The 72,089-nt window shown below is 40.9% G+C and overlaps 1 long non-coding RNA gene across 1 annotated transcript; it reads left to right on the forward strand.

Moving 5' to 3' along the window:
• The first annotated feature begins 16,454 nt into the window (after positions 1-16,454).
• LOC118569018 lies at positions 16,455-42,646 on the forward strand. Its single transcript, XR_004943011.1, has 4 exons — positions 16,455-16,515; positions 17,892-17,923; positions 40,174-40,253; positions 41,004-42,646. It is a non-coding gene; the product is annotated as an uncharacterized LOC118569018 (long non-coding RNA).
• Positions 42,647-72,089: the final 29,443 nt, after the last annotated feature.

The following is a 72,089-nucleotide window of genomic DNA, read 5'->3' on the forward strand; positions in this document are numbered from 1 at the left end:
ACATCCTCTCTGTGTCTTCAATAAAACCTGGATTAAGATCTCCCTTTCCCAGTCTTTCATAGTTGGGTTTACAGTCTGCACACTGGACCCCAGCTGACCATATACTCTAGAGTCAAGGGTACCCTGGCTTGAATACTTGCTGTCAGGGAATGCTTTGATTTTGGCTCTAAAGATGGTACCAGGACTCCTCAGGGCTGCGTTGTGCTCCTGTCTGCACTTGGGCCATCAGAGCTGAGGCTTAGAATTTCCATTGAAAAGTTTCAAAGTGGGCCTGGAAAGATGACTCCGCAACTAGGTGCATGAGCTTCTTTTCCAGAGGACCCAGATTCAATCCCCAGCACCCACATGGCAGCTCACAACCGTCTGTAATCCAGCTCCATGTGATTTGGTACCCTTGTACAGACATAAATGTAGACAAAATACCAATGTCCATAAAATAAAAATAAATCAATCATTAAAAAAGAAGTTACAGACCTGCCTTGGGATGAAAGAGTCTGTGTCCACTGAGAAATAATATGCCCTACCCTGGGGAGAAATAGCCTATATCTAAATTTAAAAATTTACTTTTTTTGTTCATAAATCCAAATCCTTTTCATATTTGTTCTAAATTAGGTAATCTCTTCTAACATCTGCTTTATGTAACCATCTGCTTTAAATATGCTTTATTTTTGCAAATCAAATATTTTATATTATTTTATTGCCAACTTTTCTCTTGGAAGAAACATCTAGATCTTTTTTTTTCAGCTAGATGAAAATTTCAGTCTATATGTGTACAGTGTTAAAACCAGGTAAAACTGGTACAGGTAGCAGTGAGACTGTCATCTACCAGAGGGCTTTATTTTATTTAAGTTCACTCATGTTCATTATGTACTGTTATCTCACCTTTTTAAAATCTGACATGTGTGGGGATTTTTATTTTCTCTGTGGACTTAGTGTGTAGAGTGGGCACACTGTATCTTGCTTGGTATTTGGTTGTAACACTGATGGAATTACACAGGCTGTTCCAGTCCTCCAGACTTTTAGTCTTGATCTTGTTTTCTGTCCCTTTTTCGTATCCGTGTCTCTTGTTATTTTTATTGTTTGTGTGGCATTATTAGTGTAAACTTGTTCAAGATGAAGGTGTGCTCATCCTTTAAGTGTCCTTGAGTCTGTCCTCCTTCTGATTGGCTTTGGCAGTACTTTCCATCTGCTTTCTAACCAGTCCAGCTTCAAAAAGTGAGATATACTAGTGGCGAACATCATTACCTGTAAATGTGAATTCTTTCCCTGTCCACATGAATTCCAGGAGGGCAGTGATGTGCTGTGTCTAATCTCAGGAGAGTAGATCTCACCTCTGCCTTGGCCTGGATCACAGAATCCCTGGACCCCTGATGCATTGGTGTCACCTTTGCATTTCCTATTTGGGAACTAGTTCAGAGTCCAGTGAAAAACAGGTACAAATGCTGATCTCACAATTCCTTGTTCCAACCTTCCCAAGGCTCTCTACCTCAAGGCTCTCCATCCTCCCCAATGCTCCCATCTACCTCAAAAATCTTTATAGTCCCCAAGGCTCTCCATCCTCCCCAAGGCTCTCCATCCTCCCAATGCTCCCATCTACCTCAAAAATCTTTATAGTCCCCAAGGCTCTCCATCCTCCCCAAGGCTCTCCATCCTCCCAATGCTCCCATCTACCTCAAAAATCTTTATAGTCCCCAAGGCTCTCCATCCTCCCCAAGGCTCTCTATCCTCCTCAAGGCTCTCCATCCTCCCCAAGGCTCTCTATCCTTCCCAAGGCTCTCTATCCTTCCCAAGGCTCTCCATCCTTCCCAAGGCTCTCCATCCTCCCCAAGGCTCTCTATCCTTCCCAAGGCATCCCCCCTAAAGCTCTCCACCCCCAAGGCTCCCATCTACCTCAACAATCTTTATAGTCCCCAAGGATCTCCCTCCTCCCAAAAGCTCCCCTCCTCCACACTATTCACTTTCTCCAAGGTTTTCCACCTCCCTAAGTCTCTCCATCCTCCCAAAGATTTTTAGTTTCTACGCCTTCCTTGGGCTGTCAATTCTGATAAGTTTTATATTTGCAAGAATAGCTTAGACAGCTCTTCTCATTTCTCTCTTCAGGGCAAAGGTGTGAACAAACACTCTCACAGTTAGTAGACCTGAAAATCCTCCACCTTACAAAAGAGCCATGATTTCCTCTCATGAGTCCACCGTAAGAGTCCATCTTGCTTGTCTTTGCATCCAGAGTATGGTTTTGCACAAGGAAACTTCACTGTATATTTATTGAGGTGAATAAAATCTTTCAAAATATAAAAGAACTGAAGAGAAATATGTAAATCAATGAATTACAGCTTTCACCTTAATCTCACTTCATGACTTTTAAATTAAACCATGTTAAATCCAGATAGTCATAAAATAGGCCAGAGACATAAAAACTGATTTTTGAAACATCCATAAAATATTCTCTGGTGCACAATAACAATAGTAAGATAAAATACTTTATTATGTTCTGAAAAAGCTTAATGTCAAATTGTAAATAAGAAAATTAATATGACAAAAAAAAACCTAAGGATTAAAACCCAACCTTGCTTTGTGATCTAGTTCAAGTGGCTTGCTTCATGGCTCTGTAAACTGTTTCTTCTGGTATTGGAGACATTTTCTGCAGTCAGGTAAGGCTTCCTTTGCATTTATTGTCTTGTGTATGTATTCACCAGCAGCCTTGGTGAGTGAGAGGGACTACTGTCCCACAGTCGCATCATTTAACAGAAAGCAAGGATTCAGACAGCCAAACTGAAGCTGCGAATGTGTTAGCATATATGTAAGTAACATTGGCACCACATGACAATCAAGCATTTATGGATCAAACATTTGCTGTTGACAAAAAAAATGCAAGGCAAAATTTCACAGATGCTGCTGCTCTCTGGCTCCTGTACAACTTCACAGCTACTTCCTTCACTTTGGAACATGGAAGGATATAATGACATCTTGGACTGAGGGGTCATGTCATATCCCTAAAATTGGTCCCCAAGCACTCTTACACTTGGACCATTGGAAGGTAAAATGCTCAGTGGCAACCCAGATTGGCAGGAGGAAATTCTCAAAAGACCACCAGATGAATGGAAAGGACATTCAGAAATATATACTGCTTCTCCTACTGCCTTCATTCTTCCTCAAGCTGGGAGATTGGTGGGATAATGGCAAAGCGATCCTGTCAGATTCTTTCTTGGACAGTGTGCACTAATATTATGTTCCTATTAAGCACGTAGTAAATGTAAAGTCATAACAAGGGATTTTGTCCCCTTCTGGGTGTTCTGTATACATCTGTAACACAAATCAATGCAATACTCTCACTTGACCTTACCCAAAGGGCCAAAATTTGATTAAATAAAGTTCTCAAATGTTTACAATTTAAATGATACTGGCATAGATGTTTAAACATGAAACTGTGGTTCGGACTCCAGTAGATCTAAATAAATGGTCAAGGACATTGTATTAGTTACTTTTCTGTTACTGTAAGAAAACACCATGATTAAGGCAACTTATTAAATAAATAGTTTATTTAGACTTATGGTTCCATCATGGTGGGAAGCACAGCAGTCAGTGGCAGGCATGGCAACAGGCACAGAAAGCTGAGGGCTTATGTCTTTGACAGAAAGCACAAAGCAATAGAGAGTGAGCAAGTAGTGAGGTAAAACTATGAACACTCAGCACCCACACCAGCAATGTACTTTCTCGATCTAGTCCACACCTCTTAAACCTCCCCAAATAGCACCACTAATGGGAATCAAGTGTTCAAGTATGTGAGCCTGGGGGGACATTTCATTCAAACTACAAAAAAGTAGTTTATTATTACATAGGGATAACGTGAACTCATATATAGGAAGAAACACATTTGAAGTGGAGGAGATATGTATCAGTAGTGAAAATACAGTTTCACCTCAAAATGAGCTGAAGTTGTGGGTAGCTTCAGAAAAGATGAAACCAAAGTCAAGACCAGAAATGACTGCTCCTGGCTTCCTTAGGCCTCCAATTCTCACCAAAGTGCACAGGGAGGCACATTTGGATGCCATGGCAAAAAGGGATGCAATCTTAATTGTGCTAAGGTTCATGGTTTGATGGAATCATGTTTTCAGGACTTTGACTCAAACCCTGCATCCTATCACATCGCACTGAAGAAGGTGATCCATCATGGTTCTGCCAAGTGCCTGCTCTACAGTCAGAACAGCTATGCCCCTCCTTCTTAGAGTTCTTTATAAATTTGAGAAAAGAAAAATCTTTGAATTATGGTGGGAGGGGATGATAAATATAACTCTTTTAAGAATCTCACAAGCTTATATATATTTTGACACACCACCAATTTATCATAGTGCATAGAAAGTATAATCCATGACTTATGGAGAACTGCATCTCAATGACCAGTGGATGGTCTAGAAAAAGTCCTTGGGTTTTGGGACAGGAGGAGTCCAGGAGAGGAGGCAGTATTGGGGTGGAGGGAAGAACAGTCAGTGTGTTTGAACCTGTGTGAGCAATAGAGAATTCTGAGCAATGTTCTGTTTTATTTCCATTGGGAGATAAAAGAGTTTGAAATATGGGTCCTGATATCCACAGAAACTAACATAAAACTTTAAACACGTGAATTATTCAGACCATGGGGTAAGAAGGGTATTTCAAATCATCTGTTGATTTTACATATTGTGGTAAATATGGAATATTGTGGAACAAATCCCACTTTACGTCTCTAGATTTATTACTTTTGTGTTTCTATATTTGGTTTCCCAGGAAGTCTATAGAGGGGGCCTGCTTGACATTCACGGCAAAACAGATTTTATTATCATGGAAATCCTACCTACAGATTATTGAATCGCTCTCAACTCATTTTCTGTGCCATTGCATAATGACCTTCATTCACTGAATTAGGCAACAAGATTCCATGGAGCTGATCCATGCGGAATCACAGTGTTCTCCCTCAACTCTCCCACTCTCTCACTAATACAGACTCTTCCCCACTTCCCTGTGCCCTGTGCTTCAGTCCTCAATAAAGTGAACAGGCAATAGTACATGGTGACTTGCCCACCTTGAATGCAAGTGAATTTTCCTTCATATTGAAGTGTATAAACTAAGCATTGAAAAGCATGGCCTGAAGTTTGCTTTCAACCATTTAGTACATGGTGTGGGGACCGTGACAGGGACCAGGAGGAACATTGAGGTATTGTGGAAAAGAGATCTTTGTTTAAAAACTTTTAACAAACAGCAGCATGTGAAAACATGATGATTTTGGTTGAACACAGAGCCTGTCAGAATGGCTCAGTCAGTAAAGCCTCACAAGCATGAGGACCTGTGTTTGCTTCACGACTCCCACATAAAAAGGCTGAATGTGGTGTTTTGTGTTTGTAATCCCAGTGCTCAGGAGGTGAACAGGCAGAGCCCTAAGACTTGAAGACCAGGTAATCTAGACTACCCAGCTAACTCTGGGCCAGTGAGAGGCCCTGCTAACAGCATGGGAAGTAGAGCATGCCCGAGGGAGGATGCCTGATGTTAACATGGCTTCTACATGTAGACATACACATGTGCAACTGCACATACACCTTGGCCCCCACACATGAACACACACAAAGAAGAACTGAAATGTTCAATGGGGTAGATGCCAATTTAGTTTTTAATTAATTCGTATCTCATAATATGTAATACAGACACAATAGTAGAGGTCAAGAAGGCAGAATGATCAGACTGTATTTTGCAGTAAATTATGATAATGACTTGAGGTTACATTTGCATTCTTTAAGGAGAATTTTCATAAGCTATGTTCTTTACATAGATAATCTCTGTGCTGTTTAGATAGTAGCATGCTCAGAGCTTCTACACCTCAGGTCCTGGTTGGTCTGGTCAGCACTCCATCATAAAGATGCCTGTTTTTATAATAACATCAGGTGACATCTGTCCTATGCACAGCATTGACTGTAGTGATGCAAGGGTCAAGCTGCTACCTTAGACAACAAGGTGACAGGGCTGAACCTCATTGGCTTCCCATGTTCTTCACACCATAGATTGGTCTTTCAAACAAATACAGCAAACTGTGCATGCAACTTTAAAATGCCTTACCTGAGGCCTCCTTTTAACATTCTGCAGGGAGATGAGAAATACTTAGAGGGTTTCACAACTGATTTGTAGTGAGATGTAGTGCCATCATGGAGAAAAGCTCTGTGCGAACATAGGGATTAACAAACCAGGCCAGTGACTTGGCTGTGGAAAATGAGTTTCACTTACAAGGATGAAAGAGAGATTTCTGTTGTTCAGATAGAATGTTGGAGTGTTTCTCAATGGAGTGTTTCAATGGAGAGAGTTTCTGCTCTTAATCGGAAGGAATTCATCTTTTTGTTTAAATGACTTGAGGAGACTTACAGAGATTCATAGTTTATGAAAAGGATTCATAGTTTATGAGCTGTGTGCCATGAGGCTTGCATACTGTATTTAATAAGCCATTCCATTTAGGCAAATTAGTTCAAACCTATGGACAGAAACAAATGGTCTCAGCTCTTTGGTATCAGCTCTCCACACCTGTTCATTTGTCTGCTTTGATCATGGGTTACTACATTTATATATTCATGTCAGTTAATGAAATGATTAGCCAGTTGAAAGAGTATATTCCTAGATAGAAAAGAGGAAAACATATTTAACAGAAGTCTTTCAAAATGCAATTCTAAATGTGGGCTGGATGAGAAGAGCAGTGGTGGGTAAGAGTGTACAATGCCAGGCTCCTTTGCCCTGCATGCAAGTAAAGATCTGTATGTCCCACTCTCAGAGCCCCTTCTTTATCCACGTGTTCTTATAAAACCTAACTCAGAGAATGGCTCATTGTGGTGGGGTTTTACAGAATTTCTATAACCAAGGAAAAACATTTTTTTCTTACAGAAATGATAATATTTAATAGTTGAAATGTAGAAATAATTACTTTTGCATATACAGATGTACATTTATGTTGAATAAAAGTGATATCATCTCCCATAAAATGTAGGTCAGTTATAAAACTTACATGTTACATAAACACACGCTCTTGTACACAATCTTCAGGCCCCTTCTCTGTCCTCAAACCTGCTCTCAAAGTGTCATCCATGCTGTCTTATTAATTAAACAAATAAAAATCCAATTGATATCTCAATTAGTATTTAAAATAATAGCTTAGAATATATGTCTGTTAAATTCCATTTACTCATTTTTTTATGAAATGAAAATGGACCATTGAAGTTATCATTAATCTGTCTTCATCATTTAAGAAGGAGTCTTGATTTTTCCCACTGTTATGAAATAAGACTTGATTTTAAGATGAAAGGAATCCAGAAGAGAATTCTGCCTATTACACCATCTGATAATTGCATCAGTCCAAGACAGCTCTGCTCTGTGATTAGGGAGACAAATAAATCTATTCTCGTCAAGCAATAAACAGGATGGGGGGGGGTTGAGATGCCATCTGAAGTAATTTTTAAGAATGTCACTTGGTGAATATTTGAAAATGAAGCCATAATTACTGTGACATTGTCAAGGAGAGGCCTCAGAGCTTTGGGGATAAGGCAGGGGAGGTGCTTTTTGGCTGATTGCAGCTTGGCCATGCTATGTCCCAGCATTACCTCACATGTTCCATAGTAAGAGGAGGTATGTCACAGATTGAGGGCAGGGGTGGATACATGGCCCTAGCATGGGCCCGGGGGCAGTATCTTCTCCAAGGGGAGTCTATGAGCTTCATTGGTGACATTTCACATGTACTGTATTTGGTGTCATTAGTCAGTAATTTCTAAACCGCTGAACTCTGAGAGCTGTCATCAAGGGGGCTGGGAGCTCTAAGTGAACCCAGGGAGGTAAATAAAAACAATATGATTTTTTAAAACTTTTAATTACAGTATAATTACATCACCTCCCTGTTCCCTGTCCTTTCTCCATTCATTCCCATGTTCCTTCCCTCTAAACTCTCCCGTACCCTCCCCATTCCTTCTCAATTTGATGGCCTCTTTTTCTTTGGTTATCATTGTTACATATGTAAGTATAAATATATAAATGCAACCTATTAAGTCTGCTTCGTGTTGGGTGTGTGTCTATGATTTCAGAGCTGATCATTTTATATTGGATAACCAATTAGAGGGCTCATTCCTGGGAGAAAAGTAATTCTCCCTCTCAGCAGCATTACCTGCCTACCGTTGTCTGTCTAGAGAAGGGTCCCTCATGAGAGTTCCTCTTTCTGCATTAGCATATCTCTTGGTGTTGTCCTTGCTCGGGTCTTTTTAGGCAGTCATATTGTTGAGGTGTCATGGATGTAGCATCCCTGTTGTTTTTAGGAGAAACAATATCACAGGACTTCCTAGTCCTCTGGCTTTCACAGTCTTTCTGTGCCTTCTCCTGGGTATTCTGAGCTTTAGGTACAGGGATTATTGTGTGGATTTATTCTTTGGCCTATATACCTTTGACCAGTTGATCCCTGCATTACAACTAGTGATTTTCTGTAATGGTCTCTGCTGCAAAAATAAGCTTCATTGATGTGGAATGAGGGCTAAGCATATCTTGTGGGTACAAGGATACATTTTAGAATGCAGCTAGGAATTATAGTGATATAATAAGGTGACAGTAGTGGTTTCTCTTCTAAGATCAGGACTTCACTAGCTCCTGGTAGTTGGCTAGGTTTCTAGTACCAGACATGCTGTCTCTCCTGTTGAGTGTTAAATCCAATTAGACAGCTGTTGGTTACCACCAAGATATGAGTGCCACTACTGTACCTTGAGAGACAGCTTGACATACTTGCCATTGTTGTGTTTCATAGGCATCATAGCTTGGGAGTACTATCGATTGCTTTCCTCCCTTGGCATCTTACATAGACCTTCTGGCACTGCAGGAAAGACTTCTAGGTTAGATGGAACAGGAGTCTTCTGAGTCCTATGTCTGAAATATGTGATGTCTTCAGCAATGGGGGCTTGCTTTCAGCCTCTAGGAGGGAACTAAGGAATAACAATGCCTATATTACTCTAGGGGTCTCTTGGACTACCTTGACCACTGACTGGAAAGGAGATTTCTCATGTTGATACTAGGGGCTTTGTTAGCTATTTTGTGCTCCTGTGGGGAGCATTGACAGCCCAAGTGGGATAACTTTATTTAACCTGTATATGTATTGCATACATGTATAGTTATATGCATTATATATAACTTAGGTAACTCTGAGTTATTATGATGCTTTGAGGCTTTATCGAGTATCCCTAGTGTTATTTTCCTGCTCTCTACCTCTCCTCTGTACTGGCCACCCTCTTCCTCTCCAATTAAAGCCTCCACCCAGTTTTTCATTCCCCCCTTCATATCACCTGTGTCCTGCTATCTCATTCTTCAGCCACCCACACAGTCCCTTTTTACTTTCCTGGTTTCTGCAGCTACTCCAGGTCATATGCTCATCCCTGAAGATTTGGAGTTAGAAGCCTCAGATGAGAGAGAATGCAGTGTTTATCTTTCTGGGTCTGAGTTACATTACTCAGGATTCTGGATCCACAAATATTTTCAGGCCACTCTTCTCCCTAAAATATGGTGACAAATTCCATCTTTGATTTTTTTCCTTGAAGCTTACTCTGTGTGGCCATTAGGCTAGGTATGGGCACATGTGAATTCCCATCTTTATGGATTCCCTCACTCACAGAGGTGCAATAGTCAAGACCCAAGCTGATACAGTGAAGAAGAACCTATAATGCTCACTGCGTTCAGAGTGGAGAAGATGGAGCAAGGACTTAATGAAGAGGGGGAGTGTGAGTGCTGGTGAGCTGTGTATGGCTGCATGCTGTAATTAGACCACAGAGCTTTCAACTGCCAAAACAACCGAGTATTAAATAATCATCTCTAATAACTGAATGTGGCAATTTAACTTACTCTTGATTGGTCAAGATGATTATTTTCATGAAATAGCTTTTGAAATATACTACTTATTATGGTGGCCCATGCCTATAATCAACTTGAGACTGAAACAGGAGATCAAGGTCAGACTGGGCTTCATAGTAAGTTTTAGGTCAGCTTGGGCTACAGAGTGAGACCCTGTCTCAAGCCTGCCTCAAGGTGGCTATCTATACACTCATCTATCTATCTATCTATCTATCTATCTATCTATCTATCTATCTATCATCTATCTATCAGACTATCTATCTATCATCTCTCTATCTATCATCTACCTAATCTGTCATCTAATTTTATATGTAGATAGTGTATATAACACACATAGTGAATGAATGATGGAGTAACTTAGCACAGTGTTCACATTATTCTTGTTAAGAAACAATCATTCTAAGTAGGATTTGTTTTCAGTTTTGGACACAGGGCATATGAATTTTGACATGGGCTGTGCACATGTTCTTATAGTTTGGTTTCTGAGGGATGGTTTGCAAATTAACTTCATGGTCACTGTTTTTACCATGGAATGTAAATGGACCATTAGTTTTCTTATTGACTTAATCAATCAGACACTTAGGTGTGTGAGTTTTATATTTGTGCCTTCAAACATTATTCAACACTGTTTCTTGTTTCCAACTGGTGTTGGTATGCTGATTCAATGGGGAATAAACTATTCTTGGTTCCACACTATATGGCCATTATAGAGCAGCTCAGATTGTTCTGTGTGCCTGATCTGACTGGAGTGCTCTAGACCAGGAGAAAGATGCCTGGGCTGTATACACAGGCATTACAGTCGGCAAACGTTTTTCTCCAATTCCACAAAGACAGACCACGTCTTTGCTGAACCTTCAACTCTAATGAACATGGTGGTCAAGGACCAAGGCTTAGTATGTGCATCTCTTTTTAGCCTATCTTGGCAAGTTGTTGCCATAAAGATGTCAGTGCACTAGTAAACTGATCATCAAACTGAAAAACATGCACATGGTTTAAAAATAAAGGAAAAAGATAATGTTTTTATTGGAGTAGAGAGGGGGAGGAAGACAGCTCCTGTGTGACTCTCAGGTTTCCTTGTCTGATGTAGACAGGAGTCTATGGGAGGATGGAGGAGGACAGGTTAAGATAATGGGTCAAGATACATAAAGATTGACATAACAAAACTGTCATTATTCACATCCTTTCCTATTGTCCTGCCAACTGGGTGTTCTATCTTCTGTATCTATGTTGTCATGTTTTTATCTTGGAATGTTGCTATTCCTTTTTAAACATCCCATATACATGTACTGAAGGCAATCTTATTATGCCAGAGGCCTGTGGTAGCCTATGAAACCATTATGTTTCTGCTTTCCAGCATCAGACTTCCCGTGATACCCACAGAGTCCTCTTTATCATGTTTGTGACAAAGCTGTCACCCTGCGAAGAGCAACCAGCTGCCTTTAGAATGGTGGGGAAGAGATGGCACCAATACATAACTTTTGCTTGTTTTTTTGTTTCTTTCCTGAGAAGTAGGGTGGGTGCGGAAGGGGAGGGCTGCTGGCTGTAATTGTAGTGCTGTTGGCATCCAGACGCAGCACTGCTGGATGCCTTCTCTCAGACTGTCCCTTCATCAGCAAAGTGAGGTTAATGGTTCTTCAGAGACTGAGAGAGCCAAGGAGAGGATTAAATTAGATTGTGCTTGGATTTAGAAAGCAACCCTTATGTATTAGCTTCTTTTCTCACTTCTCTGACCTAAATTATCTTCAAAGTCATGTAATAAGATACTTTTTTTCTGATAAAATTTTTTCATAATTCAAAGGGAAAATACCAAAGTGGATTTGAAATCCCTGATATTTTTTTTCTTTTCCAGTTAATATAGGCTAGATCTGATGAATACCCTATATATATTCCAACATGGGAACATTCCACACTGTCTTCTGAGACCCACGACTGTAATGCATATTTTAACTGAGAAGGATTAACTCTGTTATGGGAATAAAATCTCGAAGTTTTAAAAAATGAATTATACATATAAAAATATGTAGGGATTTGTTTGAGAAGCAAGATTGCACTTTAGTAAAATTAGGAAAAAAATACAAATAATTAAATAACCATGCGTGAAGGAAACTTTTCCCTGAATAACAAAAGGGTGACCATCCCCAAAGCATTGAACAGGGTCATGTGCCCTGGTGAAGTCAGCCCATCGGCAATGTTCATGCCTACATTTGTGCTCACCATCAGGACCAGGACTCTTGAGGCTGCCGAGATACCAACCTCAAGATATATGAATCACTTCTGTTTACAATTCCGAGGGTTGTCACCCAGGCTCGTCTTCAGACTCACTTTGTAACTGATCCTCTGTGTTGGGATCGCAAGTGTGCGCTGCCATTCCTGGTTATGGTGTTGCTGCATGCCAGGTAAGTGCTCTGTCGACTGAGCCATATACCATGACCTAGTAGCTTAATCTTTGTATCTTTATATTGGTATATTTAAATACTATGGCCAAGTCTGAACTTGAGCCCTGGGTTAAACAATGAAAATCATACATGAGAGTGTCAGGAGGAAGGTGTATTCTGAACTTGATTAGACACTTGACAGCCAAGAGATTATAAATATTTTAGCATTCTTTCAGAGCAGGAACAATCTATGAAAGCTAAAAATGGGAGCTGAGTCCCAAGGAATCCACCATTCTGTAACTGTTCCTCTCTAGTGAGGTGGGTTCAGGGAGTCTAAGGAACCCAAGCAAGGTACTGTATAAGAGAGATGCAGTGGTACTCTAGAGTCTGACCTCTTATCAGGGGTCTCTGGCAACATAAGGCTGGTGATACAGACATATACAGAGATAGGGGAAGACATGGAGATAGGATAGAGACACATCTCAAGATAGACATGTAAACACACAGGTGTGGATATTTCTTTCCATATCTGTCTCTCTAGCTTCCCTTGCTCACACTGTGGGAAGAGAAGATGAACAGGAGACAGTCTCTGCCTTATTTTCTTGAATCACCCATGGACATGTGAGAACACGGCCAGATGCTCACTACAGGAATAGTTTGCTGTCTCTGTGTCTCTCTTAGGAAAGCAGGCTAAGCTGCTCATCACCTGGACAGATTCAGCATCAGAAGGATCCTGCTGTTGCAGGGCCAGAACTCTACACCATTGGGTCTTGGACACCAGAAACTCGCAAGTAAAGCTGGTATCTTCAGCCTGAGAACGTGGCTGTGGGTCAGACCAGGAGACTGTGGAGTACCAGCTGCTGTTTCCAGAGGGGTCAGAGCCTTGCATTCCTCAGCTAAAGCTAGAGCTGTAAGCATGACACTGTGACTTCCACAGAACTTGTAGGTTCCTACTCTAAGCTCCTGTTTCATTTTCTGCCCTGGGATGATCAGGAGAATGTTTATTATAGAAGCAGACAGTGGGTGCTGACCATGTGATTAATGTGAGCTCAAGGAACAAGGGTGATGGACTGGCAAAGACAAGGAGATAAAGAATCCAAAAGCTAAGGTAGACTGGATACAAGCCTCTGAGGACAGGAGATATGTGCTCAAGAGGCAGACATGGAGGCAAGCTCTGCACTGCAGTTCCAAGATGACATAGGGCTATGTCGCTTGGCCAGGCCTGGCAGGACAGCAGAGTAGAGGGAACTTTATAAACACTCAGAAAACTTTAGGAAGGATTCTAAAATGGGAGGAAAGGAATGGGGTGGGGTGGGGTTGATTTTTTGCTGTCAGGAAAGCTTTTCAGGCATTTCTAAAATTCATCCTGTCTTTTCTGCAATGGTAAATGTTGACATCACAGTTGGGACACATATCCATTTCTTGCAAATTGTATCCCTGTATGGTCTACAATCAACAAGTGGGTTGGAAATCATTCCCTTGTAGGGCAATCCTTGAATATCTAATTTTCTTGATCCAGTCTTTAATGGAATCAGCCCCCAGTTGCCTACAATTCACCCGCATAGTTAGAATTATTTCCCAAAAGCACAGCAAAAGGTAAAAATCCCACACATATTTTTTTTCAAATCCTTATCGGGGAATTTGTAGTGCTTTTAGCTTTTCCAAAGTAATCAAATCAGTTTCTCAGGATTCTCTTTTTATTTTTTGCTACACATGTCTATGGAATAAATTTTTTTTTACATATTTCACAATCTTAAAAGCATACTGAAACTCTACAAATGCAGCCATGTCTACAATCAAAATCATAAATACATGTGACAGTTGAGATAGTGATAATACTATAAAATATATCCTCATGTTAAAGCATGTCTTTGATTGTTCTATCCTGCTACAAGTTTTAAGATTTCAATGTGATCTAGTGAAGAAAGGCTATTAACATAGATGTCTTAACAGGGAAATGCTTTGAGAAAATGGCCGCATGGCCCAGTGCAGTCTGCCTTTGCTCTTACTTTGTGATGAGTGTTTGCTGATGTCATCAGTATCCCATGTACCAGGCCTGGGAGAACTTCTTCCATCTTGGATTGTGTGGGTTTGTGCCACTCTCTTCTCTCAGTTTGCTCTCATGGGGTGTCATTCTCTCTCAGGCTCCTTGTCCCTACCTGCTAGGATCAAGAGAAAAAGAGTTCAAGGAGATCAAATCATGGCTGATGTTTCCAAGGAGCCCCCAGGAGAGTAACTGACTTGGGAGAGCGTCCTCTGGTCTCAGGAGAAGCTGACCTCAAGCCGGGCTTCCCAGAGCTTTGCTGGAAGGAGGCAAGAATGCAGCTCATCATAACCCAGGAAGGAGATTTTCTGAAACTCCATCATCTTTCTAGTGTGCTCATGACACCATCCCCAATGTTCCTTCCAGTTTGTACTCAGTGTACTTTCCCTGTGCCTTCTGTAAGTGAAGATAGGAAGATGTGCTGACAGGTTTGCACAAGAAACATTAGAAATATGTAATATATATTTATATATAATATTCTCTGTCTCTCTGTCTCTGTGTGTGTGTGTGTGTGTGTGTGTGCGTGTGTGTGTGTGTGTGTGTGTGTTTGTGTGTGTGTGTGTGTGTACTGTTAAGTAATGCTCAGTGGTTGAAAAGCACACACTGTTCCTTCAGAGGACCCAAGTTTGGTTCCAAGCACTTATATTAGATGGCTTATAACTTCCCATACCTACAGTTCTATGGGATCTATCACCATCTTCTGGCTCCTTTAGGTACTTATACTCATGTACACATACCCACACGGACATACATAATTAATTTAAAAAATCTTTCAAAAGACAAAATCTGAGTAGACTTGCCCCAAAGGTGGAGAGCCACCCAGTGTATACTTTTTTATTTATTCAATTGTTTACTTTGTTTTTGTTTGTTTGATACAGGGTTTCTCTGTGTCTGTGTAGCCCTGGCTGTCCTGGAACTTGATCTGTAGACCAAGTTAGCCTTGAACTCACAGAGATCTGCCTGTTTCTGCCCCCTGAGTGCTAGGATAAAAGGTATGCATTGTCACTGCTAGACAACATATTTTATGGAATTTTTATGAATATTCATAATATGGGATGGTATTTGCATGGAATTAGGTATCATGATAGCCCTGATCTCTCTTTTAGAATAGTTATTCTCAGTGTCTAGGAAAACTCACAAAAGAGTGGGTGTGTCAAACAAGGAAAGGAACCTTATATTGATGTCTATTAAACAACAACAAAAAAATTTTAGGATGCAGACCCTTCCTGGCTGTGCCTGTGTGGGAAAATGTCCTGGTGCCGTCAGTTTCTGGTGTATCAGTAATGGCCCAACTATATCTTTAAGGATGCTTAACCACAATGAGCCATGTAATAGTCAGAAATCACAGCTGCCAAGATGTACCTGCGGCTTTCCTTGGTTCCTACATGTCTCATTCCTTAAACACCTGATATTAGAATTTGGTGTGGTAGTGTGGTGGTAATAACAGGCAAAAGAAGGTCAACTATTTGGAAATTAGGGCCTGAGTATGTCAGGTAAGTTGAGGGCTTGATGGACACAAGGGGCCTTGAAATATCGCTGAGACCCTGTACTTTAGGGTCACATCTCTCTGTCCATCTGACCCTCCAGCTAGTTCGAAGACAGGCTAAATGTCCAAAATGGCATTACACTGGCCTCTTAGTATTATGAGAAAATTTGAGAAAATGGCCGCAAGGCTTAGTGCAATCTGCCTTTGCTGTTACTATGTGACAAGTGTGTCTTGATGTAATCAGTATCACATGCAAGAGGCTCAGACATTGAATAGAACATCTCATAGTTTACCTACTAAGAAGTTCTCCAAAACAGGGCACAGGTGGTGGTGAGAGACTGCTGTGACAATTGCCACCGTTAATGGCTGTCTTAGCACATGAATCAGTATGCAGTGAGCTACCTGGAGCACAGGATGAACTTATTAAAACTCATCCCTAATGTCTCCGCTGGAGTAGGATAGTCCCGCCATCCAGGTGGGAGTCCAGTAATGAGAAAAAAACAGCTGGTCACGCTGCCCTTCTGTTGTGGTGGAATAACAATACTAATTAGGAACTTTTAACTATTTTTTGACCACACATTTGTGAAGACATACTAACTAATAAAATGTAATTTATTTATTACACCCAGTTAAGTCTGATGTGTCTTCATTTGTTTCAGCTGGTCCCAGGCTGAGGTGAGTTCATGTTCAGCATGCCACCAAACAAATTTCACTGTAACAAGAGAATACTGTGGGTAGGTGTCTTAATAAGTTATCAGTATTGACAGTGATTAGCACCAATTCTCATAGCTGTTTGGATCTTGTTCTCCTCTACTGCAAATCAGCACTTTACCTGCCCCATGCCCATGCAGGAGTGAATGAGGTATACCCCATAATCAACCATGAGGCTCAACATAGACTTGGTTGGTGATCATCATGCCTGGTAAATATTTAGTAATTAATTTTATGTCCAATTCCTACAGTTGGATTTCAGCTCTAATGGGATAGGGTTTGGGTCATAGTTTACAATTTATAATACAGATTGTATGCACATGTTGAGCAGCATTTGAGATATAGATAAATACTAGCTGAATCCCAGCTCCTCTGAGCACCTTGCTGAGGGTTTGGTGGTTCATGTTACTGTCCTGATCTTGCTTAATGGAGAATGAAGTCCTTATCGTCACTGGGCATGCCTAAGGAAGCTGCATTTCTTGCTTCCTATCTCTGTGAGATGACCTTAACAGACATCCTTCTCTGTACCCTTCCGGCTCTTCTCTCAGGAGAAGTGACTTTCCTTGTAAGTGGCCAGGGAAGTGTGTGGCCAGGCTTCTCTCTCCATGGTCTCTCTGGTCCTCCTGCCCACAGAAGCCTGTTCAATTCAGCCAAATCTGTGGGTTGTGTACACTCTCATTTTGTAGAGGACGAGGGGGTCTACCAGTGTGTCCTGCTAGGTCAGTGTGACAGGCCGGGATCATCTTGTTAGAGTCAGTCACTCTGTTTTGCATTACACAGCCTCTAGTGTCCTCTGTCCATGTTTATGGCAAAAGGGAAGGAATGGTCTTAAGTTCTGGATACCACTGGTCACTTCAGGGATCCCTCTATGCTTTCATGTCAATTTGTAATTGTATGTATTGTAAACCATGCCTGAATACAAAAGGTTTGTTGTGTATGTTTAAGGCAACCCCTATGACTCTGGGACACTGTTTAGGGAAAGGGACCTGAGCAGGACACTGCTGGCCATTCCCATGGAGTAGCCTTCTGGCTGTGTGCATATACAGAGTCTGAATTTAGATCAAGATCTCAATCTGACAGGGTTTAAAGAGTAAAGATGGCTGAACCAAAATCCCTCAGAAGCAAGAAATCCTCTTGAGAAATTAAAAAATTAAACCCTCTTTGCCTTGATTTGAAGTTAGTTCTTTTTAATGTGTAATATCTGAAGTATCTATTTTTGGTAATTTTTTTCATAGATATTAAGAATTTAATTATTTTGGTTGAATGGAAATTTTTGAATGTTTTCTCCTTTAGATTTGGGTAATTAATTATAGGATATTTAGGCTTAAATATGCATATGTATTTATAAAACATAAGTTTTATATTCTAATATCCACATGTTTTATTAATATTTTATCAGGTCTTATGAAAACTACAATCACCTTTTTTAAAGTGAGTACATTTTAAAATGTTTTTATTTATTCTTTGAGAATTCCATACAATATACTTTGATCATATCCTTTCCCCTCCAAATGCACAAGATACTACTTGTGCAGAATATACACTACTGTTTAAGCATTGTATCTAAGTTACTTTTCTGTTGTGGGCTACAAACCATGATCCAAATCAGCTTGTAGAAGAGTTTATTTTGGCCTATAACCCCAGAGGAATAAGAGTCCATCATGTTGGGGAGGTGTGGCAGCAGGTCACAGTAGCAGGATGCTGAGAGATCACATCTTCAACAAAACCCACAAAGAACTGGAAGTCGGCCCAGTCATGAAATCTTAACACACTCACCCCTCCTCATGATAGACTTCTTCCAGCAAGGCTGTAATTTTCCTGATTTCTTCAAGACAAGTGTTCAAATATGTGAGCTTGTGGGGACATTTCTCATCCAAACCACACAAACATATGCTTTCATAGTTCAGCTACAGACATGGAGTTAGTACAGTGCTTTGCTTGAGTTGTATCATTAAGCTTCTAGAACACTAAGAGAAAAATATGTTTTTTTTTTTTTTTAAATACCCTTCTATTTAGTGTTTAATTGTTCTATACAACTTCTGGCTACTCATAATTGTGAAAAAGTAAAAAATGACCGGATCATGTGGAAAAGGTGCATTGCAATTGAATCACTATGGATAGCCATAAAGCTCAGGGTTTCTAGCTTTAAAGGAATCATGACAACATTAATCCCTGTTTGAGTCTAGAGTTATGGTGAAATGGAAATTTTAAAGACAACTTCTGAAATTTAAAAAAAAGGTACCATTCACTTTTAAAAATCTCCTCCAAGGCATGAAAAATATTTAAATAAGAATAATGTCTATTTCAATCTCTAAGATGCTTTTTCATATTTATGGCTTTTCAGTACCTGGTGGGATTATCGAATGAGCTGGATGGGGACAGAGTTATGGGGTTTCCTAATTTAAAGTCATTTTAAAACCTGCTTTCTGGAAGATCAGTAGCCTCTTGGGCTCAGAAGACCTTGTAGGGCGGAAGTGCTTACGACCAGCACATGGGCTGTTCCAGGCATTGCTCACTGGCACTGAAAACATGCTGACTTCACTTCCTGCCTTGGTATTCATCTGGTGCCATCAAAGGCAGCACCATCCGCAGGTGCCTTTCACGCCAAAGATGCAAAGCAAATCACTGTTTTCGACAAGATTTTGATGCACAATTTCTCAGAGCCCAAATAAAGCCTAGTGTAACCCTGGGTGGCATTCATCTCTGAAGGCATTTTTAAAGAGTATGATAATTTTTGCGAAGTAAGTGAAACATTTAGCACTCCATCATTATGATAAAATATAAAATGTGTGCATAAAATGAAGCAGGTTTAATCCCATGAACACTGAGGGAATTGGAAACTGAACTAGGGGATTAGCATCTAAAATGAGTGATTGTAAACAGAGGTATTTTTTGACGGCAAGGGTTATTAGCCCCCCCCCCACTTTTTCTTTCTCTTCCCCTCTCTTTTTCAAAGATGTGGTTTGCTTTTGTCTTTTTCTTTGTCTTGGCTCTTTTGAATATTTATTCATTTGGGGCTCAGCATGTGGAATGGAAATACTCATTATTTATTGAATTTACTGATGAATGTGTTAGAATACCTAAGTCTTTTAAAAGTTGCTGAACTTTATTATGTGTTAACATCTGAAAAAACTGAAAGGAAACAGGAGCAATTGCTAGTCTTTATTTCTGTGTCTGGCAGTGGAGATCGTGTGTGTGTGTGTATGTGTGTGTGTGTGTGTGTGTGTGTGTGTGTACATGTGTGTACATATACACTGATATATCCTGTCTATATAACCCATAATATCATCTCTCTCATTTATATAATCTATCATCTATCTATTATATTTATATAGAAAGATGTATCTCTATTTCTATCTATTTTCATCTCTTATCTGTTTATTCTCAACCTATCATCATCTATCTTTGATGAATCTTTCTGTAGAGCTTATGTATTCTAATCTATGTTATATATTTATCATTTATTCATGACCTAACCTATCATATCTATCATTTATCTTTGAGTCATATAATTCCTTTAAGTTCATATGCATGTAATATACTAAGACACTTAGGCAGCTTTACAAGTGACAATATATTCAGTGATTTTGTGAACTAAGAGGCATAAGGTTTATAGCTACTAAAATTGGTTAACCTACAGCCATGGACTCTTTAAGAAACCCATGTGAGATTTGTTCATAAATATAACAGACTTATCCCAAAGGGCCCATGCCTCATTGTATCTTTTTCAGCAATTTTGAACAGTTCAAAGCTATTCAGGCTCTGGCAAGAAGCTTCTCTTCCCTGTCTCTCTTTCTCTAGCTCCTTACTGTTAGTTTTCCTGAGAGCCCTCATAGAGGACCAAGGGAACAAGGTCCCCACAACCTCTGTAGTCCAGGTTTGGCTGCATTGTGGTATCAGAACTAACTAACTAATGGACAGGGATGCCATTGCTACTCCGAGTTTCTGGCCAGGTTGGATGTCAAATATACCTAGCAGTGGTATACATTTGCTTTGCCCAGAGGACCTGAATTCAATTACAAGCACCCATATCAAGCAGCTTACAACCATGTGCAATTCTAGTTCCAGAGGACCCACCACACACTCTTTTGGAAGCCATGGGTACCTATAGCCATGTACACACACACACACACACACACACACACACACACACACACACACACACACCTTTTTGATAAGGCCTGCACACACTAGTTAACCCGTGATTCAAACTCTCACATACCCCACCTCAGATCAGAGCAGTGTAAGAAAACTTACAGAAGACACCATGCCTGGGTCACAGAGGTCTTATCCTAGGCCTCAGGTGAAGGAACTGAGTATCATCCTGCTCAGTCATGGTTGCAAATGACAGAGCCTACACTGCAACCCATCCTCTTATGAGGCTACTTGATGCATTCTGCCCACGTCAAAAGGGTACATTTGACTGAAGGATGTATAAATTGCCATGTTATAGACTCACTTGATACCCTGAATTTGCTGAGATGGATAGTCACTCTGATTCCTTCCAGGAGCATCTCTTGCCCCTACTCTGCCGATTACAGGCATGTCACAATTCTTACCATAGCTATAATCTGAAGCAGAGAGTTACGCTCTGAGTGGGATGTAGGAAAGCATGATTTTTAACAATGTAATATGTTGTGGTTGAGGTTAAAATGGCTGAACATTAAATATTTAAACCAGTCTCTCAGAAGGACTTTTGCATTGCAAGGAATATCTGAAGGGTATTTTAATTTTAGTATCAGCCTCTGGGAGGAATTTCCTACCATTTTATGATGAATTTCCAGGCTGTCATTTCTACTAACAGACTCATATCCATAAATATAAGCAAAGGCATGTGCTGCCAATGTCTGCATGATTGAATGCATTCAATGTCTTCATACTTGAAGAATGATTTTATAATATGTATGTATTTAAATGCTATCTATCTATCTATGTATCTATCTATCTATCTATCTATCTATCTATCTATCATCTATCTAACTATCTATCATCACTCCTTTGAGAACATCTGAAGTATAAATCTGTAGGGTCAAGTAAATTTTACTGTCAGCTAGAAAACTTTATAGAAAATTTGGCCTCATTCACAGAATTGCACAGCACCTTAAAAATTACTTAAAATGTATCAGAGCAACACTGAAGGCCCATCAAGGAAAAGCTGTTCACTTCTAACAAAAAGAATGGAATACACCTCTCTGCAGAATCATGCCATTGTCCTTAAGAGGTAATCCAGTTGGGCAGGTCACCAGCTAGTTAAGAGACTACCTTTCAGGGAAGCAGCTCCACCTTAAACTATGCTAACGAGAGGAGGAGTAATTGTCTCTTTAATGAGATAATATGCTTTTCCTTCTTGGAATTCTTACCCCGCTTAGTACACTTCTTCAGACTGCTGTGAGTCTGTTGGGTCTGCCTGCTTTACTGAGTCCTGACTCAGATAGGCATAAATTTTCCTTTATTTTATCTTTCCTTTGTCTACTTGCCTGAGCCTAAATATGCTTTTCCTGGAACTTTAGACTCTGCTCTTTCTCTGAAGATCCCTTCTCTGCCATGTACCTTCTTGTTTGCCACACTTGCTGACTTGCATATCTAACTCAAATAGTATACAGCATGCTCTCTGGATTTTTCCATCTTCCTCTCCCAGACTGTAACCAAGATTTAGAGCCTGTCAGCCCTGGGTTTTTTTCTTTTGATATTCTAGTAAAATTGTGGATTTTCCATTTGAATCCATTCTCATGTGGTTTTATTAATGAGTCTGATAATGCCAAGATGGGTCCCAGATTCCCTTGGTATCAAACCCAGGTCCCCACATTGTTTTCAAATGGTTGCACTGTAGTGCAAGAACCTTATACCACAAACATATTTTGCCACTTTCCTTATTCTTCACTAAGAGCAATATATATGAAGTATTTCTTTGTTCAGACTGTTTACTTCACTCTCACCAAGTTCCCTTTATCTTTCTTTAAGTGCACCATCCTTTAGTCATGGCTGAGATTCCCTAGTAGGAGACCTTCTGCAGCTCCTTGCTGGCTCCCAGTTCTATAGGTGGCAGGGAGCACTGCCTGTAGATTTTGACTTTGTGGTGGCATGCAAAAGGTTTTCTGCCCCCGACCCCACCCACCGATGCAGTAAGCCAGTTCAAGCCGAACTGAAAAAGTATAACAACAGGTTTATTTAAGCAAAGCAACTCCCAGATGGGTTCTCTGGTCCCAGAGATGGAGTCTGGAGAAGCTGCACCCACAGATGAAAACAGGGAGACTTTGTAGGTTGTAGACAAGGGTGATGACATGTCTGTCACTTGGATTTATGCCCAAGTATGGTCAAAAGCTGAGTGCTTTAAGCACAGACTTGGGTGGCTGGTGACTTCAGGGGAGGACGCTACAGTAGTCCCCAAAAATGTGGAGCTGGGGTTTTTGGTGCCTTTCCTTTGGAGACTCTGGATTAGGCAAGGTTTGGAGAGAGAGAGAGAGAGAGAGAGAGAGAGAGAGAGAGAGAGAGAGGAGAGAGAGAGAGAGGAGAGAGAATGGGGCTTCCTTAATCATGTAAGGGTGAGCTGGAGATTCCATAAGAGTGGTCCTCACAGGCTCATATATTTCAATGCTTAGTCATCAGGGAATGGCACTCTTTGACAGGATTAGAAGGATTAGGAGGTGTGGCCTTGTTGGAGGAAATGTGTCACTGGGGGTAGGCTTTGAGGTTTCAAAAGCCTACGCTAGGCTCCATCTCTGTCTGTAGATCTCAGCTACTGTTTTGGTGCCATGCATGCAGCCATGCTCCCCACACCATCCCCACAGCCCCTACCCATCCTCACTCTCATGATAGTGGACTGAACCTCTGATACTGTAGGCAAGTCCCAATTGAATACTTTCTTTTATAAGAGTTACCATGGTCATGGTGTCTCTTCACAGCAATCGAACAGTTAGTATGTCAGGCATCTCTGTGTGCACTCACCTTGCCCTCCTGCCACTTTCTGGTAGCACTTTTATAATTTCAGGTCCCTGGGTTAGACATTAAGACTGGATGTCATACTGATGCCAAAACCTGTGTAGGCCACCTAGAGACCCTGTAGTTCTGAGAACCATTTCTCTGTGTTAGGACCTTCATAATTTTTCTACTTTCCTGTTCTTCCTAGATCTTTTGTATTTTAAATAAGTCAGTCTCTCTGGAAACTGTGCTCTCTGCCTTCTGAAGGAAGTTCTATGCTGCCTTTGGGTCAGGCATGGGGACCACAGGGTAGGGGATGGTGGCAGTATGATGACAAAGCCTTGGGGCTCCAGCTGCTCACTGGGCCTTATGTCCTGAGGATTCTAAGAACACAGTTACCACCTCTCCACATTGCCCCCTTGATTGTTGAATATGCATCTCCCAGAGATGTGCCAGTCATTAGTAGGAGAATTACCTGCTGACAATTATTTTGTTTTTCTGGCAGTGAAATGCCTCATAATTGAGGGTGCTTTGCATTGGTGACATCCACTGGGCCCTGGGGAGCAGCCATCTGGACAGCAATAGCCTCTCTCCCCTGTATGCTCTTCAAGGCCAGTCAGCAACTTGGCTGTGTGAAGCACTAACTGGATTTCTCTCCATCATGAAATGGGCCAAGAACTCATTTCCTGTCCCGAGGCAGCTGGTGACTAATCTGCATCCCCTTATTGCAAGGATGGTTCTTGCTCCTGGGGTGACCTAAATGTTCAGAGTCGATTCGCCTGCTAATTCTCCAAGTTAGCAGTTCTCCCCTGAGCAAGCAGCAGCTAATCCATTTCAGCTGGCCTCCCTCTGACTTTAGCTCATAGTGCAGATTAAGGGAGAGTGAATGGCAAGGAAGTCACCAGCATGGTTAGAGTTGTCAGGGTAACATCAAGAGAACATATTAAAATTTAAAATATGGCTAATAGGTCAGAGATTCAACTCAAATATAATGTAATAGGAGTTTTTGTCTTCTGCATCCTATGTGACTTTATGTTGTGACATTGACCCTATTGACTGGAACTGGTCTCTGTAGGCTGATGGCTCCCTTTAGCAAGAGGCTTACAGAGGGTCCCAGGAGGAGAAGGAGGGGGAGACATTTCCTCTTGACTATGTTCACTAGAGGACTCTGTGAGCTACAGAGCTCCTTATAGTCATGCCCCAGCATCCTAGCTCTTCTTAACCAACTATAAATGTGGCAGAAACAAAATTCTCACCTGCAGGAAGTAGGCGAGACCCCTGCAGAGTTCTAAATGGATTTGCAGCAGGATGGAGTGTGCTCACATGGGGAGCCCCTGCAGTACAGCACAGGCAGTACAACACACAGGCACAGTGATGGAAACACATGACACTATTGCTCTTTCCTCAGAAGCCAGAAGACCTCACAACAGCATGGGGACAGCCAAGCTGGGAGCAGAAGTTAGGCTTGGGACACCTATGGGGCAACTCCTGTGGCCACTATTCCCTGCATCCTCACTTTGCTTCCTCACTGCTCTGTTATTTTAGGAGCCCATGCTTTACTCTCTCTGGTCCTTTGTGTTATTCATTAAGTGGCACTGTTTACGGTGGATGCGAGAAAAGCCACAAGGTACAACAAAACCCACTATAACAGTTTGTTAAGGGAATGGATGTTCATAATAGGCCTATGGGGAATACCAAGCAGGAAGAAGTAGGGGAGGAGAAGTGGAACTCGCTTTTATAAGTTTCCCCTGTACATGCCCATATAGGCTTATGTAGGTATGCCATGCATGAGCATAGATTATGTGATCACGCTGTGTGCAAATTACATGATCACACAGCACATGGATTAGGTAGTATGTAATGCCCTGAGATGACTAAGCATCTTGCCAGCACACACACAGTCATATAGCTGGGGGAGTGGGTAGGAATTCTAACACTTTGCCCTTACAATCCTCAAGTTGATGACTGAGAAACATCCCCTAAAATAGCCATACACACTGCAACAGTGTCAAAGAAAGATGCCTCCATTGATTGACTCCTGCCTCTGTTGGAATTCCATGCTCTCTAGTTGTTTCACGGGGCCCAAACTGTCGAGTTTCTGAGAAATAACCAAATTGTTATTTGCCAAATCACCATGCTTCACAGGATATAATTTCTGATGTCTGTAGAGCTTGACTCTAATAAAACAGGATCATCTCTCACTGGGCTCACGATCAGAGGGACTCTGCTCTCCTTAGACAGGAGTGATTGGCATCCTTATGAGTCATAAGACACTAGGAGGAACAAGGTGTGGACACATCTGTACTGATCTTACCTTAAAAACCCCTGAGGGGTGGGCTGGCAAGATGGCTTAGGGGTTAAAGGTACTTGCTGCTAAGCCAGATAACTAGGGTTTGATCTTTAGGATCCACATATGGTAGAAAGAGAGAACCAACTCTAGTGTCCTTGAATCACCACATATATCCCATGCCCCCATAAATAAATAAATGTATGTAATAAAAAAAAAATCCCTACAGAAAGCTGCGGTTACTAAACTTGCTTCTATGGATAAAATTCACAGAGGATGACAAGTCAACTTGACCTCTGTTACTTCACATACATATACAAACATGTATAAGTTCATGCACATAAACATTTATAAACTCATACATACATATATGCATATACATTCAGACAATATATAAATATATACCTCCATACATATCATATATATACACCCATACATGTTCATACATATACATACAGATATACATATGTCCATTTATACACACACATATGCAGACATTCATATAAATGCATATATGAGCCAACAATATACATATGCATACAAATACAAATGCATACACATATGCATACACATTTATGTACAAATACACATATATAAACACAAATATGTACATATACATATACATATTTGAATAATGTATGTGCACATTGAGACCTTAATTTTGTTCTGATTGCATTCATTCTTTGTACACATTTAGTCAAGTGCCACACTCTTTAATATTTAAGTGCTCGCTAATTCACATGCTACTGCTTGAGTTTGAATAAATTTTTAAGAATTTAAAAATTCACAAATTTAATTAATTGGCTTCCTTTACTGTTATTTTATTTCCATGGTAATATTTTGCTAAGAGCAAATTTAGCTATGCAAATATATGCACACTTAGTGTCTGGAAATTCCATTTAATTTTAATAAGTCAGTTAGTAGACAAAAAGCAGATATTGTTGAATTAAAAAGATTATGAATAAAGGGTGAAACAGTCACTATCTCACCAGAGGAGTTTTTATTATTCAATTATTCAGTGATGAATTACAATGAGAAGTGTAGTGAAAAAATTGAGTCGATCCATTCAAACCATAGAGGCTAGCGCCAGATCCATACAGTTTGATCTCCTAAAAGACAAAAGAAAGCAATGTGAGAAGCCACACTGAACTCAGGAGAAAATGGTCCAAATGAAGGAATACTAGACAATTGTGGCATATAGTTAGTTGTTAATTCTAATTCTGTAACATTTCCATAATAGTTTTGAAAATTCAAGGTTCTTTCAAAAGACCTCTATTTGGTATCTTGAAAGAAAGAAAGAAAGAAAGAAAGAGAGAGAGAGAGAGAGAGAGAGAGAGAGAGAGAGAGAGAGAGAGAGAAAGAGAGAGAAAGAAAGAAAGAAAGAAAGAAAGAAAGAAAGAAAGAAAGAAAGAAAAAGAAAAGAAATACTTAAGGGTCCATAAACCAACCATGTACCCTTAAGCTTCTAAAACCATGTGCTCTAATGCTTTGCACAATGTTTTCTGAGTTTAAAAAAAAAAAGGCTGGCAAACAATTCAAGGCTATAACAGGCCAATCCTGTAGTGATTTCATATAGCAGAATCATTGAAGCCAACTGTCTGTAGGAGGCATGTTGAGGCAAAGGGCACAGTCACCTCTGGGTTTGGGCAAAGCCACTCCATGCCTTGACATGCCCTGCCAGCACATTAACTGCTTCCATTTTGTACAGTGTCCATGTACTCCATTTCCAGACCAGCACTCCAAATTGCTAGCTGCCCATATATCTCATTCTCCTTTTTCTATGCATGCTTGAGATTCTGGACCCTAGATCCTACTGGAGTTCTATGAGCTTCAAAGATCTGACTGTGTAGGGGGAACTTTTTCTATGAACTGCCTGGTCCCCAGCCACTCAGACCCAAGTAAACACACAGAGGCCTATATTAATTAAAAATGCCTGGCCATTAGCTCAGGCTAACTACTGACTAGCTATTACACTTAAACTTAGCCCATTTCAGTTAATCTATATGTTGCTATGTGTTCCATGGCTTTATCTATGTGCTATTACATGATACTCCCTGGACAGCAGCCTGGTGTTTCCTGACTCAGCCTTCCAGCCTTACCACAATTCTCCTGTTTGCTTATCCCATCTATACTTCCTGCCTGGCTACTGGCCAATCAGCATTTTTGTTTATCAACCAATCAGAGCAATGTATTCACAGCATACAGAGGGATATCCACAGCATGACTGGCATCTGAACTTGGATTCTCTAAGTAAACACAAGCATGGTGAATTTTTATTTTCATGTTTGTAGAAGTTATATTGTTTTGTTGCTTTCTCTACTGTGAGCTTTCTTATCTGGTACAGTATATGCAATGTTTTAAAAAGTGTTTTCTTTTTTCAAGTGTGAAGATAGGGTTTCTTTATAGTTTTTCAGCAAGGTTCTTCCTAGCTAGTGTTCAGGCTCACCTTAGCACAATTCTAAGGCATGTCATGTCATTAGGCCATCAACTTCAGCAATGATGGCTGCATTAGTCCCACATCTTGAGGAAGAGCTAAGAAATAGTGCTTCCTACACAGACTTTCTGTAACCATCAGCAGATTTCTTTTCAATATGCATGATGTATGGCGATACCCAATGCACCTTTGTCACTTTTAAGTCCATCTCCCAGCACTTGTCTTGCTCCACTTTGTCCACACTGTCTGGAGGTGTGAGCAAGCACAACATACTTCCCTGCAGTCCCAAGCCTCACTTAGCTCCAACAGTGTTTGCCTGGGAACTGCAGCTACAGCAAGGATTTCCTGCTCATCCCAGCTGTCCCTGAGGACAGGGTCACCCAAACCCTGAGGGCTCCATGAAAACCAGGTGTCCAGTGGGGGATTGGTCTTTACCTTTCCTTTCTCCATGAAGTTTTCTATTCTCAACTGTTCTGAGCCCCTGCTGGCCTCTTCCAGACGGCTCTTCATAGGTTGCTTCTCCTTATTGCTCTCTCCCTATCCCCTCACGGCCCCTTTGAAACAAGTCCCTTTTGTATTGGATTGCCCAAGTATAATTCATTGGAATCTGGACTGTCTCCTATCATTATAGTTACTAATGATGTCATTCGGTCCTGGCTACTCCCTACTATCCTGTGTGAAGTGACAGGAGAAGCAGGATTGCCCCAAATAGCTGCTGGTCACACTCACAGCTGACTCACAGGTAGAGAGGGGAGGGGATGTCATGCAAGCTTCCAGGAAGCTCACTCTCAATTCAACCTCAAGCTGTACAAGCTACTCCAGAAGATGCAGGTGACACATACCCACTTTGCACCTCCTCAATGGCACATCCTCATGGGAGTCATGGGAGCATTTCCCCCCTCCAGCATCAATAGGAGGAGGGCTCTAGCTGCCCCCACCCCCACTCCAAGAGCTGCCCTGCCTGAAACAGGAGCCCACGATTTTCTTAGTTGGTAAGTCCCTGCTCTGTGGTCTATGGGATCTATCCTTCCCCCACCTCTTTTCTTCTCCATCTGTCTTCCACTCTTTTCTTAGGACCAAGTTGACCCTCTTTCACAGGACCCCTCTGTAAGGACCCTTCAGGAAGTATAAACAGTCCACCTCTAGTTCCTGAGGCCCTAATCATGATATTATTGTGTTTTCTGTGAGCGTGTACAATGACTCACTGTCTCTTGACATATTATGTTCACACTGCAACCTAATGTCAGCCCTGTAACCATGCTCAGATGCCCCTCAAATGCCTCCTAAGTCCACCAAATGCTCTTGTTTCTAAAAGTAATCTGTTGCTGAGGTCACATGTGATTCAAATGATTAACAAAATTACTTTTATCCAACTGTTACCAAAAAAATCCCACTATTAGCAAGAATTAATATGTTAGTTAATCACATATCATCCAAATATTAGCAAAAATTCACTATCTATAACAATATCTTATCAGATAATCACATATTATCCAACTACTACCAAAAATCATCATTAAAAGCAAGTGTTATAGGGATTTTAAGATTAAGATTTTAATAATGTTATATACAGTGTGATACAACTTGGAATATAAGCTAGCATAAAGTATGACATTTTATATATAATATATTAAAGATGTGTATACATTTACTACAGTACAGAAATGAATTATTATATAGTTAATTATATGCTATATGTAATACATAAAGGATAAGTGTTATACAATAGTGATCGCATATACTATTATATAAATACTGCATATATTTTATATTTTAATTATGGAAATATTTTTATTTTATTACTTATACCATTTATTTACTGCTATAAAATATACAAATTATTTTCTGGTAAATATACTAAGTATTGAGTAAATAACATATAAATTACATTGTCTATTACAGTATGCATCAGAGCTCCAGTAGTATAAACTTATATTACCTTTATGATAATGGCACACTCAACTTTTACTATGTAGGCAGGACTTTTACTAACTATGGAAATATGTGAAAATAAGAGCAACATTTCCAGCAAAAGCAACCAGAACTTGCAACCCAGAGTAAAGATGGCTGCCAGGAGGACTCAGCATCCTCACAACAGCACAGTTACAAGGCCACTGCCCAGGGAAGGGGTGGCTGCTGACCTGTTCCTGTGGGCCCCTGGCTCATTTCTAAGATGATCACTATAGGAATTTTCAGGCACTCCTCAATGGAAATGGTTTGGTCAGACTCTTATCCTTTTGATACAACCTTGGTGGCAGTCTCTTCCTGTACCACCGTTCTTTCTTTCTCTTAGGTTTATCTCACAGACATATCATACATTAAACCCTAGAGATACTACCTGGAAATACCTGTGAAAAACACAATTCCAGATAAGAACCTTCACAAGTTTCTACACGCTTATCCTTCAATATTACTGACAGTTATACATTGAGTCAGTGTTAACTTTTTCTATTGAAAAATATCTTGTTATAATGGTTTCTTGGGGGAAAGATTCCGCTCATATCCATCCATTTTCAATTGCTAGAGTTCCTGAAGTCTTTTTTATAACAGCATGTTTCTCTCTCTGTGGTGTTTTTATATTCTATTTATTTTAACAGAAGTAAAACAAAGCAGAGATTTACCCTCTATTGCCTTTACCTTGTTATCTGGCAGCTCGAATCACCTTTGCCTCATGTAAGGTTTTGCTCTTACTCCATTAGTTTTGTGTGAACCAGCTAAATGCTGAGGTCTGATGTAACTTAGGTCCTGTGTGTTTCATGGGTGTCTAGGGTGTCAACATGCACCTGGCTGAGCATCTGGTCTGTTAGGCAACACAGCCCACGATTGTTCCAGAACTTCTACTTTCATAGACATATAGGAGCACTGTGTGTCTTTCCCAAAGACTAGTACATTAGTCACTCTTCTTCTTAATGGGGACAGCTGGGGAGGAAAGATTAATTTGGGGTCTTGGTTTCAGAGGGGACATTCATTCCTGATGTGGAAGGCAGAGCTTCAGAAGCTGTTTAGTGTATGGGGGCTTAGCTCATTTCAAAGTGGCCAGAAACATATTAGCCCAAGCTGCTCTATGGAAACATGGGTAAGACATGGGAGGGGCTGGCATTTAGGGCAATTGATTAAAGTCAGCTGGTCTACCAGGTCTCTTCTGTAAAAAGGACATGCACCCTGCTATGGTCTGCTGGTGGCTGACCAGATAGTTTCCAGACAACCTCTCTTCCCATGCTTAACTGGGAGCTGCCTGACCTCTGCCTCACAATAGGCTTTGTTCCTGGTAGAAATGGCCACACTGGGAGTCAGACTACAGCAGCTCCTGGAGCCATAGGCTACAAGTCCTGGACCCAGAGTTCTGGGTTCCACTTCTATTCCTCCCTCCTTTCCATCATCTCATATACATTCCCACCTATATCCATACATGCATGTACTACATGTACGCACATTCACATGACACACATATGTAGTACACATGAGTGTGTCTCACTATGATGTCCTGGCATCTACAGCTCATTCTGAGGATAGGGAAGGGATTTGGCCATTGGGAGACACTCGTGTGCTACCTCTTGTTTCAATCTCATAACGTTCTTCAGTGAGCAACTATTAATTTAACAGATGATACAAATGTGGGTGGATCTAGATGGTGAGGGAGATAGCCTGCATGGAAACAAGGAGGTGTGAGGTGTGGAATGGATGCACTTCAACCAACATCCCAGTGTTCAGTCCAAGAGGACCGAGGTGACAGTGTTTGCACTGGTTGAAGAAGCTGTAGCTCAGCAATTAGATTCAGTCTGTGTGGTAGAGAATGAAGACACCATCCCTGAATCTATACTGTTCAAGAAAAAAAAACATTTCAAAGTTAATGCTGGTTGCATCTTTGTCAAAAACACCAATGACATCTTTGAAAGTTTTTGACCAATGTCTTCAATTTCATATTCTCTCCACACCTTATCTTATTAGTATTGATAGTCCCTGATTTTTAATGTAAAATTTCCTGTGGATAGATTTACTGCTGTGCTGGATTTAGAGTTTGTCTGCTGGCATGTGTGCTGTTTGTTGATTATAGCCAATCTTTTCAGTCTTCCTCCCTAGGACATCATTGAAATCGGCAGTTCCCTCTCAATGTCGTGTAATGAGTCTGCAGTCAAACTGTCAGTGTCTTTTTCCCTTTGGTTTTGCTTTCTTTTGTCTATGACGCCTCCTTCCCAGGTTCATCTTAACCATGAAAACATTCAAAATGAAGCAAACAGAAGGCTGTGGTGACATTCAATTACCCATTTTGCCCCAGTCTCTGACCTGCTCTCTGCCAGACCTTGGACTATGATTTGTTTTTCCAGTTGAGTAGAATTAAAGTTCAATCCAATGGAAGGACCTTAGGTGCTCACATTTCTGAAAACTGACTTAAAGTAACCCTGTGGTCCACAGGAGGGACGCATTGCCTCCTGCAGACAGATCTCTGGTGTCCCTTCAACGCTGACCACACACTTGCTGGAGGCAACCTCTCTCCAATGTCACTTATTGCAGAGGACATTATAGGCGTTGGATTTCCTGTCAACAGGATTCCTCGGTGTTCCTTATACTATCAGTTTGTTCTTCCCATTGCTGTCAGTTCTAATGAATGTCCTGCAGTGTGCCTTCCATCTACCCATGAAGCAGACTGCTTTCTGTCTGGGTTTCCTCAATAAAGCTGCAGTGAATTTTCCTGGGCAAGTATTTTCTGGATGTGTTTGGTCACTTTTTCTTATTGAATAAACAAAGGAACAATGTTACTTATTCCAAAGGTATGTGCTCATTTTAGGTTGATAGTGCTTTCTTCCCTTCCCCTTCTACAATTGTCTTCATCAGATCTTGGAGCTTGTTTTATGGGGAGGAGTTATTAAATTTGGGCCCGGAGTGATGGCTCAGCAGTCAAGAGCACTGGGTACTCTTGCAGAAGACTTGTGTTTGGTTCACAGCCATCTTCAGCTTCAGGGAATCTAATGCCATCTTCTGGCCATGGATGGCATTGCACACACATAGTGTACATAGAAGAAAGCAAAACAGTCATACACTCACATTTTAAATACACATCTTAAAAAGATTTATTGGATTTGTGTTAATTAGTGTTTGATTAGTCTACATCTCTGTGAAATTTATATTGCTTTTTGAAGGGTGTTGAAGTTTCCCACTGTAACATTTTCTTCTCTTTCTTTCTTTCTTTTTCTTTCTTTCTTTCTTTCTTTCTTTCTTTCTTTCTTTCTTTTTTTAAAGCTTTTCTACTTTGCTTTAAATATCTGTGGCTCCCTTGCATTGCAGTTTAAAATAGCTATGACTTCTGGGTAGATTTTTTTCTCTCTGACTATAATTAAATTTTTTTATCCTTTGCATATAGAGCCAGACTAATTCTGCAGCCTGATTGATGCTAATGCAGCCACTCTTGCTTTTTTGAGTTAACATTTACATACATGATTCTTATTTGCAAATACCTATGTAATTGCATTTGAGCTTATTTTCTTACAGTGTACTATTAAATAAGGTTTTCTAATCCAGTTTACCTATACTTGTGGTTCTTTCTTTTTTTATAGTTGAGGTTTTTATTGTAGATATGAGAGAGCTGCCAGAGGCATTTGAAAAGGTCCAGAGCAGAGAGAGAAAGGAGTAGACTGAACATGGCCAACATACTGGATATAGCCAGTGCTGTCTTCAAGAAAGGGAAGAATAGTGCATAGTAAGAGATCAAAAAGAGCAAAATGATAGAAAGAGATGATAGATGATTGATAGAAGATAGATAGGTATATAGATAGATGATAGATGATTTATAGATAGAGGTAGGTAGAGTAGCTGGATTATAAGAAAGATAAGTAGCTGGGGGAAGGGAAGGAGCTTGAAGGAGCTGAGGTAGAGGAGGAGGTGAGAAGACCTAGGATGCTAGCATGGGCTATGAAATGTATAACAGGTCCTTATGATATACTAAGGGGTCCTGGGGGCCAGCAGAAGCATTGATGTGCTAATAGATGCCACAGGTAGCCATCTAGCCCTTCTATCAGAGATAACAGAAATGACTCCTTTTGGTAAACAGGAACCATCTTTACATGTCCCCAGGGAATGCTGGTTTTTATCTAACCACTGGAAATTCTCCTATAGTCCAGGTTGAGCTCATTTCTGGATATTTACACAGCCTGAGATATAACATTCCAGCTTTTTGTTGATGATGAGGGATGGTGTATTCTCATCTGTAACTGCTTCAAATCTAGAGAGGGTTGTTGTAGCAGTCCCGGAAGGCTGGAATGTGGGTACAGTTGGGTGGGGAGGGAAGGGGATTGTGGCAATGGCAAGACACACCTAGTTCACTGTGTAGGTTCTGTAATCACTTTGGGCTAGTGAGATGCAGGCCACTTTGGAGTAGTTGCAGGACTGAAGTTGATTCCTGAATGGTGTCTGTCAACTGAGTGGAAATCTACTGGAACAGAAGGTATAGTTAAGGAGTTTGGGGAAAATCTTAAACTTGGGTGTACCCTTGGAACTTTTGGCCCTGTCTTGTTGTCTCAGTGATGGGGGTGAAGATAGAAAGGAGTTCCAAGACCAGGAGAAGGAAAGAGCCTACCCCCAGAAACAGGCTGTAGACAGGAAAGCTCAGTTGGTGACTGACTAAAGAATTTATCAGGCAAGAAGTCCCGGTATAGCACAAATTGTTAGAAGGTCTTATTAATAAAAACAAACCCAGAGCCAGGTATTGGGGTGAACACTGAAAGATCAGAGAGACAGAACAGGCCACAGCTACTCTCACCTCGCCAACTTCACAGCCAATCCTGTTTCCTCAAACGGGAAGCCTCTGAGTCCTCATCCAAAATGAATCTCAGCTGAACTGCTGCTCAAATGCCTAAAAGCTTAACCAGGCTCTAGTTCCTGGTCTTCATGCCTTATATACCTTTCTGCTTCCTGCCATCACTCCCTGGGATTAAAGCCGACTGTTACCATGCCTGGCTGTTTCCAGTGTGGCTTTGAACTCACAGAGATCCAGATCTGTTCTCTGACCCCAGATAAGTTTGTTAGGGTGTGTAATATATTGTGGAACACAATATCATCACACCCCAGAGTTCATTTGACCTGTGAAAGATGCAAAGTGTGACTCCTTGAAACTTACATGAATTTTTTTAAAGTATAGAGAAAGAGGTAAAAGTTTTAGATATAGTAGCATAATCATTATCTGTTATATGTACTGAAACCCTCATTGTAGTAAAATCAGTTAACAAGTGTCTCTAACTGCTAACATCCCTCTCTTCCCCAAATGCGGAAGACTAGGAATTTCCATATAAGATCAGAAGAAAGACAAAATCTTGCCTCTTGTCATGTTTATTAGCATTGTGCTAAATATTCTAGCTCGGACGACTGGAGAGGAAGAAGACACAAGAGACCCAGACCAGAAGGAAATAGATAAGGACTGACCATGCAAATTGTCCTCTGATACACACACACACGCACACACACATACACACGCACACACACACACGCACACGCACACACACACACACACACACACACACACACACACACACACACACACACACGCACACACACACGCACACACACACGCACACACACGCACACGCACACACACACACACACACGCACACGCACACACACGTACATACACACACACGCACACACACGCACACACGCACATACGCATACGCACACACACACACGCACACACACACGTACATACACACACACGCACACACACACATACATACACACACACACGCACACACACACACACACACACACACGCACACACGCACACACACACGCACACACGCACACACACACACGCACACACGCACACGCACACACACACACGCACACATACATACACACACACGCACACACACACGTGCACACACACACGCACACACGCACACGCACACACACACACACACGCACACACACACACCCGTACATACACACACACACACGCACACACACACACGCACACACACACACGTATACACACACGTACACACGCGCACATACACACACGCACACACACACACACGCACACACACACGCACACACTCACACGCACACACACACGCACACGCACACACACACGCACACACGCACACACGCACACACACACACACACGCACACACACACATACACACATACACCACGCACACACACACACACACACACGTACATACATGCACCCACACACATACCTTGACATGCATATACACATACACATGAATAAATAAGTATAAGGAAAATAATTTTTAAAATAAAAGGAGAAAAGTTATTTCTCCATGAAAACAGCATAGTTGAGTTTGAAGGAAATCCTAAGAAGTCCACTAAAATGTATAAGTAGGTGGGAGGCCTGGCAATCAACTCACAAAAATAGTGTCTATCCAAGAGCAGCTTTATTCATACTATCACCAAAAAGAATAAAATGCTTGGTAATAAATTTAACTAAAGAAGCAGAAAGTTTGCTCACTGAAAACTGTAGAACACTGTTGGATGAAATGTAATGAATCACAAATTACTTAAAATACAACTCATATACTATGATGAGAACATGTAATGTTGTCAAGATAGTAAAACATCCCAAATCAAGCTAAAGACCCCCATTTAATTTCAGGAGGTCATAAACAGACTCTTATGCTCAAGTCAGTTCATTTTTGAAATGGATACAAATTCGGTGTGGTGGGGAAAGTCAAAATCCCTGTTGTTTGAGCAACTATGTGGAAGGTTAAATGTGAACTCATACCCTGTGTAAAACTCACCCAACTGGACAATTGGCGTAAGTCACAGTTGTAAAATTTCAGAATCTAGAGAAAACATAAGCATACCTTTTTTACACTTTTATATCTGGAAATGTGCATAAAATAAGACAGAAATTACCAATACTAGAGCAAATGCAAGAGCATATGCTTGGTAACCAGTCAGTATATGCTTAAAATGCTGAATGCAAAGCTACCATAAGGCCCTCAGTCTCTGTCTAGGTATAGGACCTGGAGAAGGGCAGACACATATAGACTAAAAGTTATATTCTAGTGTTTGCAGCACTGTTATCCCTCACAGTTCAAAGAGGAAAGCAACTTTAATGGTGATCAGGCATAACAAATGATGGATATAAGTTGATCAATGGTTGAAGCATGACTTGACAACCAAAAAATAATGAGGTACCAATCCATGCCACACCACCAATAAACATGGAAAGCAACATGCTGCATCAAAGGAACCATCACAGAGCAGAATATGTTCATTGTCTTATGTGGAGTCTAATTTAAAGATGATGAGTATAATTAGTCTGAGGGCTGGCAAAAGCAAGTGGATGAGAAAGAGGCAACACTGGGTAATGCAGGAAGTCCCCTTCAGACACAAAGTGGTGCTAAGATGGAGTTGTGATGAGGGTCACCTTGCTGGGAACATAAGACATTCACAGTGGGTAAATATACCAAACTGGGCTTTGTATAAAAATGCATAGCTTAAGGACCAGTAAGAAAACCATCTAAAATAAGACACAAACAGAAAAGAGAAAAAAACAAAAATAATCAGCCCACTGGAAAGATGAAGCATAAGTGTCAATAACTTGGGGTCATTGGTGTCCCTGAAACAAAGGAGAAAAGGAAGAAAAGAAAAGTAATTTGAAGGAACAGTGTACAGATATTCTCATGTTTGATGAAACTTTATAAAGTCCATAAACCTCAGACAACTAAGGTATTTAGATATATCACATTCAACCATGGTATGTGTAAAAGTTTCTATACACATTTGAGTTGTATATAAACCACCTACACCATAGTCTGTGCAAACCTTACACATTTAAGGTATACATAAACCACCTATATTTCATGAAGTAGTTAACCCTTATGTGGCTAAGGTGTGTATAAACCATCTTCATTCCTCTATTATGTGACAGACTTCCCCTGGGGTGCATCTCACATGTCTACTTGCTCCAGAAAATGATCCCAGAACAGACCAAGTATGGATATCACCAAAGTCCAACTTGCTTAACCAACGTGTTTTATTGGGGTTACATACAGGAATATTACAGAAAAGTTACTTAAAGGCACAGAAATGACTCAAAGAGAGCTGTATCACCAAAGCCCACCCAGCATGGTCCCACAAAACAACTGGGAATCTGGAACACACTGCACAGCCTGCAGGCAGATCAATGAGTTAGAAAGTATCTTGCCAGGTGGCTTGGTTAGCCAAAGCCCCTTCCAAGCATCTCAGGTGTTCTCTGCTTCTTCCAAGTGGCCAAAAACTTCTCATCTGAAAGTGACTCTTGACAGTCATTACTGTTAACTGGGAGGGAGGAGCCTAGTGAATCTATTCAGTTTCAGGAACTTCCTAAAGCTATTTTGAATTGTTTATTTTCTATCTTAAGGTGCTTCCCTGGTAGACAAAATGTTTCATTAGGAAGAAAGTGTTATATAACACTATGTCTAAACTTCACATATCTAAGGTGTTTATAAATAACCTACATCCACATTATTTGTAAACTACCTATATTCAAGGTGTATATGAACTATTCACACCCCAGTGACTAGCTATTCACTCAGGAGTATATAAAAAGTACCCACTATCATGCTATCTACACCTTATCCATGTCTGTGCATGTATCCACAGTATAGAAGAACAGACCCAAACAAACACAGGAGTACAAAAACGGCACAGCCATGTAACGTCCCAAGCTGACATGAAAACCCGGGATAGAGAAGATGATGCCCACAGACACAGGAAAAGATGATGTGTGGAGTAACAACAAGATGAACAGTGACAGATTTCTAATCAGAAGGAAGTGTGAGGTGGTTAGGGACACTGCAAGACTCTCTGCAGTTGGGGTACCTCTTCCCCTGTGTTCTACTCTAACACCCAGGGGGACCACCGTGGAAGAGTCAGTGACAGTAATGCTGACCTAATGAGGAGCCTGAGCTTCAAGGGCAATAATAATAGAGCTGAAAATAGACTCCCTACCACATAAGCCATGCAAAAGCAAAAGCTGAACCATGGTTGCAAATATAGGCGCTGAATGTTTTAGGAAAGTTAGGTGGGATTAAAATGAGAGGTAGTCCTAAAATATTCAGCTGTTAAGTTTCTGTACTTTTCACTTTTTAATCACATAAATACTGAAAGACCTATGTAATCATTCTAATTAACTTTCATGTATATTCACATTTCAGGTATAAGATGATTTTGATCAGTTCAAAACTTCACAGCTGAGGGAGAATAGCTCAGTGAAGCAGTTGTCTAACATAAGCAAAGTCTGGGTTCCATTCTCAGCATCCACAATAAACAAAACAAACAACCCACACTGTCAAATCAGGTATCATTGAATGCATGCCTGACGTAATTAAAACAGATGACTAGGAACAGAAACTTGAAAATATGCAAACTGAAACAAGCAGATAATAAATGATCAGGATTAATTATGACGTGGGAGTTGTTGGTGTTGGTGCTGATAGGTCACATGACCAACAGCTTCCAATCAATGGAGTGTGCTGGGAACAGGGCAAAGAAGCTGCCCTTTCGTGAGATATCATATGCAAAAGGCCCAAACAACAGCTGCATATTATTGCAGTATAATTTAATTCTATAAAACATATGCTTCCAAAGAGAAACCTGTCATAAACTAGTGATGCTAGAAAAACAGAGAAATGAAAGAAATTGAAGAAAGACTTCTCATCTACCATCTGTCTACACAATTCATTCTTCAGTCTGCCTCTTCCAACTTCTGGAATGATCCCCACATGATCCCATACATTTCTCTTTGCTAACTCAAATTTAATTTCTAGGAACATTTTGTATTTAGTGTGTGTGTGTGTGTGTGTGTGTGTGTGTGTGTGTGTGTGTGTGTGTTTATGCATAGAAAACTGAAGGTAGATTCTCAAGCTTGGAACAAAGAACCTCTGAGTTCCTGCCAGCTGCCTGAGAAATCCTTTTGCAGAATGTTTACTTCATTGGTCTGAGCACTGTTTTTTATTTTTTATTTAACGTTTTTATACTTAAAGCACACCTGAAATATCAGTAAAGTTTTTCTTTTTGTTTATTTTCAATACATTCTGCAGAGGCCATCCTAAATTATCCAGTACAGCCATGAAATGCAGAAGCCCTGGAAACAGTCGACACCTTGATGAAGAGCTGCTTGGTATTCATAAACCTTCATGCCTGTCAGGGAATTCTGCTGACACGTCTCAAAAGTCTGAGGAGTGAAACTGTTGTTTTGTTTGCTTCTCGAATTCCATGGTCAAATATGCACAAAAAGGGTTTAAAGCCAACTGGAGCTTCTGACGTCTGCAGTGAGCTTCCCGTGCTGTCTGCTTTCTGCTCTAATTTGTTCACATTGTTTTTGATGATCTAATTTAAGATGAGGAGGAATAGATCATGAATTTTTACAGCACTGGGAAGCTGGAAGAGCAGGACACAAACTAAGTTAAAATGCAACTTCACTAAGAGAGTGCGTGAAGGAAGGGTTCCGTGGAAACTGCTCTGACATGGAGTCCCCTATGTCCATGTACTATGTCACTGGCTCAGTCTAGAGGTTCCTAACAGTATTTAAGGCTTTGTACAAAACACTTGCAGGGTTCTGGGGGAGGGTCAGGAGGCAGGGTAGACTGGTGGTCCAGCAGGGGTGACTGCTTTCAGAACCCCAGTAAGGATGCATGCAAGGGATGACCTCCCACACAGGCAGCTCAGTTCTGTGTGGGAACCACAAGAAAATGGCATTCATGAGTTGGTTAGATACCCTTTCTTATTTAGCTTCTGATATATAAAATCAGAACACTGTATATATATATGTGTGTATATATATATATATATATATATATATATATATATATATATATATATATTACCAGTGACACTTGTCCCTCACTTCCCTTTTTGGTCTCCATCATAGAAAGAAAATTCTAGAGGATCTAGCTGCACTTATGGAAGCGTTGCAAGCACACAGGACTGTCCTCAACTTGTCAAATAACAATGCCCAACATGTGCAACATCAGGGCACTAGGGGAAGTGCCATCAATGCACCCACAGGAAAAAGGACCAGCCTTGTGGAAGACCAGCGACTGTCACAGCAGGTCTTCTATATTCTTGTCCACAGACACTGACTTCCCTTGCCATCCTCAGGTGCTTTCAGCAGCTCTTCTGATGCCCCCCTGAGTAGAGTCTGCCTTTCTCTGGACAGTATCCTTGCCATGAAGTCATCCCTCATGGACTTCCCAAGGAATGTGTTTGCCATCAATAACTGCATCCTGCACATACTTGTGAACAGTACACAAACCTGTCCAGAATCCACTGCCTGAGCAGGGTTCTTTGAATGGGAACTTGGAATACTGTATTCCCCAGCTGTGAGTTGCTATGCAGATGAAAACTGCCAGCACTGAAAAAGACATCATTCCATTTCCTCCAGATATATTCCCAGGAGTGGATTGCTGGACTCTACAGTAGGTTTTTAAGGAACTCCTATACTTTTTTTTTTTTTTCCAGTTGCTGTGCCAGTTTACATTTCCACTGACAGTATGCAAGGCTCTTACATCTCCACACCCACAGCACCATTAAAAAATGGACTGGGTCTTTGGATCCCAACCATTCCACACAGAATTCCCTCATCTCAGCAGGAGGCCAGGCAGTCCTTTGCCAGTATGTGGCAGGCACCATCAGAGACAGTTCCCTTTGGTCTCTGTAAAGGCAACTTAAACATATTGGCTTAAATGGGATGATTTCTCATCTGCAGATACAAGGAACACATGGAGTTTCAAGTAGAAACATGGTGGTTGATAAAACACGGTAGAAATTCAATATTAAAATCGATTACAAAGAGTGTCAGTAATATAGCCTATTGACATGGGAGTTCATCATACAGAAAGGAAAACTGATTCCATGTCATCAGCGAGTAGTTATGGGGAACTGGTGCACATCCCACAGTCCCACCCTAGTTATCATTTTAACTAGTGGCTTAACAGATGAGGAAGGCAGGATGGAGATGGGTGTGAGGAACAGAGCAAGGCAGTTAGGACTGATGATGACACTGTATGCTGGGAGCTTGTGTTGAATCCCAAGCCTCTTTTCCAGTCCAAAGCCATTCTGAGAATGAGCAGGTGATAACCTCCTTTGTTAGCTTAGTGCGAAGAACTATGGATTGCTGCCATGGCCACGGATTGGAACTGGAACTCTGGAGAGCAATTTCCCCACCAGCATAATTTCTGTTTCAATCCCGGTATTCCTTCATTAACAGTTACTTCATAAATGAATAAACAGTCATTCCTCTCATATCTAATTCTAAATATGTGTGCTGTATTTTAGGAAGTGGAGAAAGTGGTATATTTGGCATGTGCATTTTAAACTTAAACGATACAGTCATTTAACTGGAAACCACACGTCCAAAAGCAAAATTGGCAACAGATTGGAAGTACAGCATTGATTCAATGATAATTTTTTAAAGAATTTTCTGCGTGCCTTGAGTATCAAAGATTTAGCTATGTGCAACTGCACTCAAGTGTACTGTAGAATGGTTGGTATATGAATGATTGCATATTTACAGAAGCAAGATTGGACTGATTTTTCATTAAAGTTGTCTCTAGACATTCAAGGAAACTTCAACTTCCTTTAATTATTTCTTCAAGTATTGTGAAATGTGCTGATATTGTGTTTCCCAAAATATTGTGCACCCTAATAAACTTATCTGCGGTCAGAGAACAGAACAGCCACTAGATACAGAGGCCAGAAAATGGTGGCACACATGCCTTTAATCCTAGCATTCCAGAGGCAGAGATCCATCTGGATCTCTGTGAGTTCAAAGCCACACTGGCAACAGCCAGGCATGGTGACTCGCACCTTTAATCCCAGGAAGTGATGGCAGAAAGCAGAAAGGTATATATGGCATGAAAACCAGGAACTAAAGCTGGTTAAGCTTTTAGGCATTTGAACAGCAGTTCAGCTGAGTTCCATTTGGATGAGAGCTGAGAAGCTTCCAGTCTGAGGAAACAGGATCAGCTGAGGAATTGGCAAGGTAAGGTGGCTATGGCTTGTTTTGCTTCTCTGATCTTCCAGCATTCACCCCAATACCCAGCTCCAGGTTTGCTTTTATTAATAAGACCTTTTACAATTCCTGCTACAGTGAAATATAAAATAATAATAATAATAATAATAATAATAAATACAATTATTGGTCTAGGAAAGGAAGTTGACACATCATTCCTGTCAGAAGATCCAGTTTATTAGGAGAAAGGACCTTGAAATTAATCAGGTCTTAAGGTGGGAGGAGAATATTAGGCAGAAAATGGTATAATATGTGGGAGAGACTAAACATGATGGAGCTTGTCTTAGCTAGGGTTTCTCTTGCTAGAATAAAACATTGTGACCAAAAGAAAAGCAACTTGGGAATGAAAGGGTTCATTTTAGCTTATAATCCTCAGGTCACACTCTAACACTGAGAGAGCTCAGGGTAGATTCTTGGGGCAGGAACCTAGAGGTAGAAACTAAAGTAGAGACCAGTTTGTTTTCTCATACACCCCAGGACCACCTGCCCAGGCATGGAAACTTCCACAATTGAATGGAATCATTAACAATAACAACAAAAAAATGCACCACAGGCTTGCCCACGGAAACTTGGTGGAGGCATTTTAACCGGCATAAGGTCTAAAGCAGTGGTCCTTAACCTTCCTAATGCTGTGACCCTTTAATACAGTTCCTTTTGTTGTGGTAACCCCCAACCAAAAAACTATTTTCCTTGCTACTTCATAAGTGTAATTTTGCTACTGTCATGAATTATAAAGTAAATGTTTGGAGATAGAGGTTTGCTAAAGGATTGTGACCCACAGGTTGAGGACCTCTGTCTTAGGGGGAAGGAGGGGCTTCACTTTAAATCACAGAGAGATGCTTCATTAAGCATGAAAACAGGAGAGATGGAGAGAGGAATAGGTGTCCTGAGAGGACTAATGGGTGGGGGACACCAGATGACTCCTGAGAGAATTCCTAGAGAATACAGGTTTGGGGATCTGGTGAGACATTTCACATCACATGATTTAATTCAATATAACATCCCTGAAAGAAGGGATGGAGGAGCCAGTTATCCTAAATTAAGGACTGTCAAGTTACAGTATAGACTGCTTCTTAACTTTCTGACCCATGCATGGAGCTACCTGTAGGGGTAGAGGTGGCCTGATCTCTCCAGGCTGTGGGATCTAGCCTTCTAAGAGTGTCCACTGGTTTTAAAGGGGTCAGGGCCATGTTCTGACAAACATCACATCACATTTCTTTAAGAAACATATGCCTTCTCTAGTAAAAATTTAAGTCTAACTGCTACAAAACATAGAGTTAAATTATTTAAAGGAGTAGTTAATGTTTATGTAATCTGCTCAATAATTTTGAATTGATCCATGGGAAAGAAACTCCCTAGTCCTGAATTATAGATCTGGGCTCATTCCCAAAAGCAATGCTTTGGGTAATTGTTAGAGTTGTGGAAAGCTCTAAGACTTATTGGGGTCAAACAATTGAGGTGCTCGCCTTTACTGGATTTAAATGTATATGTAAATCAATGCTAGTGAAAAGGAGCTAGACTTCCTGCAGCCCTTATGATACGTTAGTGTATCTACTCCCCATTTTAAGTCAACTCCCCATTTTAAGAAAGGCCTCTATGTAATGTACATTTACAAATAGCAGCTGGTTCTGACTTGAGTGTGACCTTTCAGTAGCCTAGGTACAGTGTGAGCCTATGGGAAAATGCAGATTCAATCTGTGTATGATGATCATGTTGTTCTTATCTTCCCAATTTCAGTTTCCACAAATAGCAACAAGAACAACAAGCACATCTAGGGTTGATGAGAATGTGAAGAGTCCAGGAATATGAAAATTGTATGCCTATAGCCTGATAATGGCTTTAAAACAAGCTGCCTGACCCTTTGCCCTATATTCTCCCAGATACAGGAAAGCTGAATAGACCTAGGCTATGTAAACATCTTGAACTAACACCCTGTAATCAGAGGTTATAAATCACAACACCAAGGGTGCACTCCATAAGAGTTGTAGACCCTAACCCTAAGAAGGCATTCCCAAGGGGCTGTAAATCTTGATATGTACTCTCTGCCCTGTGTATAACCTTTAGCTATAAAAAGATGTTTATAGCCCCTCATTGGGGTCACAGAGCCAAATAACTCTCTGTGACCCCCAACTAGTTAAAAGTGTTTTCTCTTTCCTGTGGTGTTTTAAAGTTGCTTCTGGTTTATAGCTGTTGGTAGTCTGCTACCTGTCATTTGTGCAATTCCAGGGCCCAACAAATGCAGAAGTGAACTGTAGCCAGAGATTTTATACACAGTATAAACTGTTTAGAGGTTTATTTCATCTGAATCTGTTTTATTGTGAATCTATTGTTTTGTTTTGATTTACCCAGGGCCTTGCGCTTGCTAGGCAAGTGCTCTATCACTGAGCTAAATCCCCAACCCGAATCTATTGTTTTAATGACTAGGACTGAAATGGCAACTTTGGCTGTTGGTTCCGCCCACCTCTTCTTTCCAACATGGTGGAACTATGTTTATCATTTACCATCAGCTCTGGGGGAACCATGTTCTCCACTGACTCTGGGAGGCAGTGGGTCCATGCTTCCATTCAGTAGCATGTAGTCCCAAAACTTTTTTTGTTTTTTACTAGCAAAAACTAAATCCACCACACAGTGGTGCTGTGCTGCGTGGCTCACAGATGCCACTGTGTACAGTGGCAGGAACCTGCCATACTGTAGTTCAAGCCCACACAACATAGCATCTCTGTATCACAGCTTTCCTGAGAGACACAACTAAGAAGCTGCTTTTGGCTCCATTTAGAACCCTTTTTTAAAGCTTTGGTGCCAGAGTTTTCCTGTGTCCCACCTGGCCCGCAGTCAGGACAAATCTCTCTCACCCACAAGTCCCGCAGCTGCTGGACCCAAGTAAACACACAGAGGTTTATATTATTTACGAACTGTATGGCCATTAGCTCAAGCTTATTACTGACTAGCTCTTTCACTTAAACTCAGCCAATTTCTGTTAATCTATATGCTGCCACATTTTCCATGGCTTTACCTGTGTGCCATTACATGCTGCTCCCTGGATGGCCAGCGGGTTGGCATCTCCTGACTCAGCCTTCTCTTCCCAGAAATCTCCCTGTCTGCTTATCCTGCCTATATTCCTGCCTGGCTACTGTCCAATCAGCATTTTATTTACCAACCAATCAGAGCAACACATTCACATCATACAGAACATCCCACCATAGTGAACACACCTCCATCTTGTAGGTTAAATACATCCAGGAATGATACAGGCAATAGGGAGTTCTGAGCTACTAGGGAAGGGCTGGACACCAGAGAATGATAAGCCAGGGTTTGTGACAACCTACACAACTGTGCAATAGTACTAGGGTATTTGAGTGGCCATGCACAGCTATGCAACAGTAAGTTTTGAGGCGTTTGAGTGACTGACCACACACCTGTGAATTCTCTGTCATCCTCCATTTTATCAACCTAGTTACTTCAAAATGGGCCCAAATTTGAGATCCATCACCTTCATGAAGCAAGCATAGCTGTTAGTTATGGTTATGACTAAATTAATGGAATCTATATTTGAAGACATCATTTATCATATTAGTTAACTTTATAAAGCATAGGTAATTATACAATATTCTGATCAATTCTCTGAAGTGTGGAAGAGAGAAAGCAAGAGAGAGTTAGCTGGAGGGGACAGAATAGCAATCTACACCTGCCCCCTTTTCCTCTCAGGGCTCATTCTATTGTTTTTGTCTGCTTAGTGTGTGGCTTATACCATGATCCTGGTTATAAACATGGGAGCAAACAGATGACAATTTACAGTACTTGCTTGGAGAGTGTCTGGGCTTTATGGTCTCATGAGTGTTATTCATAGACTGTCAATAGGAAGAATAGAGAAGTGTACATAGAAAGAAAACTACATCTAGCATGGTGTCTCAACTTAGAGTTTCACAGAGTTTAGGTTGGTTGAGGGGGGGATGAGATTCTGGGGACACCTGCTGTGGCATGCGCTTGCTAAAGGAGGGCAGAAGGACCCCTGTGTGCCCTTTGGTGACTTTCAGGCTTGATAGGAGTACATGAAATGTTGACTCCATTCTTCTTGTAAACAAATCTGGGTTGAACCAGGTGCTGGAACTGGCATGTTTCTCTGTGCCACCCACTCCCCTGGAACAGCAGGACTTTGCAGCCTCCTTGTCAAGGAGATTGCGAGTAAAGGAGAATAAAGAACAGCCTTGGAATTCCATTTTTTTTTTACAAATATTGACTGAATGTTTTTGTGGATCAAGGACTCTTCTGGAGTTCAGGACATGAGAGTAAACAAGCCACTGAGAAATATAAACATGAGTGCTCAAGACAAACCGTCTCTGTGATAGAATGTGTGTTATTCAGCAAAGAATATGAATAAGCTATGAAAGCAAGAGATAAAATTAAAATCAAGTCAAGGGATATCAGGGTGTAGATGAAGCAGGGGCCCTTGTGAGGTACTGTGGTGGATGAGGTGCTCCAAAGCTAAGCAAAGATGACAGTGACTGTTCCATCCCAGAACACAGGACCAAAGTTCCTTGGAGAAACAGTCACCAAAGCACAGTATCTGAGTGCTTGCACCTCCTAAAAAAAGCCAGTGCCACTAAGCAAGGAGGAAGGAAGAGCAGCCTCTAGAACCAAGATTACCTCTGAGTGCCCAGGTAACTATTTGGGCAGTCCCTTCACTATGTTAAGCCCTCTAGACTGTGTGACTTGGGAGATTCTGGAGGGTTGGAGTGGAGAAGTTGCTGAGCAAGCTGCAATGCTGAGAATGGAAAGTGAGAGCATACCGGGTGGGAGTGGGGACTGGGTGCCAGGAGAGCCAGCCCAGGTAGAGAGGATGTGGAGGAAGTGGTCTGAATGGGATGTAAGGAAGGGGCTACATTCAGGATAGAAAACTCTGATGTAGTCCATACATGATGGTGAAGAACAGAGGTCTTGGTGAGGGTACCCCAGTCAGTGTTCAGATTAAAATGGCTGCTGATCGCTAGATGCCTAGGGAATAGCCTGGGGCCTGGATAGGTACTTTCCCTCTTCTACTGATGTCAACCCTGCAGGAATCCAGGCCTGGACAAATCACACGCAGACTTTTCAGAGCTGCTGTAGTATCGTTGGGAACGGACTGCTCACAATAGCAGAGGCAGTAGCATTTACTAATTCTACACTCTCATTCAATCTGCAGGAAGGAAGGAACAGAGACAGAGGGAGGGAGGGAAGGAAGGGATGGAGGGAGAGAAGAAAGAAAAAAGGAGAGGGGGAAGGCAGGAAAGGAGAGAGGGAGGAAGAAAGGGAAGGAAAAGGAGCAGGGAAAGGGGAAGGAAGCAGGAAAGGAGGTAGAGAGGGAGGGGAGGAAAAAAGAAGGCAGGAAAGAAGGAAGTAATGGACAGAGGAAGGGAAGATGAAAGAGGGGAGAGAGAAGGAGGGTAGACAGGAAAAAGGGAAAGTGTTGAGGGATCTGGAACATTAGAACATGGCTGTGAGGCAACTGTCTGAGCAGAATCCCCCCGAATCTTTGTCTGTTCCTTTATTTACATTTCCATTCTTTCTTCCATAACTTGTAATAAAACCCACTGATCAGGAAGATGAAGAACATGCAGAGTAATTCTATCCTCTTTTGGGGTTTAGTTCTGGGAATATCACATGATCCTTACTCATTTGGTCAAAGGTTCTGGTTTGTTTTCTTCTTAAAATGGGGAGACACACTCACGTTTGTAGCAGCATTATTTCAGCCAAGTTACAGAAATGGCCCAACTGTCCATCAGCAGATGATTGGAGAAGAAATTGTAGAATAAAGATGCAGTAGAAAATGTTCATCCGTGAAAAGAGAGGGATCTCTGGCCCATGATACAACATGGGTGAACCTTGAAGGCATTTGTTGAACATTATGAAGATAATAGTGCCTAACGTCGCACAGCAATGTGAACACGCTCAGTAACGCCCAACTGCATATGTAGAAATGCCTCACCTGGTGGAGGTCAGGTGTTTTTAACCACAATTTTAAACATGGAAAGAGTTCTTTCACATCAATTTGATTAAGCAGAAAGATGATTGATCTGCTGAGTGGTGGCCCCCATCATATATGGAGCAGATCTAAGACAGGAATGTAGGTTTTAGATGCCTCAGATACTTCACAACTTAAAACAAAATCAGGGTAGAAAATATGTAACAGATTCCTCAAGCCAAATGAATATGAAATACTTTCTTGAAGCAAAATTATGTTAGTATTATTAATGCTGCTTATTGACTTTATCATGCATTTTATGGGGGACTATGGGGGTCCAGCCCCTCGATAGTTCCCTCCCATGGTCTGGGAAGAATCTACAACCAGCTGATAATTAATTTTGGGTGGAAAGAAATGAATCTGTGTACACAAAACTCCTTAGTCCACACACTTTATTATTCTATGTCAGTTCTCTCTCTACAAGCTCCTATTCTGTTCTCATGCCTAGCTCCTTTCTTGCCTGATTTCTCTCCACATTTATCCGCCATCCCCTCTAGGTCCTATCTTAATTCCTTCATCTTAGTTCTGTCCCTTCTAGGTTCTCATCCATCTAGTTCCTTCCCATCTCAGCTCCTCTCTCATATCCTTCTCTCTCATCTTGTTCTTCCTCATCGTGTTCTTTCCCATCTGGCTCTTCCTCATCTTCCATCTCGTTCCTCTAGTACTGTCTTCTAGCCCTTCAATCTAGTTCTTCCCCATCTCAGTTTGTTCCTCTCAAGTTCTTACCCATCTAGTTCTTCCTTTCTCTTCTCTTCCCTGTCTCCTTATTCTCTCCATTCTCCCTAAGTCTCTCTGGAATTCAGTAATAAACCCAAGCAATAACAATCCTCTGGCTGATCAAGGCCACTAGGCTTGAATTCTATGGGGTCATAAAGGTGGGTAAGAATTTTTCTCAGGTAGTGACTGTCAGGCCTTCTTTTATAACCCAAAATGCCAGTGGTAAAAGGGGAGGTCAACTGAGTGCTAATGACCGGTTAGTATATAAAAAAGGATCTATGTGCTCAGTCCACATTCCGAGAAGTGGTTAGGTAAGAAGTTAGGGGTCCATTACTAAGGTTGTATAAGAAAGGAGGGTCTCACCCTAAATTGCACAAGAAATAAAGCTATCTGCCTGACCTAGGAGACAGGTGTTGTTTGGTTTGGCCTTGGATGCTTGATAGGCATTTTAGATAAATACACTTTTAGGAGTTCTTGGAAGCTTGCAAGAAAGTCATTTTAGGAACCAGCTAATATATATACAAAAGCTAAAATATCATCAAGACTCCTTAAGCCATGGCTTGACCTTTGGAGAAGTCCTTGACTTTTCCAAGTAGTAGCTTTTGTGATAGTAGCTGAATCCCATTATATTTTCTTGTGGCTTGCAGCACCATTTAACAACATAACCTGTGTGACCTGGAATTTCAGCATTTGTTTATGGCTTTTGTCCCTCTTAAGAAAGTACTTCAGAGTTCTGAAGTGGTGCACAAATACATATCAGGACCCACTCAGACTTGGGATTGTGTGAATCATGATCCTCTTAGCTTCTTTTAAAATAGTTACACGTTTACATAAATCCAAATTCGCAGCTGTTGAAAGTAGGCTCTTGAAATTTTGTGTGATATGAATAGTTACATACCTTATGAATAACTCCATCATCAAGAATTCTACTTTGATTAGCCTAAATGTTATTGCTATTGGTGGATATTTAAATAATAAAATATTTCACACATTAAGCATCTTTAATTTATATAGGGTAATTAATTTTACAGATATAGAGGGTTTGTTTAATTTTTATAGGGGAAGAGACTAACGATAGTTTTGTCTTGTATCTTAGAGTTTTACTTTGGTGCTTCAACTTTTAGCTCATGTGTAAACTTGGATAGGCTTCTGCTTATTTTGGTCATTAAATGACTTTCTTTCATTTTCCTGGGAGAGTTATACTTCATTTCTTCTGATGCAGAAATGACACTCTGGATTTTTGACTCATGTTTATAGGCTACCCTTTCCTCTCCCAGTCTACTTGAACCTACATGAATATCCAGTTAAATTTTAGTTCATGTTTCTGCCTTCCAATCTCTCTTTGTAATAAACCAGTAAATTAGCTCTTTCTCACTTAACGTAACTATGGTCATGATTACATTACTAGGACACAACCTGCCACTTGGCTGTTTCCAAGTTACTTAACACGTTATACTTCTTTTTTCTTCCTTCATCCTCTTATAATTTAGTGTGCTTTATTTATTCATATATTCTGCTTACTTATTTATATACTCTCCCCATTAATGTTTGATTAAATGTGCATTCATATAAAATTATGTTTATATATTTCATGACAAATATCCTAAACTCTTTCAGTACTCTCTTAAAACACATTTCTTTTCACATTGAGAACATAAAAACAGATATGCCAGGTCTAAGGCATTATGCTCAGAGTTCGGCCCTTAGTGGACAGAATCATATAATTGTATCTTTTTGTAAGGTAATATAATTTTATGAACAAAAATTAACTTAAGCATTTTACTCTGCTTAAGAATAGATTCTGTTGGGGGATATTCAATCACACCATGAACCCCGAGTTTGCATTTGTGTTAATTAAATAAAATTAACCTTGGGTCAGTAGGCTGTGTTAGCAACTAGCTGACAGAAAGTGATCATAGAGCACCAGAAGGTGTCCAGGAGAGATAGAGAGACACAGGAAGCAGTAGCGTGTGGTTTGGAGTAACACAGCTTTTTGTGGTTTGGCCAAGTGGAAGCACAGGTCTTCCATGGACCCTAGCAAGGAGAGAGGGTTAGCTAGTTATTACTGAGTCTCTAAGCTTTCAGGTTTTCACCCCAGCCTTTGAATCTCAAGTCTTATTCATAATTAGAATGATAAAGATTTAATTAAAGTTACCTATAGTGGTAACAGCAGGGCTGGTGCCTTCAAGAGCAGAATTCTCACCAGGCTGTAGCTTGAATGGCCAGGCTGTTGCTAGAGAAGCAGGCCAGTCACAGTGAGAGTTGTGATTGCTGGCTAAGATAGCAGTAGATTAAGGCACAGCCACTGTGCCGAAGTTAAAACCAGATTCCTTTTACTTTTTCTCCGTGACTGTACTAACTTCTATGGAAATTCTGCCTTCTTTGAAGCTGAAGCTGAAGCTCACATCAGCTTCTCCACTTCTACCCCCATCTGATCTCAGTGGGGAGGAGAGATCTATCTTGCCACTAAGATAGAACAATGGGTGGCAGAGTGTGAATACCCATGTGTGCACACTTGACTCTCCCCTTTTTGCCTTGGTAACCACACACAGCAATTCTTTTCACTTATGCACCCAAGTGCCATAGAGAAGAGAAGTTCATTCTTGTGAAGAAAATATGGATGATGCCATTTGATATGCACATCTAATAAAAGATTCTCCAATATAAAGAATAAAACAGAAAGTGAAGTAAGAGGACTGTGAGTGCTCACCTCAGAGTCCTTCATGGATGCAGGGTGATGATAGAAGGATGCGGGCTGATGGGAGGATGTGGGGTGATGGGAGGATGCAGTCAGAGTGTTCTGCGATTTGCTATGTACATACTTTCCTGGCTCTGCTTGGTATTTGTATTTGTTAAGCTCTGATGATAATGCCAATATAAGTAAGGAAACTGGGTTATTATAGAAAACAGTTGCCTGGGGCTGCTTGGCTCTCCAGAGGAATGTCCTTGTCTACATTTCATTTTATGCACAGAAACCATGACAAAGCTGGGAAAGACTAGTGTGACCGCAGAGAACACAGATCGGTGAGTTGCTGTGAATTAATATGGCTACCCGAGAACTTTGAACCTTTGTAATGAAGTTTGCTTCTACGTGAACAATATGAAACATGACCCTTCTTACTCCCTTCTCCCCTTGTGAAAGAGAGCTCCCTCCCTCTGTTCCCGAAGAAGCATAAATCTTTTGAGACATGGATGAATTCAGATGACTCTTTTCATCTAAGATGACAGTGATTTTCTCTGTAAGAGGCATTGCCCTTATGTAAGGTGAATACCTTGGGACACAATATTGTCCTAAGTATCCCATTTTACAATAATTGGATAGGTACATGATGGAAGTATATGGTGTTGAAAGACATGCTCAAAACAAACAAGACTCAATGCTGTAACTGCTTAGAGGCATCTGCCATAGTGATGAGTCAGTTTTTCCATGTTTGGAATAAATTTGATATTTTCTAACTTTGGGCATACCTAGATATGTAAGGACTTTTTATTTAGATTTTTTAAATTTTTTGTTTGTTTGTTTTTCTTTTTTGTTATTTATTATATTTGTGTTTTAATTTTACAGATCAACCATGGGTTCCCATGTGTCCCCCCCCCCATCCTGCCCCTGCTCCCATCTTCCCCCCAGCCCCTCCCCTCCATTCCTATCTCCTCCAGGGCCAAGACTCCACTGGGGATTCATTTAAACCTGGTGGATTCAGTACAGGCAGGTCCAGTCCCTTCCTTCCAGACTGAACAAAGTGTCCCTCTGTAAGCCCACGGTTCCAAACAGCTAGCTCATGCACTAAGGACAGGTCCTGGTCCCACAGCCTGGGTGCCTCCCAAACCGTTCAAGCTATTCAATTGTCTCACTTATCCAGAGGGCATGATCCAGCTTGAGGCTCCACAGCCTTTGGTTCATAATTCATGTGCTTCCATTCATTTGGCTATTTGTCCCTGTGCTTTTTCCAATCTTGGGCTCAACAATTCATGCTCTTACAGTCCCTCCTCTTTCTCAACTATTGGACACCTGGAGCTCCACCTGGGGCCTGGCTGAGGATCTCTGCATCCACTTCCATCAGTTATTGGATGAGAGTTCCAACACGACCTTTAGGGTGTTTGGCCATCTGATCACCAGATTAGGTCAGATCAGGCTTTCTCTCGACCATTGCCAGCAGTGTACAGAGGATGTATCATTGTGGATTTCAGGGGACCTCTCCAGCACTCTGCCTATTCCTGTTCTCATGTGGTCATCATTTATCATGGTCTGTTATTCCTTGTTCTCCCTTTCTGTTCTTGATCCTTCTGGGATCTCCTGCTCCCCTAAGCTTTCTTTCCCTCAAACCTTGCCCTTCATTACTCCCACTGTCATCCAGGTTGTTCATGTAGATCTCATCCATTTCTGTCATTGGGTGATCCCTGTGTCTTTCCTAGGGTCCCATTTTCTAGGTAGCCTCCCTGGAGTTGTGTAGCAGTCTAGTCATCTTTGTTTTACATCTAGTATCCTCCTATGAGTGAGTACATACCATGTTTGTCCTTCTGAGTCTGGGTTACCTCACTCAGGATGATTTTTTCTAGATCCATTCATTTTCCTGCAAACCTCATGATGTCATTGTTTTTGTCTGCTGAGTAGTACTCCATTGTGTATATGTACCATATTTTCTTTATCCATTCTTCAGTTGAAGAGCCTCTAGGTTGTTTCCAGGTTCTGGCTATTACAAACAATGCTGATATGAACATAGCTGAGCAAATGCCCTTGTGGTATGATTGAGCATTCCTTGGGTATATGCCCAACAGTGCTGCAGCTGGGTCTTGGGGGAGATGGATTCCCAATATTCTAAGGAAGCACCATATTGATTTCCAAAGTGGCAGTATAAGCTTGCAATCCCACCAGCAGTGGAGGAAGTTCCCCTTGCTCCACATCCTCTCCAGCATAAGCTGTCTTCTGTGTTTTTGATCTTAGCCATTCTGACAGGTATAAGGTGGTATCTCAGAGTCGTTTTGATTTGCATTTCCTGGATAGTTAGGGATGTTGAGCAATTCCTTAAATGTCTTTCAGCCATTTGAACTTCCTCTGCTGAGAATTCTCTGTTTAGTTCTATAGCCCATTTCTTAATTGGACTGTTGGGCATTTTGATGTCTAATTTCTTGAGTTCTTTATATATTCTGCATATCAGCCCTCTGTCAGATGTGGGGTTGGTGAAGACCTTTTTCCCATTCTGTAGGTTGTAGCTTTGTCTTGTTAACCATGTCCTTTGCTCACAACAGCTTCTCAGTTTCAACAGGTCCCTTTGATTGATTGTTTCTCTCAGTGTCTGAGCTACTGGTGTTGTATTTAGAAAGTGATCCCTGGTGCCAATGCATTCAAGAGTACTTCCTACTTTCTCTTCTATCAGGTTCAGTGTAACTGGATTTATGTTGAGGTCTTTGATCCACTTGGACTTAAATTTTGTGCACGGTGACAGATATGGATCTATTTGCAGCCTTCTACATGTTGACATCCAGTTATGCCAGAACCATTTGTTGAAGATGCTTTCTTTTCTCCATTGTACATTTTTGGCTTCTTTGTCAAAAATTATATGTTCATAGTTGTGCGGGTCAATGTCAGGGTCTTCAATTCTATTCCATTGGTCCACATGTCGGTTGTTATGCCAGTACCAAGCTGTTTTTTATTACGGTAGCTCTATAGTAGAGCTTGAGGTCGGGGATTGTGATGCCTCCAGAAGTTCTTTGATTGTACAGCATTCTTTTGGCTATCCTGGGTTTTTTGTTTTTCCATATGAAGTTGAGTATTATTCTTTCCAGGTCTGTGAAGAATTGTCTTGGTAATTTGATGGGGATTGTGTTGAATCTGTAGTTTGCTTTTGGTAAGATCGCCATTTTTACTATTTAATCCTGCCTATCCATGAGCATGGGAGATGTTTCCATTTTCTGACATCATCTTCAATTTCTTTTTTCAGGAACTTAAAGTTCTTGTCATATAGGTCCTTCACATGCTTAGTTAGAGTAACCCCAAGGTATTTTATATCATTTGTGGCTATTGTAAAGGGTGATGTATCTCTGATTTCCTTCTCAGCCTGTTTGTCTATTGTATATAGGAGGGCTACTGATTTTTTTGAGTTGATCTTGTATCCTGCAATGTTGCTGAAGGTGTTTATAAGCTGTATCAGTTCCTTGGTTGAATTTTTGGGGTCACTCATGTCACTCATGTATACTATCATGTCATCTGCAAATAGGGGAAGCTTGACTTCTTCCTTTATAATTTCTATCCCCTTAATCTCTTTATGTTGTCTTATTGCTCTGGCTAGAACTTCAAGTACTATATTGAATAAGTATGGAGATAGGGGACAGCCTTGCCTCGTTCTTGATTTTAGTGGTATTGCTTTGAGTTTCTCTCCATTTAATTTGATATTGGCTGTTGGCTTACTATAGATTGCCTTTATTATGTTTGGGTATGTTCCCTGTATTCCTGATTGTTCCAAGACCTTTATCGTGTAGGGGTGTTGGATTTTGTCAAATTCCTTTTCTGTGTCTAGTGAGATGATCATGTGTTTTTTCTTTTCTTTGAGTTTGTTTATATGGTGTATTACATTGATGGACTTTTGTATGTTGAACCATCATTGCATCCCTGGGATGAAGCCTACTTGATCATGGTGGATAATGGTTTTGATGTGTTCTTGGAGTCTGTTCGCCAGTATTTTATTGAGTATTTTTGCATCAATGTTCATGAGGGAGATAGGTCTGTAGTTCTCTTTCTTTGTTGCATCTTTGTTTGGTTTAGGAATCAGGATAATTGTAGCCTTATGGAAGGAGTTTGGTAATATTCCTTCTGCTTCTATTGTGTGGAACAATTTAAAGAGTATTGGTATTAAGTCTTCTTTGAAGATCTGGTAGAATTCTGCACTGAAACCATCTGGTCCTGGGCTTTTTTTTGGTTGGGAGAATTTAATGACTGATTCCATTTCCTTAAGGGTTATTGGACTATTTAAATGGTTAATCTGGTCTTGATTTAACTTAGGTATGTGGTACCTATCCAAAAAATTATCCATTTCTTTTAGATTTTCCAGTTTTGTGGAGTAGAGGTTTTTGAAGTATGCCCTGATGATTCTCTGGATTTCCTCATTGTCTGTTGTTATGTCCCCCTTTTCATTTCTGATTTTGTTAATTTGGATGCTCTCTCTCTGTCTTTTGGTTAGTTTGGATAAGGGCTTGTCTATCTTGTTGATCTTCTCAAAGAACCAACTCTTTGTTTCATTAATCCTTTGTATTGTTCTCTTTATTTCTATTTTATTAATTTCTGCTCTCAATTTGATAATTTCCTGGCGTCTGTTCCTCCTGGGAGACTTTGCTTCTTCCTGTTCAAGAGCTTTCAGGTGTGCTGTCAAGTCACTAGTGTGAGATTTCTCCAACTTCTTTATGTGGGCATTTAGTGCTATCAATTTACCTCTTGGCACTGCTTTCATAGTGCCCCATAAGTTTGGGTATGTGGTGTATTCATTTTCATTGATCTCTAGGAAGTCTTTAATTCTTTCTTTATTTCTTCCTTAACCCATTGGTGTTTCAGTTGAGAATTATTCAGTTTCCATGAGATTGTAGGATTTCTGTAGTTTTTTGTTGTTGTTGTTGTTATTGAAATCTATCTTTAAACCATGGTGGTTTGATAGAACACAGGAGGTTATTCCAATTGTTTTATATCTGTTGAGATTTGCTTTGTGGCCAAGTATGTGGTCTATTTTAGAGAAGGTTCCATGGGGTGATGAGTAGAAGGTATATTCTTTTTTGTTCAGTTGGAATATTCTGTAGATATCGATTAAGTCTATTTGAGTCATAATATCAGTTAAGTCCTTTATTTCTCTGTTAAGTTTCAATTTGGCTGATCTGTCCAGAGGTGAAAGTGGGGTGTTGAAGTCTCCCAGTATTAATGTGTGGGGTTTTATATGTGATTTGAGCTTTAGTAAGTTTCTTTTATATATGTGGGTGCCCTTGTGTTTGGGGCATTAATGTTCAGAACTGAGACTTCATCTTGGTGGTTCTTTCCTGTGATGAGTATGTAATGTCCTTCATCATCTTTTGATTGATTTTAGTTTGAAGTCTATTTTGCTGGATATTAGGATGGCTACACCAGCTTTCTTCTTAAGACCATTTGATTGGAAAGTCTTTTCCCAGCCTTTCAGTCTTAGGAGGTATCTATCTTTGAATTTGAGGTGTTTTTCTTGTATGCAGCAGAAAGTTGTGTCCTGTTTTCGTATCCATTCTGTTAGTCTGTGTCTTTTTATAGGTGAATTAAGTCCATTGATATTAAGGGATATTAATGACCAGTGATTGTTCGTTCCTGTTGTTATTTTTATTTTTTGGTGGTAGTGTGTGTGTACTTCTCTTCTTTGGGGTTTACTGCTATGGTGTTATCTATTGCCTGTGATTTCGAGGGTGTATCTGACTTCCTTAGGCTGGAATTTTCCTTCTAGTGCTTTCTGTAGGGCTGGGTTTGTGGATAAGTATTGTTTAAATCTGGTTTTGTCTTGGAAGGTCTTGTTCACTCCATCTATGATGATTGAAAGTTTTGCTGGGTATATTGGTCTAGGCTGGCATCCATTACATCTGTCCAGGTCCTTCTGGCTTTTAAAGTCTCCATTGAGAAATCGGGTGTTATTCTGATGGGTTTGCCTTTATAAGTCACTTGGCCTTTTTCTTTTGCTGCCCTTAATAGTCTTTCTTTATTCTATATGCTTAGTTGTTTAATTATTATGTGGTGAGGGGCCTTTTTTGGGTGGTCTAGTCTGTTTGGTGTTCTATAGGCTTCTTGTATCTTCATAGGCATTTCCTTCTTTAAACTGGGAAAGTTTTCTTCTATGATCTTGTTAAATATATTTTCTGTGCCTTTGCGTTGGTATTCTTCTCCTTCCTCTAACCCTATTATTTGTAGGTTTGGTCTTTTCATGGTGTCCCAAATTTCTTGGACATTTTGGGTCATGGCTTTGTTGGTTTTAATGTTTTCTTTGACTGATGAATCTATTTCTTTTAATGTATCTTCAACATCAGAGATCCTCTCTTCCATCTCTTGCATTCTATTGGTTATACTTCATCTGAAGTTCCTGTTCATTTACTCAGATTTTCTATTTCCAGTATTCCTTCTGCTAGTGTCTTCTTCCTTTTTTCTATTTCCCTCTTCAGGTCTTGGACTGTTTCCCTCATCTGTTTTATTGTCTTTTCATGATTTTCTTTCAGGGACTTATTTTTTTCTTCTGCTTTATTTGTCCATTCCTCTAGTTTTTTATAGCATTCTTCCCATTTTTTGTTTATCTGTTCCTCCACTTTATTTTTGATTTCTTCTATATAAGGCTCTAGCCTCTTCATGATACTTATAAGGTTGGTTTCTTCTTCTTCTTCTTCTTCTTCTTCTTCTTCTTCTTCTTCTTCTTCTTCTCCTCCTCCTCCTCCTTCTCCTTCTCCTTCTCCTCCTCCTCCTCCTCCTCCTCCTCCTCCTCCTCCTCCTCCTTCTTCTTCTTCTTCTTCTTCTTCTTCTTCTTCTTCTTCCATTCTGTGATGTTCATGTCTAGCTGTTGGAGGAGGGCTAGGTTCTGGTGATGCTGTATTGCTCTTTATTTTGTTGTATGTACTTCTGCCTTGAAGTCTGCCCATCTGGTGGATTCATTCTTGGTCTTATCCGTGTACTTGGTCCAGACAGAGCTGACAGATTTAGGTAGCCTCTCTCTGGTCCAGATGGAAGCTCTGGGCCAGATGGGAGCTCTAGTCCAGATGAGAGTGCTGGCTGGATAAGAGCTGGGGGCTGGATTCTGAGTCTCAGAAAGTCCCTGGGGTTTCCTTATCTAGTCTAGATGGGAACTCCTCTTGTCCAGATGGGAGTTCTGGGGCACATGGTAGCTGGGGACTCTCTGGTCCAGATGGGAGTTTCAAGGCAGGATAGAAACTGGGGGCTGGTTTCTAAGTCTCAGGAAGTGGCTGGGGTCTCCGGCAAATGGGTGTGAGGGCAGGGCGTGGAGGTTGTAGGGTTCACCAGAGGGTCTTGGAGAGGGGGAACCTTCCTGGTGGGGATGGGGGAGTCCTGCCCTATGGCCAGAACCTGGGGCCCAGTTGGGCATGTCTTCTCCAGAGTGGCTGGTGCCCAGGGCTGGGACCCAGGTGTGGGCCTCTCTGGGTGTGACCCCAGGCACTCACCTCTGGTCCAGGTGGGAGTTCCAGGGCAGGATGGAAGCTGGGGCCTGGTCTCTAAGTCTCAGGAAGTGGCTGGGTTCTCGGGCAAATGGGTGTGGGGTAGATTTTGTTTTTATTTTAATTATGCATGTGTGTCTGTGTAGAGGACTGTTCATATAAGTGAAGTTGCCTGTGGAGGCCAAAGGAGTCATATGGCTCTGGAGCTGGAGCTCACCATGAGTTAAAAATAACTAACACAAAGACCTTAGTGCCACAACTCCTCCCCAACCCAGAGACCCCAACTCCTTCCCAACCCTGTCCTGAGACCACAGCTCCTCCCCAACTCCAAGACCACAGCTCCTTCCCAACCCAGTCCTGAGACCACAGCTCCTCCCCAACCCTGAGACCACAGCTCCTCCCCAACCCCAAGACAACCCTCCTCCCCAACCCTGAGACCACAGCTCCTCCCCAACCCTGAGACCACAGCTCCTTCCCAACTCCAAGACCACAGCTCCTCCCCAACCCTGAGACCACAGCTCCTTCCCAACCCAACCTTGAGACCACAGCTCCTTCCCAACCCCAAGACAACCGCTCCTCCCCAACCCTGAGACCACAGCTCCTCCCCAACCCTGAGACCACAGCTCCTCCCCAACCCTGAGACCACAGCTCCTCCCCAACCCTGAAACCACAGCTCCTTCCCAACCCTGAGACCACAGCTCCTCCCCAACCCAACCTTGAGACCACAGCTCCTTCCCAACCCAACCTTGAGACCACAGCTCCTCCCCAACCCTGAGACCACAGCTCCTCCCCAACTCCAAGACCACAGCTCCTCCCCAACCCTGAGACCACAGCTCCTTCCCAACCCAACCTTGAGACCACAGCTCCTTCCCAACCCCAAGACAACCGCTCCTCCCCAACCCTGAGACCACAGCTCCTCCCCAACCCTGAGACCACAGCTCCTCCCCAACCCTGAGACCACAGCTCCTCCCCAACCCTGAAACCACAGCTCCTTCCCAACCCTGAGACCACAGCTCCTCCCCAACCCAACCCTGAGACCACAGCTCCTCCCCAACCCAACCTTGAGACCACAGCTCCTCCCCAACCCAACCTTGAGACCACAGCTCCTTCCCAACCCAACCTTGAGACCACAGCTCCTCCCCAACCCTGAGACCACAGCTCCTCCCCAACCCTGAGACCACAGCTCCTTCCCAACCCAACCTTGAGACCACAGCTCCTTCTCATTCTAACCCTGAGACCATGATCATAAGGGACAGATGATCAGAAATCCTAAACTATGTCTTGTCATGTCACCTGGAGCTTATTTGGGAAGCAAAGGGACAGAAAAATATTTTTTCCACTAATTTATTTTCTTAAGTTATTTATATTTTTTAATTTGACTCTTGGAGACAGGGTCTCACTCTGTAGCCCCCACTGGGCTGGAACTCATACCTATCCTCCTTCCTCTGTATCCGGAGTGATGAGATCATAGGGACAGATGCTGCTGTTTGACCAGCCTGGCCACATGCTGTGTATGCATTTATCCACAATTGTTTACCACTGTTCTTTCTGGTGGAACTTGTGAAAGCCTGTGCTTGGAACTTACTTGGAATGAACAGATAAGAAAAACATGTCCTGCAGATATCATCACTCCCTGTGTGTAAACATCTCATAGTTCATATGGAAGTCCTTTGGTGTCATAATAATTTATAAGTAGATACAGAAACTGTGCACCAGACACACTAATGCAAAAATATGTATTTTCCAACCATGTGCTAGATTGCTCCCTATTAATAAAATATTTAGCCTTCCAGTCATGAAATTTTAAATATTAACTAAGCATTTTCCTGTCAACAAATCTGTGTCATAGTGTTTTGAGACCTTTGGAGCTGACCTCACTATGTCAGCGAATTTCTCCTTTAGCTGAACCATCCACAAGATCATGGTGCTAAGTGCGTGGATTCACAGTCAAGCTGAGATACCATGCCTCCCATGTTCAAAGTGAAACCTCCATAACTCCTCATTATCCAGTTAGTGCCTTTCATACCACTGAAGCACCCTGCTGCTCTGTCCACTTTAGAGAATGCAGTGCAAATTCTTGCTCAGTGTTTATGGACTGAAGCATTGCCATACTGTGATTGTTATTCATTCTGTAATTTGGAGTCCAAATCTGTTCTCAGTTTCATTCTCACCAAAGCAGTCCATGCCCACCACATCTTCCTTCAAGTGTTTTTCCTTCTCTGTTCTTAATAGAGTCCTACTACTGCTTCTCTCTCTCCTTCCTCCTTCCCCTTTCCTACCACACTCCAGATTTCACTTCTTCCTCTCTCTAACCACAAACGTCTGCACGGAGCCCCAGGACATGGCTGCATTTCCTCTGCACTTACTGTCTGGTTCTGTGTTGTTTCCTTGTAACACAACTGCTAAGCAGAGCCTGCCCTGTGTGACCTGGGACCAAGTACTCGGGAATTTCAGGAGGAGAGTAGACAGTGTGTGCATAGAGAACCTTGGTATCTCGTAATGTCGTTCTAAATCAAAGAAAGAAATTACTATTATCATCTTTTCCCTCTACCCCAAAATATAAAATATCACTTCCATTATCACAAACAGAGGTTTGCAGGCAGAAATCAAGTCTGTAATGTAATCAAACCATGTACCAAGCCTCATGCCAAAAACATTCTTGATTATGGATAATCCACATATCGGGCAGATTCTTTATTTGTCTTAGTACTGCATGTGTTGTTTTTTCCCAGGCTAGAATATAAACTCCTTCATCATTTTTTTTTTTTTTTTTTTCTTTTTTGAGACAGTGTTTCTCTGTGTAGTTTTGGTGCCTCTCCTGGACCTTGCTCTCTAGCCAGGCTGGCCTCGAACTCACAGATCTGCTGGGATTAAAGGCGTGTGCTCCTGCCACCCAGCCCTTCATCCTATTTCATTCTCCTTCATCTTTGCATCTGCGAAAGATGAGGTACCTGAGGAGTTACATAACCTCATAGTGCTATGTGATATAGACCCTATCAACTGTGTGAAACTATCTCCACCTGTCCCTCAGCATTTTTTTCTAGATGGATGTGTTCTCCCCATCTGTCGTCCAGCTGTTCTTGAGTGCTTGGTCAACTCTCAGATGAAATGGGCTTTTTTCATGTTTTATTAAATTTTTCAGAGAAAGTAGTGAGCTTGTAAGGGCTTTTGCTCTGTCTTTACTTTTTTTCCTTTCACTGAGAAGCAGAATTAAGTCTGAGGAAGCCACTGACAGTTGTGAATATTAAAGAAAACTTTTTTTTTAAACCCAGCACACCTCAGAATTGATGGCCCTTAAACTGTTGCTCTTTGATGATGAGATGGATTTGTTTTGGCTTGATGCTGACTAGCTTTCCAAATTACCTTTTATCAAAGCTCATATTTACATTAATGGCTCGTTCCCCATGCACATATTAACTGATCCCTGCTGGAGTTCTGTGAATCCAATCATCAGTTTAAAAGACACCAGAAAAGCATGCAAACACTAAATGCTCCTGCATGTGGTTAACTTACAATGTTTGTTTTCATGTTCTTAATACACATGTCAAGACTTTTGCTTTAAAGAGACTAAATAGAAATACTTTATTCTTGCCTCAAAGGTAAACTAAAAGGCAGAGACATTATACAAGAAGTGAAATCTGAAAGGAAGAGAGAAATCCAAGCCAGGGGCCTCAGAACCAAGGACAGCAATGTACTGAGCCTGGGATTTCTTCCTTCAACAGTGAAAGCAATTCAAGACCCCAACAATGGATGCTCTCTGTATCCTCAGGCAATGAAGGAAGCCTAGCAGGACAGACTCCAGCCAAAGACAGCACCTCGGAGCAACTAACATCAACAAGGGCAAAGGCAGGGACCCACATATCTACCGTCTCAAGGTCTAATAAGGTACCTTGAGGTCTGGCATTCACTGGAAACCATTGTAATCCTGAAGAACCCAGAGAAAATGGTCTTGGATGGCTAAGTTGGGGCCCTCACTGAGGAAGGAGACATGACAACTCACTGCACACCAGGGAGCAGAGGGCAGTGCAGAAGGCAGATTTCTGTGCCCATTTGCTGAGCTGGATTCCCTCACATTCAGAAAGCTCATATTCCCATAATGTAACACAGAAACAAACAGCGTCAACAGGAAATTCTTGTTCACACATAAGAACAGGAAATGGATAAGAGGAATGGCAGCAGAAAGATGGCAGATGTTAGCATCTTCTGGCTACTTACAGAGCAATTATCAAAATGTTCCAATGGGCAACTACAAATACACCAAAACAAATGAGCATCAACTTGATTGGCAAGCTTAGAGCTGCAATTTCAACTACCAAAAAGTAAAATCCAATAGATGGGTTCAAGAAGAGAATGCATAGAGTGGTGGAGCAAATCAGTAGTGATAATGAGAATGATAAACATTTAGACTCTAGAAAACCAATGTTTACATTCAATATTTATGTTTTCCTGAAAAGGCAGAGTTTACCAGGCTGTGCCTCTGAGCCATGTGTCTTCATTGGCTTATGTTCTGCTGTGGTAAGATGATTCTAAAGGAGGTTTCAGGGTTACTTAATATGAAACAGTATGCTTTTGTTGTTTTGTTTTCTGAGCAGAGGTGTCAAACAGGCATTGCAGGAGAGAATTCCTGGATCTTTTTATGTAAATGAAAAGCACAGCTAACAGTCATTCAGATCTGCATTCAGGACTTTCAAGAGTCTCCTTCTACTATATGGCTCACATGTGGATTTTTGCATTGTTAGTTCTGCTGCAAGTGACCAAAATCACATTTCCAGAAAGAACAGACGTTTTCTGCATTTGGAATCCTCTACTGATAGGGAAAGAGGAGGAGCTCATCAGTACTGTGTGGATGTTGTTGAGCTGCACCAAAACAACAAAGCCAAATGCCTGAATGGGTAACATAAGTGAAGGTTATTACCAATGGAGGTGCATTTACCTTTTGTAAATGAGATATTAAAAGTGCATTTTCTACAGTTTAGTATCATGAGGCATGACAAATCACAGTTATTTGTTAATAGATAAATTGAAAACATTAGAGACATTTAATTTTCATTCATTTGTCTGGATGTTAAAATAGAAGGAATGTACACTAATTTGGTACTCTATATTGCACATTGTGGAGAATGCCATAAAAATAATAAATTATTTGACTGAAATTCACATTACAATGTATGAAAAGTAAAGAAGGGAGTGGTACAACCACATCCAGCTCAGTGGCAAACATGGGCCACCTGTTCAGGATTTTAAATGGACTTGAAAAGATTGTGAAGGATTCAATTACAGAAGCTTAAAAAGATGAGCTTGGTCACAGCCCCTTTCTTTGAGGATAGCAGTGTAGTGGGTAGCTGTCCCAGACAGGAGCCCTTAAGACCTGAGATCTGGATGTGCCAGCTCTCTTGGTTCCTGGTGATCCTGGATGCTGGATGGTAGACTGAGCAGAGTTCTCCAGAGAACACCACTGGACTGTACTTCACCTCTCCTGGATCCTGTAACCTATCCCTTTATTTGTTTTAAGTTATCCCAAAATAAATCTCCCTTTTAACTATGTGGAGTTGCCTTAATAAATCCCCCATTACAGCAGGCATCAGGTATGTGAGGTCTTGTCATGCTATAGTGTTCTTGACTAATTTTCCATTCCCTGAGAAAGCCTAAGATGCATAGATAGTGCTTAGGTTTGCAGTTACATGTGAAGCATTAAGCAAATAAGGCTATTCCAGCCTCCTTCTTAGACTTCATTAAAATGGACAGAATAGAAAACTTAAGTTAAAAGCAAAATTAATGAGGATAAGGAAAAGGTACATTTTGCAAATGCATGTGATAGGGATGAATGGACAGTCCCTGCATGAGCAGAGGGCAGAGCTGAAATGAACAGTTCACACAAGGGATGGAGAAAGAAGTTGAGATGAAACATAGACACATCCAGAGAGTCAGGACACCCAAGAATCAGAAGGTACAGAGTCCCCTGAGGGAAGCTTCACAGCACAGGGTTGATGAACAAGAGGACATGTTACAACAGAGGTGGGCTTCACTCATTGACTCAAAGAGCCTCTGGTTCCTATAAGGTACCATGTACCTATCCTCATGCCCACTTCCTTCCTTCTCCCCTTTTCTTCTTCTAGAACTCTCAATACATTCCATGTATGCAGCTGTGTTTAGTTCAGATGTCTAGAGTGTTTCGTGTCTGCCATCCCTAGAACAGTAGTTGGTATTTGAAGAGATGCAGGATGAAGGCTTTTAGGGAAGGCTGATGATTCATGTGGGCTTGATACGAACGGCAGTCTGCCATCAAGTGCCTGTTGTAGGAAATGATTTCATAGACACATGATGCTGAATTTAGTTACTGGAACAAAATTGACAGCTGTAAACCAAATCAATTAAGATAATTGTTTCTGTCTCTTGTACTGGAAAGCTCACGGAAGGATTCTGACAAACTTCCCACTTTTACTTTCAGTACAATCACACAACTAGAGATCCTCGGCAGTCACGAAAAGACATCTCACTTGCTTCAAGGCTAAAACTTCTGCGCAAACAGAAGATTCTTCATGACTGAAATCAAGATGGTAGGCAAGAAATCATCACCCATCACTGCCATCTTAGTGTATATTAGTTATTCTTCTTGTTATTTTAAGAATATACCTGACAAAATCACAGAAGAAAGTGTTTGCTTGGGTTCAGGGTTTGAGAACACAGTGTACCAGGATGGGAAAAATGTGGTGTCAGGAGAGCAGCTTTGTCTGCAGTGACAGAAGTATGAGACACTTGTGATATTGTCTTCCTAGTCAGGAAGCAGAGATAAAGCCTGGGATTCAGATTGCTTTCTTTGTTTTTCTGATTTCATTCAGTTTATAGGATGGCACTGTCCACCTTCAGAATGGGCTTTCCACTTCTCAGCCTCTCTGAGGTGTCTCCTAGGGAATTCTAAATCCAGTCAAGTTAACTGTAATGATTAATAATCACAAGTGGCATCTATATTGTGGGGCTCAAGTAGCAAGGAAACTGAGATCCTTTGAGGTGGGTAATAGAGGAAAAGCAATGATGCCCCAGTAGTGAAAAGGTAGATTCTTTAAAAGCAAGAATTAGGAGGACAGAACAGAAGAAGAGAAAAGGCTGCAGTGTGCAGATTGTAAGGAGGTGGTAGAGTCCTCTGAAAGAGGGACTCAGAAAACACAACCAGCACTCGTCAATGCTAATCAGAGCTTCACTCTAAGCAGACATGGAGTCTGTAGAATACTGGCACTAGACTATTTTCTTCCCAATGTTCAGGTCTGATTCCTAGAAGTCCATGGCTTGGAACTCTCAAGTTGTCTGTGTTACCCTATGTAAGGATATTCTCAGAAAGGGTCAGGCAGGGCTCAAACCAGTACTGGTTTATCACAGGGAAAGACTTTGAATCAGAGAGAGTTCCATATGGTGAGGCAGAAGGGTCAGTCAATGGACACCGGTTCCTGTTTGAGACCCTAAAGGATTGTAGCCATAAAACTCATGGTAGAAAAAGGACAAATATAAGCAATTATTTTGGGGACTTGAGTTATAAAACATTGAGGATCTGATTCAGTTCAAAACTTCACTGATAGACTAGATGAATCAGAAGACACAATATCATAGTTTGAAGACAAGGAAGAGGAACAAGAACATTTAGAAAGAAATTTTGAAAAAGCAAAAAGATTAAGCAGGATGTATAAGACCTCTGAAATATCATTAAAAGTCCAAACTCAGGAATCACAGAACAAAAGGAAAGAAGATACAAGCTAAAGACATATAAAATATATCCAATGAAATAATAACAAAACTTTCCAAAACCTTGGGAAAGAGATGGTCATCAAGGCTTTTGTACCTCAAACATAGTTAGAAAGTAATTCCTCAGATGATAGTATTTCTAAAACACAATGATCCCTGAGCAAAGAAAGAATATTGAAAGCTGCAAAAAAGAAGTAAGTCACATATAAATGCAAACACACCAGAAGAACAGATTTCTCAGCAGGGTCCCTAAAACAAAGTGATAATGATGTACTGCAAAGTGAAAAGTAAAGGCCACTTAGATTATTATCTCTAACAAAGTTACTCTTGATAATTAGTGGAAAATACTTTCATAATAATTATCAGCTAATTACAACCATCACAAGACTGCTAAACTAGCAGAACTGAGATACTTAAAAGAATTTAAATACACAAAAGAGAAAGAATAAACATGCCCATTCAGAATTAAGAGAAATACGTGTTGCTATAAAGGGGATTAAGCAAATAGGGATTAAGAAGGAATCAAATATTATAAAATAAAATTCAGAAAAAAGTATGCAGGCTTTAATAGTAGTTTTGAGTAATAGTAGTTTTGGTTCTTCAATTAAAAGATACAAAGGGATGGATTAAGTACAAAAACAAAACAAAATGAAAACAAAAGCAAAAACAAAAAAAAAGTCCAACTACTTGCTACCTACAAGAAACACACTTTACAGGCAGAGATAGGCATGTACTCTAAGTGAAAGAATGGATACTAATATTCCAAATAAATGGTACCAGAAAGCATTTAGAAATGCAACACACTTTCCAACAAACATGCCAAGCCAAAAAAGTCATAAAAGAAATGAAGAGGATCTTCATATTGATAAAAGGAATGATCAGTAACATGATATAACAATTATAAACATATGCACCGCAAAAGTTATCACACTAAATTTTATAAAACAAACACTGCTAGACAAATAGCTTTCAATACACAGTAGTAAGTTGCTTCATTACCCCTTTCCTCCATAGATAGAACATCCAGACCAAAAAATAAAATAAAATAAAATAAACATTGGACATTAGACTGTTCCATGTCAAAGCACTGAAAATACATATTCATCACAGACACGTATGCAAATTCCCCTCAAGTAGGTAATATTCTAGTAAAGAGAGCAAATCTTATCAAATTTGAGGAAACTCAAACAATGCTTTGCATTTTACTACATTTTATTCATTAAGTCTAGAAATCAACACAATGAAGTCCAATGCATATTCAAAATGCAAATTATAAAATAGGCTTTTGAATAATTAGTAAGTCATCAAATAAAACACAAGTAGGGACTGAAAAATCTCTAGAATCAGATGAAAATGAAAACACAGCACACAGAACCCACAAGTAGATTGAAAGCTATTCTAAAAATGAAAGTTTATAGCTGTCATGAAAAAAAGAACTAAATTGAATGACAGAATGATAAATTTCAAAGCACTAGGAAAACAGAAATAAACCAATCTAGACATGAGCAGAAAAGTAGAAACAATAAAGACCATGGCTAAAATGAATGGAAATGGAAAATAAAAAGGACAGTACAAATACCAAATGAAAAAAAGTCAGAAAAAATGAACAAGACAGACAAATTCTTGGACAAATTAACCGAAAGGAAGATAAAGACATCACAAGTAAATGAAATTGTAGGCTAAAATGACCCTTATCATAGACACCACTATTTAAAAAACTTATAGTAAACTGGAAGGTATAGACAGAATGGTTAAATTTCTAGACAAATAACTCACTGAAGTTAAACCAAAGAGTACGTGCTGATAAGAAACCCATGGGTTCTGAGCTCCTTTGCTATTGTCTCTGAGGTCAGCTTTCAGGGTAGGAGCTGAAGGCACCATTCAGCACCAAGAACATTATGGTGTGTGATAGGAGATGGAGAAAGAGGACCCCAACATGAGCATCCATAGAGAGGTGGCAGCTTATCAGCTATTCCCGAACAGAGTTCAGGAACATTGGCCAAAGTGGGCCATGTAATGTTTGACCCTCTTTGTCACCATTCTTTATTCATTTGGAATTACCATAAACAATTTGTGGTAGAGAATTCCCTCTGATAGGAATATCTACCTTTCTTTTCATCTTCCTGATTTATTCTGAGTTGTACAGAGGAAAACACAATTACATACATCAGTAATGATAAACCCAAATTGCATCACAACATTATGTATCTCTACAGCCAGAATATAATGGATGAAAGCAAACAAATTCCCTTAGATATAACTCTATATCAGAAGGTTCTGGGGACTCCATGCTGGCTCTGTGAAGCTGACAACAGTTTTGATACTGTGTTTATATTTTTGTCATTTGTGTTTATGGCTATCTGAATTCTATTGTGCCCATTCATTGTTATGCCCTTTAGAAGTATAAAAGAAATTATATTCTCTGAGAACTTCCCAAGTATTGAGAAAAAGATCTAGATATTTGCCTCTAGTTACTTTCACTCCAACCATGTATAATATTGTTAAACTACTCTCTTTCCTCCTCCTCACCAGTGTTGGCTGCAAAATGAAAGCCAAGGTTGTTTTTATTTTATTTTTTTCCTGAGAGACTGAATAGATAAGGGAGCTTTCAGGGCTTGCCTGATCATGCTCATTTTGTATTTTATTAGATGAGTATGGAAAGAGAGGTGTAGAGGGGAATTCAGTGGAAGCACAGCCTGTGAGCCATCTGGTCAACATAGTGTGTAAGGGCACCTCCTCATTTCCATGTAGTCTGCACAGATAGTAAGGGCTGTGTCCCGGAACCATTCAAGTAGTCAGCATTTGTGTGTAGCTTTCTTTCAGATATTTTTCATAGTAATAGAAAATGGGAAACTTCTGTTAGAACTTGAAATTTGGCTGCCTACAAGGTACCATAACAACTTTAAGTCATGATGGATCCTACAATGTGTAAATGAGGTGTGATACTGGCAGAGAAGTTTCCTCAGATGACTTCCCTACAAAGCTCATTGCTGATCAATGGTAAGAGAGTAAGCCCTCAAGAAGTAAAAAACAGTTATCTTTCTACACCATGTCAGACTGCATTCTGCTGCACTCTCAAGCTGAGTTCTGGCTGCCAAGTCTGTGACTACTATGATTTATAGTCTCTGAGAATCATTTCTGTATGTCAGGGTTCTCTCTAGGACATGAGAGGTCAGGACCTCAAAGACACATGGTGTGTGAAACCATGAGGCCTGAGGCTGATGTTGTCTTAGCTAAAAATCAGAAGAAATCACACAGAATACTATAGGTAACTTGTTTCATCTAAAAAGAAAATCAGTATTTGGTCAAAGGAAAGCCTAGGTGTACACCAGATTTATGAGTGTTTTAAATGACATACAGTATTAAATTCATTTGAGTATGTTCCTGTGATTCAGCAGAGATAAAAATCATTGAATCAATACTGAAACATAAAGATGTTACCCTGAAATGGCCCACGAGAGCTGCTTGCAGTGACAGTGCTATAGCAGCCAATAATTTGTTATTTAGTTACATGCTGCCATAACATTGTTTCTACATTTGCCATTTACTAGCACATACCGTGGATTCTCTGTACAATCAGAGCACATGTCAGGAATGTTGATTTTGGTTTTATATTGGGTGGTCTCCTGTGAGGTTGACTCTTTGAAACTGAACCTGTCAGTAGTTCTACACAACCAAATCTACATGAGAATCACAGAGAAACACATTGGGCTTCTAGATTCTCTTCTCCTTGTGAAAGTCTCTGTCCCATAGTGATGTCCCAGCACACCAGCCCTGATGACCTGTCATGTGACACTCTTCCTGCGAAAACAGGAAAAATGTCTACTCACCCCAGATAGGGAAACAATGACAGACCAAAGAACAGACCACTGAAATCCAACTTGGTGAACCAATGGATTTTATTTTAGTTACAGAAATATGAGTGAGAGGTTACTTACAGGAGAAGGAACTACTCAAAGACAGTTGCACTGAATTGCTAAAAGCCCACATAAGCATGAGTAACAGTTCATGAAAGCTGGAAACCTGAAGCACACTACACAGCACACTACATAGCTCAGCAAGTTGGATGATGTACTCTCCATATAGCTCAGTGAATATATGCCTCTTTCTGGAACCTTAGCTAGTCTCCTAGCTTAGCTGATCTGAGAGTCAACTTCTAGGCAGCTTTCTTTGTCTGAGAGTCTTCTAAGACATCTTGCATCATCTCTGCTTCTTCCAGGTGGTTCAGCTGGTCTGAGTCTGTTCTAGATAGTTCAGATTATCTGAGAGTGTTCTAAGCTATAATGCCTGTCTCAGTAGTCCTTATTGTTTCCATATGCTTGATGAGGGAGGGGACTGGTAAATCT

This window comes from Onychomys torridus, chromosome 17 (assembly GCF_903995425.1).
Source record: "Onychomys torridus chromosome 17, mOncTor1.1, whole genome shotgun sequence".
NCBI classification, from domain to species: Eukaryota; Metazoa; Chordata; class Mammalia; order Rodentia; family Cricetidae; genus Onychomys; species Onychomys torridus.